The sequence below is a fragment of the Trachypithecus francoisi genome, unplaced genomic scaffold (assembly GCF_009764315.1).
Source record: "Trachypithecus francoisi isolate TF-2019V2 unplaced genomic scaffold, Tfra_2.0 Lachesis_group3, whole genome shotgun sequence".
In the NCBI taxonomy this organism is placed as follows: Eukaryota; Metazoa; Chordata; class Mammalia; order Primates; family Cercopithecidae; genus Trachypithecus; species Trachypithecus francoisi.
The window spans coordinates 109,569,812-109,641,900 of NW_022681468.1; positions in this window are offsets into that span (position 1 = coordinate 109,569,812).

Consider the following 72,089-nt stretch of genomic DNA (forward strand, 5'->3'; position numbering starts at 1 on the left):
AAGTGGAGATCTGATGAGCAGAGGCCAATGTCAACTGCTGCAACAGAAAATCACTGTTCCTCCTACAGTTTCCAGAGTTAAGTCAGTTCACAGACCCAGGAAATATTGCTTCCCTGGGAGAAATCAATATTCTTCCAGTCCTTCCCCAAAGGGATCTGTGGCTACTTCCCAGACTGTATGTGTGCACTCTTAGATATGAGTTCTAGGCTAAAACTGATGATAAGGGACCCAGCATGCCATTGCGGCCCCCACCCTCCCAGTTAGAGTGAGGATGTGGAAGATCATGTGATGTCCTGGCCCAAATTCTCTCACAGTGGGTCCATTGTATCCGTAGACCTACCCTCTAGTTTACCAATTGTCAAGTATATAATTATTTCTAGCAGCTGACAGGACATCTCATTCATTTCCTGGTCTGTGGAGAAAGAGCTGTTAAAGCACAAAGGGTGAGTGGAGGTCCATGAAACAGTCCTTCACCCTGGTGAAGACAGCAAATTATAATCCATTCTGCCTCCTGGGTGGAATGGCAAATATTACTGGCTTCCTCAAAGATGGAAAGAGTGCAAGTGTGATGGTCCTCATCACATCTCTGTACTCAGTTCATCTACATGGCTTCTGCAAAAACGAAATAGATATAGTAGATGATGGTGAAGCCAAACGATAGCCTCAGTTGCAACCACTACGTCAGATATAGTATCTTTACTGAAAGAGATAAACACAGCCTCAGGCTCTAGGACTGTGGCTACTGAGCTGGTAAATAAGTTCTTTTCAAACCCCATCAGTAAGGAGAATAAAAAGCAGCTCACCTTTCTGTGGGAAGGACAGGAGTACACACTGACTGCCTTGCTCTAGGGCAATGTTAATGCTTTTGCTCTCTTAGTAGAGTATGCAGGGATCTGATTGTCTTGACATTTACAAAGCATCACGATGGCCCACTATATGAATGACATCATGCTAACTGGACTGATGAGCCAGAAGTGGCAAGTATTTCAGATACCCAAGGAAAACACACACTGCCAGAATATTAGAGATAAAAGCCATGAAAATTCAGGGGCTGGTCACACTGGTGATGCTTCCAGGCAGTCAGTGGTCTAAGACTTGCTAGGTTATTCCCTGTAAGATTGGTTGCTGTACCCTGCAATCTCTACCACTAAGGTTTGGTAGGGTTCTTGGAATTTTGAAAGCAGTGTGTATAGTCCTTAGGAATATTAACCCAATTCATTTATCAGATATGCTGGAAGGCTTCCAGTTTTGAGCAGGACACAAGTGAGAGAGGATTCTCTAATAGGTCCAAGCTGGCATTCACACCAATTTATATTGAGCTCCTACCACTCAGGCCATATGACTGGGAGATCTGATATAGCTAGAAGATTCTGAAGGGAGTGAGGATACCCTGTGGATTCTCTGGTAATTACCACAGGGGAGTTTCAGCTCAAAGCCCCAGAGTTCTAGATCAAAGCTATACCATCTGCAGCAGGGAATAGCTTGCTGGGAATAGCTTGTCATGCTGCTGGGTGTGCCTGAGTTCCTGATCACAGAATTGCAAGTGACTATGAGACTGGAGCTGAGTATTATGAACTGATATTTTTCAGATGCACTAAGGCATGTTGAACATTATATGTATATTCAGAATTGGGTCCAGGAGGGTTCAGAGGTGGCCTCAATAGGAAGCCCAAACCTGCAATACTGCTACCTTTGACACACGAGTGCCACCTCCTCAACTTATACTCATGGCCTATGGCAGAATACAGAGGGGTTCCTATGATTAACAGATAGAGAAGGAAAAACTGAGGCCTACTTCACAGATGGATGGGCTCACTTATGCTGACGCTAAACAAAGCAGGAATGCTGCTGCCCGCATCTCCACTCAGGGGTGGTCATGAAGGACATCTGGGAAGGTAAATCCTCCCACTGAGCAGAGGTCACCAACCTAGATGGTCAAGTTTGAGTGGAAGAAGAAGTGGGATGAGGTAAGACCACACATAAACTTCTGGGTAGTGGCAAACATTTTGGCTGATTGATAAAGAGGCCAAAAGGAGCAAGATTGGGAGATCAGAGGTCAGAAGGACAGAGGAAAGGCCTGAGGAAGGGCTGATGGGAGGAGGAAAAAGTGTGCAGAACTTTGTATTTCACACGAATGCCACCAAAAAATATGCATGGCAAAGGAAGCATTCACCTGCCATTTTTTAGTTTGAGGCAGCCAGCTTCTCTCTAGATGTTCTGGTGCTTGGGCAATGGGCCCATGAATGGAGAGGCTACAGAAACAAAGGAGGATGCTACAAATGGGCCCCATGGCATAGGGTCCCTCTTATCAGTGTGAATCTGACTACTGATGCAGCTAAATGTTTGTCCTGTCACCAGCAGAGGTTGATGCTGAGTCTTTGATGTGGTACCAGCCCTTAAGAAGACCAACCAGCCATGTGGTGGCAGGATGATTACAATGGACCCCTCCACCTAGCAGGGAATTGTCACCTAATTCATATAGGGGTTTGACTAACCTGCCTGTTGTGCTTCCTGCAGCTCTCCATGCAACGTCTTAAAGAATGCCAGGTTTATTGGCATAGAATCTCGAACAATATTGATTCAGACCAAGGAATACCTTTTATAACAAAGAAGGGGTGTGAATATGTAACTACCATATACCACATAATCTGGAAGACACCAACATACAGAATAATGAAATTATTTTTAAAGACTTAGAGTAAGTGCCAGATTGGGGACAACACCTGTATAACTGGGGCTCTTTCCTCCAGAATGGAATATATACAATGAGCCAAGGGTCATGCCTGATGTAGTGTCCCCAATACCTAGAATGTACATATTCAGGAACCAAGAGACAGAAATAGCAGTGGTCTTGCTCACCATTATTCTCAATGACTTTCTTGCAAAATGTGTGCTTCCTGCCTCCATTACTCTAAATTCTGTTGGATCATAGGTTGTGATTCCCAACAAAGGAGAGGTTCTAGCAAGATTACAATAAGTTTCCACTGAACTGAAGCGATGACCACCACCTGGTCATTTTGAGTTTCTCATGCCAGCAGGACCAGCAGGCAAGGAAAAAAGTCACCAGATTGGCAGAGATAATTGTCCCTATCATAGAAACTGGGATTGCTGCTATATAATGCGGTCTGAAAGGAGTATGTACAAAATGCAGGGGACACTCTGGGAGGCTCTTAGTGCTTTTTCACCAAGAGATAATGGTAAAGGGGAAAAAGTAGCAACTACCACCATGCAATGGTAAGAAAAGTTAGAGTTCAGATCCCTACGGATGGGTCCCTAAGGTCTGGGTTACCCCACCAGCCAAGCAACCTAGACTGACTAAATAAATCACTCATAGGGGATTCTGGAAGGGGAGATAAAAGAGAACATCAATTCCTGCCTCAGGCCCAGTTATAGCAGCAAGGAATATAGCTTGTTCTGCTAACCCTCCTGTAACAAATCAAGTCTTTTTTTTTTTTTGAGACAGGGTCTCGCTGTCACCTAGGCTGGAGTGCAATGATGTCATCTCAGCTCACTGCAATCTCTGTCTCCTGGGCTCAAACGATTCTCGTGCCTCAGCCTTCCCAAGTAGCTGGGATTACAGGCACACACCACCACACCTGGCTTTTTTTTTTTTTCTTTTTTTCTTTTGAGTAGAGACAGGGTTTCTCTGTGTTGGCCAGGCTGGTCTCCAACTCCTAGCCTCAAGTGATCTACATGCCTCGGCCTCCCAAAGTGCTAGGATTACAGGCATGAGCCACTGCACCTGGTCCTGTATCAAGTCTTGATGAGGCTCCTTCACAAGGCTCTCTGGCCCAAGCAGTGTGAGGACTGGGCTGTGTCAGACATCTCTTATGCTTTACTTCCTATTCCTTGGCCCGCCTTTTTATTTTTTATTTTTATTTGAGACAGAGACTTTCCCTGTTGCCCAAGCTGGAGTGCAGTGATGCAATCTCGGCTCACTGCAACTTCCACCTCCCAGGTTCAAGCAATTCCCTGCCTCAGCCTGCCAAGTAGCTGGGATAACAGGCACCTGCCACCATGCCTGGCTAATTTTTTTTTTTTTGTATTTTTAGTAAAGACGGGGTTTCACCATCTTGGCCAGGCTGGACTTGAACCCCTGACCTCATGATCCACCCTCCTCAGCCTCCCAGAGTGCTGGGGTTAAAGGCATGAGCCACTGTGCCTGTCCTCCTTGGCCCACCTTTTACCCCACCACGTGCTAGGGCAATCAGCTTTGTGCTAGGATAACCTGGCAGTGCCAAGCCTTGGCTCTATTATGAATCTCTCACTTTCTGCTTCTGGGCTTCTCTAAAGCCTCAGCATGAGCCACCTGTGGGAACCCACCCAGCATTCACTCACACATGTATAACCTGGGGAGTGGACAAAGTTAACGACCATGAGATAACTGGACCCATGGGGCACGGGAGCCCGCAGATAAATGCTCCAGTCTTTGGTATCTGGGTGGACATCTATGAGGCATGTTCTCTTCTGCTCCTGAGGTCTCAATAGAATTGAGCCCTAGCCATCCACAGCAGTGACCAACTAGAGAATGCAATCTTGATCAGCTTTTCCTTCTTCCCCCTGCATGCTCCCTTTCCCCTCCTCCTGATCCCTGAGGTCTCAAAGTAAACCACCTTCCCAAAAGCCTTTGTCACAAATTTTTCTTTCTGACAGACTCAGACCAAGATAATGACCTCCTTTCCCTGCTCTCGCCTCCATCACTGCTCCTTTGCCAACCAAGAAGGGCCACTGAGGCTACTCTTCATGAAGAATGCCTCCTCCAAAGTAACGTTCTAACTGCCTAAAAACCTATTGATGGGATTTCAATCACTATCCACATCTATTTTAAAATGGTCTTAAATATCCCCACACAACATACCCCATTGTAAAAGTGATTTGAGAGGAAAATATTTTTTCTGATTCTCCCACCCTCGTTTCTCTTTTCCATTTGTCCTTTTTGCAGTTACTGGCAGTCAGAGTCAAAAAGGTGAAGTAACTCTTTCGCACTGCTCCATGTCACTGTTACTCACTTTTCCTCACCAGGTGAAGACAGGGTTTCTCAATCTTGGCACTATTGACATTTGGGAACAGATAATTCTTGTTGGGGGAGCTGTTCAGTTCACTGCAGGATGTTTAGCAACATCCCGCCCTCTACCCACCAGATGCTAGTAGCAATTCCAATGTGACAACCAAGAAAGTCTCCAGACATTGCCAAATGTCCCCTGGGGGCAAAGCCACTCCTGGTTGAGAATCGCTGGTCTAGGAAATCCTTCTGGTCCTCCTGTAGGCCCTCTGTTATCTACCTCATACTCCTGTAAAGAAAATACTTATCTTTCCTTCTTTTCTAAATAAAAATACAAACTATTAAATATTCGTCAAGCAGCTGCTACATGCCAGAGTATGTCCTAGGCATTATGCCATTAAGAAATGACACACTAATACTAGTACTTAAGTGGTTGATTTCATTCATTCAATCACGCATGCAGTCCTTCAACTAATATTTATTGAGTGCCTAGTCTGTGTCAGGAAATATTCTAGGCACTGAAAATCTATTATTGAAGAAAGGAAATAAACATCCTAAGGCACATAGTATTTACTCCCCATGGTATGGTAAAATATAAGGGGTCTGGGGATAGCACAGGCCTGAGTTTAAGTCCTATTTTTGTTATCTTCAGGCTGTTTGGTTGTGGGATGGTACTTAGTTTCTCTGAAACCCAGTTCCTAGTCTAGAAAATGGGGTGTTGTAATGCCCACCTTAGCAGGCCAGCTTAAAGAGTGGAGGTAATGTATGCCACATGCTCACAATAGTAGCTGTCACCACAGGACAATTATTCATTCTGACGGCCTGTTACATCGTTGTGGAAGATCAGACATGGAAAGGTCCTTTGACATTAAATGATCCGACCCCCTCATTTTACAGAAGAAAATACTACTACTTACAATGATGACAAAGTTAGGAAAACAACATGGGTCTCCTGTTCATTTCTCATTAAATGAGATAATTTTTACATACACAAAATTGTACTAAAATGATGGCATCGTAATTATCACTTACTCTCCTATTTTCCTGTCTGTTAGGTATGTTTAACAGTGAACATTCTAACAGTAATGATAACGAGAAGGCTCTCATCAACTCTAGACCCTAGGTGTCATTTTTGCATTGTTCATTTAATCAGCAAACATTTACCAAAATGTTTATTGTGTGCTAAGCCATCAACATTCTAGGCATTGGGGATGTGAAGGTGAACAAGACAGCCGATATCCCTGCCTCTATGGTGCCTATACTTTAGTAAGGGAGAAGGACGAGAGATAATTAAATACATTAGTAGATTAAGTGATTACAGATCACCAAAGAAGTCAGGAAGAAAATAAACAGGTGCTATGACAAAGAATAAGAGAAGCGACTTATCTAGATAAGGGTTAAGGGAGGGCTTGTTTATGGAAGCAATTTTGAAGCTGAGAACTAAAATATTAGGAGGGACCAGTGCTGTGAGGAGTGATAGTAGAATGGTGCAGCAAAGGAAAGAGCAGATGCAAAGGTCCTGAGGTTGGGAGGAGCATAAGTTCGACGGGTCTTTTAGCTAGACCTCAGTGAGAAAAGTTGGAGAAAAAGTTAGAAGCTTTGCAGTGTTTAGACTTTATCCCCGGTACAATAGAAAGCCATTGATGTTGAGGACGGGGTTGTGGACAGCAATTTCCTGATCTGGTATACCTTGTAAATTACCCTATTTGCAAAGTAGAGAGGGTCATTGGCTGTCAATGGACCTCACGGAGAGGAAGAGGCCCTGCCTCCATGGAGACTGAAGCATGTACCAGTCTAGCTGGCTTAGATCCACACCTCCTGATTTCAGCTGTCACTGCAGATAAGAGCAGGATTACACTTGACAGTTCTCACAGATGCAATTTTTATTTAGCCTTTTCCAGAGCCCATTTAGGTTGACATTTGAGTAATGAATCAGAGGAATGTTCTGCTCAGTGTGGGAAGGCAGGTCAGAAACCTTTCTAAAATGCAAATCTCATTGTGTCTCTCCCTTGCTTAAAACCCTTCATTACATGCCGGATAAAGGACACATTTCTTGGCATGAATTCAAATCCCTTCCACACATGGCTCCTGACCACCATTCCAGCTCATATCTGCTACACACCATCCTACTTCTCCAGACCCAAAACTTCCAGTTCTCCTGGACACATCATGTGTCTCTATGCCTCAATTTCTCCTCTTTCCACTTTTTTGCATTTTTGGACTCACACAAACAAATGATGATCAACTTGTACCAAGATGTCCCCAGCTTTAACACTAGAAGTTGCACTTTGGGAAACCCTTCGGTCCTGGGCACACCAAGACAATTAAGGTGATGGTTAATTGCATGTGTCCACTTGAGTTGGCCTTGGGGAGCCCAGATATTTGGTCAAACACGATTTTGGGTGTTTCTGTGAGGGTGCTTTTGAATGAGATTAAGATTTTGCTGGGTGTGGTGGCTCATGCCTGTAATTCCAGCACTTTGGGAGACCGAGGCAGGTGGATCACTTGAGGCCAGGAGTTTGATCACTTGAGGCCAGGGTGAAACCCCACCTCTACTAAAATTGCAAAAATTAGTTGGGCATGGTGGCACATGCCTGTAATCCCAGCTACTCGGGAGGCTGAGGCATGAGAATCACTTTAACCCAGGAGGCGGAGGTTGCAGTGAGCTGAGATCATGCTACTGCACTCCGGCCTGGGCAACAGAGCAAGACCGTGTCTCAAAAAACAAACAAACAAATAAAAAACATTTAAATTGGTAGACTGAGTAAAACAGATGGCGCTGGCCCTCCCTATTGTGTGTGGGCCTAGTTCCATCAGCTTGTGATGGGTAATTTTATGTGGAAACTTGACTGGGCCATGGGATGCTCAGACATCTGGATAAACACAATTTCTGGATGTGTCTGTGAGGGCATTTCTGGAAGAGACTGGCGCTTGAATTGGTGGACTGAGTAAAGCAGATGGCCCTCCCCAGTTTGGGTGGGCCTCATCCAATCCCTTGAGGTCCTGAACAGAAGAAAAAGGTAGAATAAGGGGACTAACTCTGCATGACTGATCAAGCTGGGACATCGATCTTCTGTCCTCGCAGCTTCTGGTTCTCAGGCCTTTAGCCTTGAACTGGAATCTGCACCATCGTCTCTCTGCCTCATCAAACTACACCTCTGGCTTTCCTGAGTCTCCAACTTGCAGGCAGCAGATTGTAGGACTTCTCCAAGGGAGACTGAGGCAGGCAGATCACTTGAGTCCAGGAGTTCAAGGCTGCAGTGAGCTATGATTATGCCACTGCCTGGGCAACAAAGCAAGATCCTACCTCTAAAATAAATAAAATAAAATAAAGGACATGAAGGAATCTTGAATTCATATTACTAAGTGCAAAAGCCAAGCTGAAAAGGCTACATATTGTATAATTCCAACTACATGGCATTCTGGAAAAAGAAAGCAAGGGAGACAGTAAAGAAATCAGTGTTTGCCAGGTGTTGGATGGAGGAGGAGGGATGAATAGGTAGAGCACAGAGGTTTTTAGGGCAGTGAAACTACTTTGTATGATACTATAATGATGGATACACATCATTATGCATTCGTCCGAACTCAAAGAATGTACTACACCAAGAGTGAACTCTAATATAAACTGTGGACTTTAGGTGATAATGATGTATTAATGTATGTTAATCAGTTATAGCAAATATACCACTCTGGTGCAGGACGCTGATAGTGAGAGAGGTTGAGTATGGGGCCAGTGGGCAGGGAGCATATGGAAACTGTATTTTTCATTCAATTTTGCCATGAACATAAAACGGCTCTAAAATATTGGCTCTTAAAAACTATACCCTTAATTCTGGTACAAAATGTCATCTGGATAGAACTCTTAATGCTGCCTCTCCTGACATCTTATTCAAATATAGGCAAATGCAAAAATGCATATGTATATTGACTGATTAACAATCTGATGCAAGAATCTGGGAGAAGAGAAGCTAAAGCAAATTACAAAGCAGATTAACTAAACACGGAAAAATGTACCCAGCTTCAGCTCCTGGTGTACTTTGTTTACCTACCCTTCATGAAACAGACAACAATGATCAAAGATTGGCTTGCACTTTGAATCCGTTTTCATTTATCCCAGCTCTGACTGAGTCCTTGCGCCGACCAGAAAATGGGCAGCCAGTTCTTTATCCTGTGCTGCTGCTCCATGAGGAGGGAAAGAGGCTGTTCTGATCTGTTTGGCGTCTTTCCACGTCCAGGCAGAGAGTGCAAAACTCAAAACAACTAAGCAGATGAAAGAAAGGTGAGCAGACTGCTATGTGCACAATACTTTCTGAAAGGCATGGTTCTCAGAAGGAAACTTTCTTCCTTCTCAAAAAATTACTGAAGAGAGAGCCTTTGTGAACCGGGAACGAAGTGCTAGGGAGAGAGCAGATTTAGATGAAAAGATAAAAGGATGAAGCAAACAGACAAGAAAAGGAAATAGGAAGATGAATGTAAAAAAGAAATGAGTGAGTTGAGAGGTGCTAAGCAGCAAATGAGAAACAGTGTCATGGTTTTAAAACCTGACCACAAATTTTTGTACAGTCCTGCTTTCAAGAAGTGCAGAATGCATTCCTGCCTCTTACATCCGAAGGGGTGCTTTGCCCGGCACTGTCCAACACAAACATAATGCGAGCCATGTGTGTCATTTTAAATTTTCTAGTGGCTGCATAGAAAGAGTAAAAAGAAACAGGTGAAATTAATGTTAATATATTTTATTTAACCAAACATATCCAAAATGTTATTATTTCAACATGCAATAAATTTAAAAGTTAATAATAAAATATTTTACATTCTTTCTTGAATATTAAGTCCTTGAAACTCAGAATGTGTCTTGCACTTACACTTGCCTGAAGTCTCACTTCAGGCTAACTACATTTCCAGTGACCACAGTCACATGTCACCAGTGTCAACCATTCTGTGCAGTGCACATTTTGACCAACAGAGTATGATGGAAGAGGTGCTATGTGACTTCCAAAGCTAGATCATAAATCACCATGCAGCATCTGCCTTGAATTAGGAACACTTACACTGGAGTCCAGAGGGAAGATGGAAGAAGTCCAACTACCCTGAGGTTACCATAAATTGAAGAAACTCAAGCCACATAGATGGGCTACAAATAGGTGTTCTGATTGACATTTCTACTTAGGATGGCCAGTGAGCCTTCCTTGCCAGGTACTGCACAGGTGAATGAAGATTCTAGCCCCCAGCCATTTAAACCAGCCTTAGCCATTCAAGATGAGGCCCCAGACATAATGGAGTCATGACAAGTTTCTCTCTGTGTGCCCTTTATATATTTCTGACTTACACAATCTGCAAGCATAATTAAATGGTCATTGTTTTATACTACCAAATGTTGGCATGATTTGTTAGACAGTTATAACATAAAAATAAAAGTTACCACCTCACTAGGAGTTAAAGAGTAGAACTGATGGAACCAGAAAGAAGATAATTGTTATGGAGGGCAAACTTTAGCATTTGTTCTGGAATTCAGAGGAAAAGAAAAATGAGACGAAGCAATAAAAAAGAGGAGTTGCCTGAATTGAAGCATTATCAAAGGAACACTAGAAAAAATATTTCCCAAACAGACTGTCATTTAGACTGACCATGACTTATCAGCAACAACTGATCCAGATGAAAACTGAGTGATATATTCAAAGTATCCATCTAAAATGGTATTATTTGCCGTAGTATCAATCAGGAGAAAGAACAAAATAAGGACATTTAAAATGTTCAAACACTGAGTCTATTACACACAGACTTTTATTAAAAGGCCTACAAAAGGATGTATTTAAACATAAATGGGAGATATGAAATAGAAGAAACAATAATGAAACACACAGGAATTCATAAAATATGTTGGTAAATTTAATTAAACATCTCCCTTTAAAATCTGATATTTTTGTGTTAAAGGGCAAACTAAAATTCTAAATAATAATAACAAAAAATAATATAAGTATCTCAATGCATAAAGTCCTTATCCATGGTTGGGAGAAGAATAAAAATGTCTTTTTTTTTTACGTGTAGTTAAATATTTTTAAATTAAGTATGGGCACTTAAAAACCAGAAATATTGGCCAGGCATGGTGGCTCATGTGTGTAATCCCAGCACTTTGCGAGGTCCATGCGGGTGGATCACCTGAGGTCAGGAGTTTGAGACCAGCCTGGCCAACATGATGAAACCCCGTCTCTACTAAAAATACAAAAAATTAGCCAGATGTGGTGGTGGGCACCTGTAATCCCAGCTACTCGGGAGGCTGAGGCACGAGAATTGCTTGAACCCAGGAGGTGGAGGTTGCAGTGGGCTGAGATCATGCCACTGTACTCCAGCCTGGGCAACAAGAGTGGAACTCCTTCTCAAATAAACAAACAAAACAAAAAAACCAGGAACATCATCTACGAGTTGAGTTGAGTAAAAAACAAAACAAAAGAGTTGAGTAAAAAGAGTTGAGTAAAAAACAAAAACAGAAAATATTATCAGGCCAATAGAAGGCAGAGAAGAAAAAAATGAAAAGATAGACAGAAATAAGTCCAACTACATCAGTAACATTTTTCCACTTATAGAGCTTGATAGCCTATAACACAGTGCTTTATAGTATTTATGGATACATAAATAATATGTAACAAAAGTATAAAACAACATGCATGGAAACGATGCTCTACTTCATGACAGTACTTATCTTTGGGGAAGAAGAGAGGGTACTAGTGTTAGGTACCATTACACAGGAGGTCTCAATTTCTCTGGAATGTTTAATTTCTTAAAACAAAGTTCAATAAAGTAGGACACTGTGTTAAAATTGGATAAAACTGGAGTAGTCAGTACATAGGTATGATATTATTCTCTATTCTTAGCTGTATGTTTGAGATAGTCCCTCTAAAATAAATGTAGAAGGAGAAAGAATGCAAGAACCTCTTCTCCATTTGTAGCTCCTTCTTTGAGTTCAGAGAAGGCTGAATGTATGGGACCTATAAATAGTGGGGAAAACCCATTTCGTGGGCATTTCACAGCAAGAATGAAAACTCAGACTGTAATGCCAGCCTATGGATATAAGAACTGCTGCTCCAGTAACAATTAGACTTCAAAATGCAAAATCTGTTTGCAAACTTCCCTCCCCACATGTATTTTTCAGGAAACCTTGGGTTGCCAACAGAAGGATGAGTCAGTCTCTCAGTCTTCCTAGCCAGAGACACAATCAGAGCCAAGAGAAACTTGTCGCAGTAAACACATGGGAACGGTGGGCGTTCTGCAAAGTTAACATTCTATAAAGATCTGCAAAGCTGATTTTCTGACAGTCTATGGGGAAAATAAACCCTTTTAAAGTATGCCTTTTCGAACGAGCTTTTTAGAGACTTGAGACAGCCTCATTCATTTATTATGTAAATGTCATTTGGTCCTAAATGTGCACTGTTCCACCCACCCCTCTATGCCCCAACTATTCAGACCCTCTTCAGCTCTCAGCATTTTAATAGCACAGTCATATACACTTTGGTGTGAATTCTCCCTCAGAACAGAATTCACTCCCTTTGGTGTGAATTCTCCCTCCTCTCCCTACATCCATGACTTAAAAATTAGAGGCAGAAAGGAGAGTATGAAATGTCTAAATGGGCCAGGCACTGTGGCTCATGCATGTAATCCCAACATTTGGGGAGGTGGAGATTGGAGGATTGCTTGAGCTCAGGAGTTTGAGACCATCCGAGGCACCATGGCGAAACCCCATCTCTACAAAAAAATTTAAAAATTAGTTGGGCATGGTGGCATGCACCTGCAGTCCCAGATACTCAAGCGGCTGAGGCGGGAATACGGCTTGAGCCCAGGAAGTAGAGGTTGCAGTGAGCTGAGATCACACCACTGCATGCCAGCCTGGGCAACATAGTAAGACCCTGCCTTAAAAAACAAAATTTTAAAACATGCTTAGATGAACCAAATGGGACTCCTCTGTATTTCTTCTAGGCATTTATCATTTGCTAACTACTGCCTTTGCTGTTTCTCCAATCTATAACATACTTATCATATCTATCCTTTAAAAACCAGTTTAAAGAACACTTCTGCTTGAAGTTTTCCCAAGTGTCACCAGGCAGAAGTGAGCTTCCACAGAACTTTGTTCACATATATCTTTTATAACATCTTGCTTTTATGGGCAGCATAGTGCTCATGCATCTACAATGTCTTTCAAATCCAGTCCCGAGTGCCTTGAGGAGAGGCACTCTGATTGATTCATTTCTGTATCCTCTCCTGGCATTTAACAGAGGTACTTACAGATAGTAGCTACTCTGTTTTTATTGTCTTATTAACAAAACTCGGCTCTAGTTCCTGCAAGCCTACCACCAGTTATGCTGTTTTATTTCCTGGAATCTAGACCTAGAAATACTAATAGCTTCCAATTCAAATACTTGCAGACTAGATGTTTTTGACCTTACCCTCCCAAAATTTTGGATAAAACTTCCCAAAAGGTTGTTCAAATTCCAAATAGCTTCTCTTTAAAGGGATCAAAGAATAAAGAAGAAATGGAAAATTACTGAACTAAAACCTTTAGTGAAAATAAAAAGCTAGAGAGGTAAGTCTAGCCTTTTCCTAGTGATAAAGGGGAAAGAAGAAAAATGCTTCAAAACTGAGATTCACTTTTGGAGATGCCCTGAAGCCAGAAGGATAAAGATTCCAATTTAAGTTGGGATGCCAAAGATCTGCAACCTCAGAGAAGGATGAATCAGAAGTGAACCAACTCTTGTACAGCCTTTAGCTTTGTGTTACTGGAAGGCTCAAGCTTTGCAGCCAGATAAGGGTGGTACTGAATGTGTAGTGTCATGTATCTTTTAGAAGAAAAGAAAATGTTACCTGAAGGCCTCAAATTACTTCTTCAAATAATTTTTCAAATACGAAGTCCAGAACAAAAATTAACTCAGCACACTATCAGACAAGACCACATGAGCAAAAAATCAGCTAAAATAATAAACAGTAGAAAGATCTGCACACTTATTTGAAATATTGGAATTAACACTAGCCTACAGAATTCAAAAAGTAGAAGCCTAGGCACATTGTCATCAGGTTATCTAAAGTTAAGGTGAAGGAAAGAATCTTAAGAGCAGTGAGACAAAAGCACAGGTAACCTATAAGGGAAAACCTGTAACAGCAGATTTCTCAGCAGAAACCCTACAAGCTAGAAGGGATTGGGGCCCTATCCTCAGCCTCCTCAAACAAAACAATTACCTGCCAAGAATTTTGTATCCAGCAAAACTAAGCATCATATATGAAGGAAAGATACAGTCTTTTTCAGAAGAACAAATGCTGAGAGAATTTGCCACTATCAGGCCACCACTACAAGAACTGCTAAAAGGAGCTGTAAGTCTTGAAACAAACCCTGGAAACACATGAAAACAGAACCTCTTTAAAGTATAAATCTCACAGGACTTATAAAACAAAAATACAATTTAAAAAGCAAAAACAAACAAACAAACTAAAAAACAAGGTACACAGGCAATAAATAGCATGATGAGTGGAATTGTACCTCACATCTCAATAATAACATTGCATGTAAATGGTCTAAATGCTCCAATTAAAAGATACAGAACTGCAGGATGGATAAGAACTCACCAACCATCTGCTGCCTTCAAGAGACTCACCTAACATATAAGGACCACATAAACTTAAACTAAAGGGGTGGAAAAAGGCATTTCATGCAAATGGACACCAAAAGTAAGCAGGGGTAGCAATTCTTATATCAGACAAAACAAACCTTAAAGCAACAGCAGTTAAAAAGGACAAGGAGGGACATATAATGGTAAAAAGCCTTGTCCAACAGGAAAATATCACAATCCTAAACATATATGCACCAAATACTGGATCTCCCAAATTTATAAAACAATTACAAATAGACCCAAGAAATGAGATAGACAGCAACACAATAATAGTGGGGGGCTTTAATACTCCACTGACAGCACTAGATGTCATCAAGACAGAAAGTCAACAAAGAAACAATGGATTTAAACTATACCCTGGAACAAATGGGCTTGACAGATATATGCAGAACATTTCATCCAACAACCACAGAATACACATTCTGTTCAACAGCACATGGAACTTTCTCCAAGATAGACCATATGACAGACCACAAAATGAGCTTCAGTAAATTTAAGAAAATTGAAATTATATCAAGCATGCTCTTGGACCACAGTGGAATAAAACTGGAAATCAACTCCAAAAGGAACTCTTAAAACTATGCAAATACATGGAAATCAGATAACCTGCTCCTGAATGATCACTGGGTCAAAAACAAAATCAAGATGGAAATTTAAAAATTCTTCAAACTGAACAATAATGACACAACCTGTCAAAGGCGTGGCTAAGAAGAAAGGTTGTGGCCCTAAACACCTACATCAAAAAGACTGAAAGAGCACAAACTGACATTCTAACTGACATCCACACCTCAAGAAGCTAGAGAAACAAGAACAAACCAAACTCAAATCCAGCAGAAGAAAGGAAATAACCAGAACTAAATGAAATTGAAATGAAAAAATACAAAAGATAAATGAAACAAAAAGCTGGTTCTTTGAAAAGATAAATAGAATTGATAGACCGTTAGCAAGATTAACCAAGAAAACAAGAGAGAAAATCCAAACAACCTCAATAATAAATGAAATGGGAGACATTAGCACTGACACTACAGAAATATGAAAGATGGTTCAAGGTTACTATGAACACCTTTACACACATAAACTAGAAAACCTAGAAGAGATGGATAAATTCCTAGACAAATATAACCCTCCTAACTTAAATTAGGAAGAAATAGATACCCTGAACAGACCAATAACAAGCAGTGAGATTGAAATGGTAACTTAAAAATTACCAAAAAAAAGTCCACAACCACATGAATTCACAGCAGAATTCTACCAGACATTCAAAGAAGTATTGGTACCAATCCTTTTGACACTATTCCACAACACAGAGAAAGAGGGAACCCTCCCTAATTCATTCTATGGAGCCAGCATCACCCTAACGCCAAAACAAGGAAAGGACATAACCAAAAAAGATAGCTACAGACTGATGATGAACACAGATGCTAAAATCCTTAACAAAATACTAGCTAATGAATCCAACAACATATCAAAAAGATAATCCACCATGATCAAGTGGGTTTCATGCCAGGGATGCAGGGATGGTTTAACATCCGCAAGTCAATAAAAGTGATATACCAGATAAACAGAATTAAAAACAAAAATCACATGATCATCTCAACAGATGCAGAAAAAAGCATTTGACAAAATCCATCATTGCTTTATGATTAAAACTCTCAGCAAAATCCGCATACAAGTGACATACCTCAATGTAATAAAAGCCGTCTATGACAAACCCACAGCCAACATAATACTGAATAGGGAAAAGTTGAAAGCATTCCCTCTGAGAACTGGAACAAGACAGGGATGCCCACTCTCACCACTCCTCTTCAACATAGTAATGGAAGTCCTAGCCAGAGCAATTAGATAAGATAAAGAAATAAAGGGCACCCAAATCGGTAAAGAGGAAGTCAAATTGTCACTGTTTGCTGATTATATGATCATTTACCTCGAAAACCCTAAAGACTCCTCCAGAAAGTTCCTAGAATGGATAAAGGAATTCAACAAAGTTTCTGGATACAAGATTAATGTACACAAAGCAGTAGCTCTTCTATACACCAACAGCAACCAAGTGGAGAATCAAATCAAGAACTCAACCCCTTTTACGATAGATGCAAAAACAAAACAAAACAAAACAAAACTTAGGAATATACCTAACCAAGGAGGCGAAATAGCTCTACAAGAAAAACTACAAAACACTGCTGAAAGATATCATAGATGGCACAAAAAAATGGAAACACACCCCATGCTCATGGGTGGGTAGAATCAATATTGTGAAAATGACCATACTGCCAAAAATAATCTACAAATTCAACACAATCCCCATCAAAATACCACCATCATTCTTCACGGAATTAGAGAACACAATTCTAAACTTCATATGGAACCAAACAAAAGCCCACATGGCCAACGCAAGACTTAGCAAAAAGAAAAAATCTGGAGACATCACACTACCTGATTTCAACTATACTATAAGGGCATTATCACCAAAATAACATGGCACTGGTATAAAAATAGGCACATAGGCCAATGGAACAGAATAGAGAACCCAGAAATAAACCCAAATACTTACAGCCAACTGATCTTTGACAAAGCAAACAAAAACAAAAAGTGGGGAAAGGACATACTTTTCAACAAATGTTGCTGGGATAATTGGCTAGCCATGTGTAGGAGAATGAAACTGGATCCTCACTTCTCACCTTATACAAAAATTGACTCAAGATGGATTAAGGACTTAAATCTAAGACCTGAAACTATAAAAATTCTAGAAGACAACATTGGAAAAACCCTTCCAGACATTGACTTAGGCAAGGATTTTATGACCAAGAACTCAAAAGCAAATGCAATAAAAACAAAGACAAATAGCCGGGACTTAATTAAACTAAATAGCTTTTGCACAGCAGAAGGAACAGTCAGCAGAGTAAATAGACAACCCACAGAGTGGTAGATATTCTTCACAATCTATACATCTAACAAAGGACTAATATCCAGAATCTACACCAAACTCAAACAAATCAGTAAGAAAAAAAAAAAATCTCATCAAAAAGTGAGCTAAGGACATGAATAGATAATTCTCAAAAGAAAATATACAAATGGCTTACAAACATATGAAAAAATGCTCAACATCACTAATGATCAGGAAAATACAAATCAAAACCCAATGTGATACCATCTTACTCCTGCAAGAATGGCCATAATCAAAACATCAAAAAACAGTATATGTTGGTGTGGATGTGGTGATCAGGGAACACTTTTACACTGCTGGTAGGAAGGTAAACTAGTACAACCACTATGGAAAACAGGGTGAAGATTCCTTAAAGAACTAAAACTAGAATTACCATTTGATCCAGCAATCCTACTACTGAGTATCCACCCAGAGGAAAGAAATCATTATACAAAAAAGATACTTGTGCATGCATATTTACAGCAGAACAATTTGCAATTGCAAAATCATGAAACAACCCAAATGCCCATCAATCAATGAGTGGATAAAGAAACTGTGAGATATATATATATACACACACACACACATACATATACACACACGTAATTGAATACTATATGTAATATATATATGTAATTGAATATTACTCAGCCATAGAAAAGAATGAATTAATGGCATTTGCAGTGACCCGGGTGAGATTGGAGACTACTAGTCTAAGTGAAGTAATTCAGGAATAGAGAACCAAACATTGTATGTTCTCACTGATATGTGGGAACTAAGTTATGAGGATGCAAAGGCATACGAATGATACAATAGACTTTGGGGCTTTGGGGGAAATGATGAGAGGAGGGCGAGTGATAAGAGACTACAAATAGAGTGCAATGTATACTGCTCTGCTCTGGTAATGAGTACACCAAAATCTCACAAATCACCACCAAAGAACTTATGTAAAAAAACACCACCTGTACCCCAATAACCTATGGGGAAAAAAAAATAAAAAGTGACATAAAACATTTTTAAATAAAGGAAATATAAATTACAAACAGATTTTTTTCAATGATTGATTTTAACAACAGAGTAATGTAAACGAAACTGAAGGGAGAAGTAGGAAATAGGAAGATAGATCAGAAGTAATCGAGCATGATGAAGAAGAGAAAAAAATATGATAAAAATAATAGAAGAGGTTCTCATGACAAAGGTGATATGGTAAGAAGATCTAACATACATCAATTGGAAGTCCAGAAGGAGAAAAGAAAGAATAGGGCAAAGATAATATTTGAAGAATTAATGATGAAGGATTTTTCAGAACTGATAAAAGACAACTGCATATTCAAGGAAGCCCAATGAATCCCCCAAAAAATGAATAAATAAAAAGAAATCGGCCGGGCGCGGTGGCTCAAGCCTGTAATCCCAGCACGTTGGGAGGCCGAGATGGGCGGATCACAAGGCCAGGAGATCGAGACCATCCCAGCTAACACGGTGAAACCCCGTCTCTACTAAAAAATACAAAAAAAAAAAACTAGCCGGGCGAGGTGGCGGGCGCCTGTAGTCCCAGCTGCTCGGGAGGCTGAGGCAGGAGAATGGCGTGAACCCGGGAGGCAGAGCTTGCAGTGAGCTGAGATCCGGCCACTGCACTCCAGCCTGGGCGACAGAGCGAGACTCCGTCTCAAAAAAAAAAAAAAAAGAAATCCATACCTAAACATATCATAGTGAAGCTATAGTAAACCAAAGAAAAGTAAATATAGCTTAAAATCTGCCAAGATAAAAGACAAATATCTTTTAAAGAAAGAAAAGTTAGGTAGACAGCTGACTTCTCAAAATGGAAGCCGAAAAAACAGTGGGACAATATAGTCAAAAGGAGAAGGACAATAACTGTCATCCTAGATTTATAATCTATCATATATATATATATATATTTCAAAAATGAAAGTGAAATAAAGTCATTATTAGGCAAAACATTGAAAGTTTGTGCCCAACAGATGAGAACTGAAGGAAATTGTAAGTGATATTAACACTTATTAACACATATTTAAATAATCATTCTATTTCAAAAAATAGTAATATAATGTCAGATTTCAAAATACATAGAGTTAAAAGACAAGAAAACAACAAATAAATTTCAAAGGGATAAATTGCTTTAGAATTCCAAGAGTTATATTGTCTGAGAAGAGATCAGCACTGTTGTTAATGTTGGACTTTAACAGTTACGGATCCATGTTGGTATTTTTAGATTAACCACAAAAAGAATAAAATAAAAGTGCATAAATATGAAAAGTAGTAAATAATAAAAATTGAATAATAAAAATGATCATCTAAAAGAGGACAATAAAGAAGAGAAAATAATCATAAAACAGGCAAGACACATAAAAAGCATGAAACAAAATGATGAATTTAACCTCAAATAGATCAATGTTTATACTAAATATAAAGGAAATAAATGTTTAACTAAAACACAAAATCATCAGTCTGGATTAAAACAGCACACAACCAGGAAGTCCTAGCCAGAGCAATCAGACAAGACAAAAATTTCTAGACATCCAAATTGGAAATGTGGAAGTCAAACTTTCTCTGTTTGCCAATGATATGACTACATACCTAGAAAACCCTAAAGAGTCCTCCAAAAAACTCCAAGATTTGGCAAATTAATTCAGTAAAGTCTCAGGTTACAACATCAGTGTACACAAATCAGTAGCACTGCCACACATCAAAATGACCAAGCTGAAAATCAAATCAAGAACTCAATCCCTGTTACAATAGCTGCAAAATAAAAAAAAAATTTAAAAACCTATGAATATACTTAACCAAGGAGGTGAAAGATCTCCACAAGAAGAACTGCAAAACACTGCTGAAAGAAATCATGGATAACACAAACAAATGGAAATAAATCCTATGTTCATGGATTGAGGATCAATATTGTGAAAATGACCATACTGCCCAAAGCAATCTAAAGATTCAATGTAATTCCTATCAAAATACCCACATCATTTTTCACAGAATTAGAAAAAAAAATCTTAAAATTCATATGGAACCAAAAAAGAGTGCAAATAGCCAAACCGACCCTAAGTCAAAAACAAATCTGGAGGCTTCACATTACCTGACTTCAAGTCATATTACAAGGCCATAGTAACCAAAACAGCATGATCCTGGTATAAAAGTAGGCACAGAGACCAATGGAACAGAATAGAGAACTCAGAAATGAAGCCAAATACTTAGAACCAATTGATCTTCAACAAAGCATACAAAAACATAATTGAGGAAAGGACACTGTTTAATAAATGGTGCTGGGAAAACTGGATAACTGCATGCAGAAGAATGAAATTGGATTTCTTTCTCTCCTGTGTACAAAAATCAAATCAACATGCATTAAAGACTTAAACCTAAGACCTGAAATCATAAAAATTCTAGAAGATAACCTAGGAAAAACTCTTCTAGACATTGACCTAGGCAAAGAACTCATGACTAAGACCTCAAAAGCAAATGTGACAACAACAAAAATAAATAAATGGGACTTAATTAAACTAAAATGCTCTGCAGAGCAAAAGAAATAATTATCAGAATAAACAGAATAGCCCACAGAATAGGAGAAAATATATCCAGAATGTACAAGGAACTCAAACAAATCTGCAAGGAAAAGCAAATCATTTCACTAAAAAGTGGGCGAATGACATAAATAGACATTTCTCAAAAAAAGTCATACAAATGGCCAATAAACATGAAAAAATGTTCAGCATCACTAATCATCAGAGAAATGCAAATTAAAACCACAATGAGATACTACCTTACCTCAGCCAGAATGGCCATTATTAGTCGAAAAACAAAAGATGTTGGCATGGATGTGGTGAAAAGGGAATGCTTATACACTGGTGATGGGAATGTAAATTAGTGCAACTTATATGGAAAACAGTATGGAGATTTCTTAAATAACGAAAAGTAGATCTACTATTCAATCCAGCAATCCCACTTCTGGGCATCTACTCAAAGAAAAAAAAAAAGTCAATTGCAAATATATAAAAGCAATTTAAGTGCCCATCAACCAATGAGTGGAAGATAAAGAAAATGTGGTATATCTGTATCATGGAGTACTACACAGCCATTAAAAAGAACAAAACAATGGCTTTTGCAGCAACGTGGATGGAGCTAGGGGCCATTATTCTAAGTGAAGTAACTTGGAAATGGAACACCAAATACCATATGTTCTCACTTATAACTGCTAAGCTATGAGTATGCAAAGACATACAGCGTGGTATAATGGACATTGGAGACTCAGAAGCGGGGTAGGGTTAGAGGGGGTAAGAGATGAAAAATACCTATTGGGTACAATGTACACTACTCAGGTGACAGGTGCACTAAAATCTCAGCCTTTACCACTATATAATTAATCCATGTAACCAAAAACCACTTGTACCCCTAAAGCTATTGAAATAAAAATAAATAAATGAATAATTAAAAATTGTAAAAAGACAACACACAACTTAATGCTGCCCCAAGGAGACATGTAAGAATAGAAACATAGAAAAGTTGAAAGTAAAAAAATATAAAAAGATGTATCATGCATACTGACCAAAAGGAAGTTTGTTTTGCTATTTTAATTTAAGAAAAATAGGTTTTAACTCCAAAAGTCTACTTTACTATAAAGAAAAAAGAATCATCCCTTAATGATGAAGGGTCCAATTCAACATGAAAATATAATAATAATCTTACATGCATCTAATAAAATGACCTTGAAAATACTTAAAGCAAAAGTAACAAGCCTCCAAAGAAAAATACATATATCCACAATCATAGCTGGAAATATTAAAACTATAATTAATAACAAAAAATTGGTAAGGACACAGATGTTGGAATAACACAATTAACAAATTTGTGGTAATGAACAACATGGCACCCAGTAATTAAAGAATACATATTTTCTCGAAACAAACATGGAACTTTTATGAAAACTGACCATCTAATGGGCCATTAAGAAAATAACAATATTTCAAAAGGGTGAAATCATATAGAATATTGTCTATTGCCACAATGCAATCAGGCAAGATAAAAAAACAGATTTTTAAAATAACTAGAAAAATAATCATATTTTGAAAATTATAAAAAGCATTTCCAAGTAAGCCACAGATCAAAGAAGAAATCATAATGTTAATTCTAATTAAATTAAATATTTCAACCAAAGTATAAGGAAATCAATATATAGAAAAACTTTGGTAATATACTAACGCAGCACTTGGGGGAAAAAATGATAGCTACACACACACACATACACGAAGAAAGGCCGTAAAAAAATAATGGGCTAATTAAGCCCCCCAAAAGTAAAATAAATAAATACTGCAAAAAAAGAGTAAACAAAGTCAAAAATTTGTTTAATAACATTAATACAATTCAGGCAAGAAGGATCTAGCAAAACCAAGAGAAACTACAAACAGACAATATCAAGAATGAAAAAGTAGACATCACCACCACTGTATCTACTATAATAATGGGACGATTCTTTTGAAATATTTATGCCAATAAATTAATATAAAAAATAAGAACTATATGTGAAAGGAAAACTACTATTAAACTCATAAATATAGTAGCAAAATCATGTACATAATATTCACAAGCAAAATTCAGCATGTAAAAAGGATAAACTTCATGACCAAATGGGATTCAGTATAAAATCAACATAATTCTGCCAGGTGCAGTGACTCATACCTGTAACCCCAGCACTTTGGGATTCAGAGGTGAACAGATGGCTTGAGCTCAGAAATTCAAGACCAGCCTGGGCAACATGGTGAAACTGTGTCTCTACAAAAAATACAAAAAAATTAACCAGGCATGGTGGTGTGTGCCTGTAGTGCCAGCTACTGGAGAGGCTGATAGTCAAGGCTACAGAGAGCTGTGATTGCGCCACTGCACTCCAGCCTGGGCGACAAAGCAAGACCCCATCAAAAAAAATAAATATCATGAAAATCATGAAAATATGATCATCTCAAAAAATAGAATAAAATGTTTTATAAAATTCATTATTCATTAATGTTAAAAATACGCTCTTAGTATACTTGGTGTAAAAGGGGACTTCCCTTTTATTACTTCCCTATTGTCTAAAGAAATAGAGAAAAAATAAAGAAAAGGCTACCAAAAACATCATAATTAATGGTAAAATACTGAAGGTTTTTCTCTCTGAGACTGGGAAAAGAAAGAATAGTCACTCACTATCACCAGTCCTATTCAACACTTTACTGGGCGTCATGCCATGGTAAGATAAGAAATAAAATATATAAAGATTGGAATGGAAAAAAATTTATATATTTTCAGATATTATGATTGTGCTCATAGACTGCCCAGAAGTACTATAGGTGAATCACTAAAAAATAATTTTAATAATTTTAACAATTAAGAAAGATAAGCAAAATTGTCAGAAAACAAAATCAATTTTACTTCTATATGCCAGCAAAAAACAAAATAAAAATTTTAAAAATTCTACTTACAATGGCATCAAGAAGTATCAAGTATGTAGAAATCGAGATAATAAGAGATATATAAAACTCACATGAACAGACATAAAACTTTATTGAGAGAAACTGAAGGAAGACTCAGGTAAATGGAAAGGAATGTATTGGAAAACTGTCTTGCAAAGATGCCATTTCTCCCCGAATCAACCTATGGATTAAATGTAATCCCAGGGAAAATCTGAACAGGGTTATATTAATTGTGTGTGTGTGTGTGTGCGTGTGTGTGTGTGTGCGTGTGCATGTGTGTGTGTATTTTAATTTCACTAGTTGTTTCTAGCATTTTCATGGAAATGCAAACAGCTAAGAATAGCCAAGACATCCATGAAAATGACAAAGTGGGAGGACTTGTCCCACCAAATGTCAACACTTACAAAGGTTCAATTATCAAGTCACTGTGGTATTTGCACAGGGATTGACAAATAGGCTAATGAATGGAAATAAAGAACCTAGAAACAGATTCACACATATGTAGATATTTGATTTATGACAAAGATAACATTGCAAAGTAGAGTGGGAAATATAATCTTCTCAATAAGAAACTGAAATAATTGGATAGTCATATGGAAAAATCAGATAAAATTGGACCCTTACTTTCTAAAATACTAAAAACAATCCAGGTGGATTATAGACTTAAATATAAAAGGCAAAATTGTAAAGCTTTTAGTTGAAATGCAAGAGACTTTCTTCCTAATTTGGGGGCAGAGAATGTTTGGCATTTTGTAGAAGCCATAATTAGCCAGGCATGGTGGCATGCAACTGTCGTCTCAGCTACTCAGGGGGCTGTGGCTTGAGAATTGCTTGAGCCCAGTATTCAAGGTTACAGTGAGCCTGGGTGCCACTGCACTATAGCCTGGGTGACAGAGTGAGACCCTGTCTCAAAAAAAAAAAAAAAAAAGAAAAGTATTAGCCATAAACCAAAAAGACTAATAAATTATATTACATTAAAATTTAAAGGCCGGGCGCAGTGGCTCATGCCTGTAATCCCAGCACTTTGGGAGGCTGAGACGCGTGGATCATTAGGTCAAGAGTTGAAGACCAGCCTGGCCAACATGGTGAAAACCTGTCTCTACTAAAACTACAAAAAAAAAAAAAAAAGCCAGGCATGGTGGCCCACACCTGTAATCCCCGTTACTCATGGTGGCTGAGGCAGAGAATTGCTTGAACCTGGGAGGTGGAGGTTGCAGTGAGCCCAGATCGCGCCACTGCACTCCAACCTGGGCAACAGAGCGAGACTTCATCATAAAAATAAAATAAAATAAAATAAAATAAAATATTGTTGCTCATCAAAATATCCCTTTTAAAGAATGAAAAAGCCAAATCTCCAAGCAGGAGGACATATAGTCAAAGAAGCAGCAGCACATACTCAGTGAGGAACAATGTAGCATATAATAACATAAAGTGATCAGACAAACTTTTTGCTGCAAAGCCCTAGTGAGGTAGCGATGGGGAGAGTGCCTCTGAAAAGTGGCCCCTCACCTGCAGAGAGTGAATACAAGTTATTTTGTTTTGTTTATTATGGTCAAAAGCACATAACATTAAATTTACCCTCATAACCATTTTTAAGGGTACAGTTCAGTGGTATTACGTGTATTCACACTGTTAGACAGTAGATCTCCAGAACTTTTTCATCTTGCAAAACTGAAACTCTGTACCCATTAAAACCTAATTGCTCCTCCCTCCAGCCCCCAGCCCTTGGAAAATACAGGTTATCTGTAATTCATTCAGTCCTTTAAGACTGTTTTCTCTATCTGCTTTCTCTGATTCCCAGCCTCCATTATGCATACTACTTTCTGTGCAAATTTCTCCGCTGGTCTAGTGTTGTAGAACATGGGGGTTCTAAATGAAGACTGTGGATTCCGATGGACCTGGGCTGAAATCCAGTTGTTTTATCATTTGTAAAATCAAGATAATAAATAGTACCTGATGATGGCAGAGGCTGACGCCATCACGCTGGCCACGGCTGGCACTGCACACTCCATGAAGCCGGTGGGAGCTCCGCCCCTTCTGAGTTGGGGGTGGAGCTCCCCAGGTGCCACTGCAGCTACCCAAAGTGTGGCTGCAGACCCAGGCCTCCTGCTCTAGGGAGCAGAATGGACCTCTGCCCAAACTGTGGCTGTGGATCTGAACCTACCTGTGCTCTTGGGGGTGGCCAGGAACAGGCAGGATCTGCCCTCTTGGGTGCAGCTGCAGGCACCCAACCGGAGATTGAAGACCTGGGCCTTCCGCTCCAGGGAGCAGGCAGGAGTCAGAGACAAGCAGGAGTCCTTCTCCTTCCAAATGGGTGGGATGGGAACTCCCCAGGTGCAGCTGCAGCCGCTTTCCCACGTGCAGGGCCTGGGCATCTCTGCAGTCTACATCCTCGGGGACCAGAAACGCCCCCCTGTTCCTGCAGATTCGGGGATGTCTGCTCCCACTGCCTGGCCTCGCTCTTCTCCCAGGGCCTGCTCCAGTCTAGGAGCGGGGTGGGGCCCAAGCCCTGCGGCCTTGAATGGCAGCCAGAGGCAGAGTCCTGGGCGGAAGGGGGTGGGTCCCTGGTAAACCCCACCTTCATGTCCCACGGAGCGTGCACAGGAGGTAAACAAGCAGTTGGAAGAGGCAGATCCCAGATGGTGATCACACTGGAACCCTTAGTGGTGGCAGTGGTGTTGGTGAAGCATTGGGACACTTGGAAAGGAAATAAATCGTGTTTATGCCCTTGTAATTGACTTTGTCAGTGGGAATAAAGACTATATTGTTTTGGAAAGAACATTAGTATGAAATACCCATGAAAGATAATATAAAAGAAGCTTCCCTTCCCCTATATCTGAAAACACTACTCCATAAGTAGATAATCTGATGGAAATTCAGGATGAGGAGTGGCAGGAAGGATAGGTGGCTGAAATATCCACTAGCCATGCTGGTAGAAGTTCAGAGTGAAGTGGAAGACATAGAGAAAGGGATTAAGGTTTCCAGCCAGGAGCTGATGGGGGTAGAGGTAGTGAACTTCTAAGCCAAAGGAGCTGAGCACCCAGAAGAATTGTAAAGGGCAAACACAACTTCTGGCAGCCTGGGGAAGGCCAGCAGGCCACTGTGGGATAGGTGCTGCCAGTGCAGGCCAGGCATCACTGCGAGAATGACCTCTCCCCTTGCAACAGCACTTTAGCTATGCATTCTGGCACTGGGCTTGTGTGGGTATCAGCAAGTGGCAGCCCCAAGCAGGTACTACTGTCAGCCAAGAAAAGGTAGGGCTAGTCACAACTATCTTGTTTTTCAGTGAGGCAGATCACAGAGGTGAGTCTGGGGGTCCAGCCAGCTTATAGCCTCTCTAAAAAGAAGTTCCTTCCAGGAACAATGCCTGCTAAGCTGTTCATTTCAGCTCAGTTCCTGAGTAAGGAGTCAAAACTCAACAGTACCATGAGCCCATGACCTGCGCATGGCTTGCGTTGTGGCCTTGATGTCTATCTCTTCCTAGGGCAGACCTGCCATTCATGTTGCTGAGGACTGCCAAGAGGATGGGGTGATCTTCACGCCCATAGCTGCAGAGCACAAAACCTAGAAGGGCAGAGACTCCTTCCTGCAAAGTCCAGAAAAATCTAAGCCCTGTTGAGTAATGAAACCCCTCTCAAGCAGCTACTTTGTACACAACTCACATGATTTTACTAATGGGGAAACTGGGGCCCCCCAAAAGCTTAAATTGCTTCTTTGTTAGTGATAGAGCTGGTCACCTCTAGGCTGTGATGCAATATTTTTAAGTCCATATGAATACTTCTGACAGCATCAAGACCCCAGTGGGCTCTGGAAGAAAGAAGGAAGGTGCTTTGAAGACAAGAAGGGCAGCTCCGACATTGGTAAGTCAAGAGTCTGAGCTGACTTTGCAATCACATGGCACACAGTCTTTTAAACCAACGAAATAATCAGGCAAATGCAACTGTTTATCACCCCAGGGGACAGCAGGTAGCTCTAATAAGACCAAGCCAGGTGAGAGTGGTTGCAATATGACTTGTCTTCTTTTGTCCCTATTCTGATGAGATACCAGGTTAAACCTGCCCTCTCAGCCTGGGCACCTTTGGGCAGGGGAACAAACCTCTGTGACATTTAGTACTTGTTCTAGACAAAAGTTACCCAAAAGTGCTAATGGTTCAAAGGAACAATTAGGAGTTTCACTACAGATCACCTGCTACCTCCTTATTGCTCCAGAGGACCTTTTAACCTTCGTCCTGTTTTGCTAAGTGTGCATCTCTCAAACTGTTCATGCTGAAGTGAGCAGAAAATGAGACTAAGAGACATTCACCTTAGCTTCTGTCTGTTGAGGATTTGTCTCTTTTGGTTCATGGGGTCTGTGTGCACTCTGCCTTGGCTCAGGTTCATTTGTTCAAGGGTATTAAGGTTACACAGACTTAACTGGGCTTCTTTCCTGCCTTAGAGCCCACCAACAACTAGAGGATGCTGCCACCTGGTGGTAGGAATAGCCTTGCATGGGACGCTACACCAGTGAGCGTCAAATTGCACTAAAAAGCTAAGACTTTGCAAGAATACTCCTTGCACAGAGACTTGGAAGGAAATCAATTTCCAGGTGCCTTGACTGCCATTCTTAAAATCTGCCTGAGAACAGATTGGAACGATCAGATAGAGTCTCCTTTCCCATCTTCTCTTTTATAATGGCCTTTTTGGACAAAAAAGAAAGGCACATCCTTATCCATCCTGAATCTTACTATTGTGCATTGCCCTGAGCTGTAAAACAAAACAAACAACAACAACAAAAAAAACTTCAGGATGCCAAAGGGACAATTTAAAATACTGTCTTCAAGGACAACTCTATTAATGATTAATCAAAGCATCATAGGCTTGTCTAGGATTTGTCTCTTTCTGCAGGTCTGGGAGATATTTCTGTTAGGATAAGTGAGACATCGGAACTTATGTTGGCCTGTGCTAGAGTGTTCTGAATTTGGATATATTGTAGAGTAAAGCAATGAAGGGTTTCACCTCTTCCATCCCCCAAATAATGCCAAGTAGAGCAGCACTCTTGAGGGAGAGCCCTCTGAAAATGTAAAAATGAACCCCAGAAAATGTACCCTCCCTCTCTCTCTCTCTATATATATATATGCACACACACACATATATATGTATTTTTATACATATATATATACACACATATATACACACATGTATATGTATTTTTTTGAGACAGAGTCTCACTCTGTAGCCCACACTGTAGTACAATGGCACAATCCGACTCCCTGCAATCTCTGCCTCCTGGGTTCAAGCAATTCTCCTGCCTCAGCCTCCCGAGTAGCTGGGATTACAGGTGCATGCCACCACACCCGCCTAATTTTTTGTATTTTTAGTACAGACAGGGTTTCACCATGTTGGTCAGGCTGGTCTTGAACTCCTGACCTCATGATCCGGCCCCTCCCTGGATATTTAAGTGATTCCTTTAAAGACATATTTATACCAAGGACCTGCACAGCTTAGTGATGCTGATACTTTTAAGCATGATTAGAATGTTTTCTGAGCTACGAGGATTCTCCAGTATACACTGACTCATTCCTGCAGAAAAAGGCCTTTTGTGATCTTTCAGATTTCATACGTTTCATTCAATAATGTAGTTAAAACCTGTTTTGACACATCATATTATGAAATATTTATTCCAATTACTCTGTCATTACCTTATTTCAGTTTATAAAATGTTTAACATTTTTCTATCTCTTTTTAACAAAAAACAAAATTATATGCTAGCTGTCAGATTGATTCATTTATACACTTTCATTAAATACATAAGGAAAGCTTGATCAGTATATCTAATGTGATTAATAATTTCTGATTTTATACCTGATTCTTATGTAATTGTTAATTATTTCAAAAAGCTAGCCACCACTGTTTAATACACAAATACATACACAGTTTTCAAATATATGCCTCATATACCTAGCTTCTTAAATAATAAATTTTAGCCACACTTTACATTGCAATAATATTAGAGTAGTTATTAGATATGTATCACTTCATTATTGATTGCTGTTAGTAATATCTTACAAGATGTGCTTTTAAGTTATTCTTTAGTTGTTCTTTCGAAAATACTATTTTTTGAAACACATATTGAAAAATAAAGTCAATCCCTTCCAGTTTTATTAAATAAAGAAGGTAAACCTAATGTGACTGAATAGTTTGCCAACAAGAAATTGGCTTTGCTCATCAGGTTATGTGGATGATATTTTCCATCAGCTGAATAAGCTAAATCTGCAGTTCTAAGATTTCAGTCATAATAAAAATTATTTATAAAGCAGGCAAGACAATTAAGACATTTGATAAAATAATATTGGATTGACAAAGGCATACTGAAAGTAAAATTTCAATTTTCCCCATGCTATTGATTAAATATGGTGCCTGTGAGTAAAGGGGCAACAGTATAATTAATAGTCACTTAATACATATTGGTAAAGATTTTTTTGGTTATATGTTCCAGGAATATAAATAAGAAATCACTTTATGAATGGGCAAAATCATTTGAAAATAAGGTGTTTTCCAACTATTTGATTTCAACAACATTGCAGAAAGACCTAATTAGGTCATCAGCTGATATTGATAGATAAGTATATCACTTTTGGCATATTACTTAGAAGAAGTTCCAAGAATTGAGTCACAGTTCTGAAACATAATTTCTATTCCCACCTCCATAATTCTGAGAACAAGTTTTCTCAGTATTTGTATCTATAAAAATGAAAAAAATAGAATAGATGCTAAATCATGTTATATTTTGGCAATAAGTAAAATTAATCAATGGAATATAATAATGTTTTTACAAGCATCAGTCTCATTAAAGAATGTATTTACAACAACCTTCCTCTTTTATGTTGTAGTTAGTTGCTGCCCACCCGTGAGCTCCCATGCCTCACCCTATAGTAGAAAGTCCTCCCTGGAAAGCAGGTGTTCACCCAGTGACCTCAGGCATGTCATATGGTCATGTGACTACTTCTCACCCATAGAAAGTAAGCAGTCACAGTGGGTGGAACTTCCAGGCCAAGGCTTTTAAGAAGGTCTTCCCTAAACAATCCTCTTCCTTCTCCAGCTGTATTCTGCTAAGACGAGGAGGCGCTCAAGGATGGAGAAGCCAAAAATCAAAAGAGGCTTGAGTCTCTGAATCACTGGACAGAGAGTCACATGCCAACTAGAACATCCACCTAAGACTGGAAAATGGGACAGAGATAAACTTCCATTGTGTTAGGCCACTGGAATTGGGGATTTGTTTAAACAGCCATTGCTACCTTAAATAACACAACACTCAATAATGACTTACCAATATTTATAATACATCTCTGTTGCTTTTAATAAATATATGCTAGTAATGAATTGTTTTAATAATTCAATCCATAAGAATTTTTAACACTTAGAGCCTTATGGTCATAGGAAATTGTTTAAAAGTTTTATTTCAATTTCCATTCGTAATTTTGATATAGGGAATTTTGATGGCATGATCAATAAATATTAAAGTGTATTATAATATAAGCTAAAATTATGTATTGGAAGGGACGTGGCAAAATAAATTCAAGCAAATAAAAGGATCATATAAAACTTTTTAACATTATGGAACAGTTTGTTCATATACAATTTTTAAAGATGATAGTTTGCCTTAAATTGCTACCAGAGTCCTTCACTACTTCTTTAAAAATGTTTAAGACTAGAAATCTGTGCATTATAGTAGATATTTTTAAAAGTTATTAAAGCATGAATTGGCAAGTGACAGATCTGTATCTGAAGTTAGAGACATCTTTATAATCATTCACTACATGTGCATTTATTGACTACTCTCCATACTCCAGACACTGTATTAGAGACTGTAAAAGTATAAAAATAAGACACACCTACACTCAAAACTCCCTCCCCACACATACACTTGAAAATCCTCCCTACATTCTCTCTCTCTCTCTCCCTCTCTCTCTCTCTCACACACACACATTCCACTGGAGGTCTGCTATTTTGAACACCTAGGATGGCGTATCCACCTCACCCTAGAAAGTAGGGTGTTGAAAAGAAAATAGGCCCATGTGAGCAAGAAAACGGCTCAACCTAAAATTGCAAATCAAAGAGTGATCTTGTTCATTTATACATTCTGTACTTTTTTATGATACATGTAATACCTGTAATCACTGCTCCCTGGTATCCCTCTTGTTCTTCCCAAAGTGGCAATGCCAACAGCTAATTCCAGGTTTTCTCAGCTTCATGAAGACCTACCAGTAAGTAGTCACACAGCCTTGACCTCCCCGTCCCACTGATTGAGGGAGCCACTGAGCACATCATACTTGAACTGGCCTTGTTACCTGAGGCTATTTGAAAGGAAGTCTTGGAGCTCTGCAAAAACTATAAAACAGACCCAAGTCTAGACCAGCTAGATGATTCCAGGAAGGGGGAACAAACTCTGAGCACCAACTAAAAAGCAATAAAACAAACGCCAACAATAAAAATGCTAAACAAAAGATATTTGGAGGTTATGATGGATAGTAACCCAATGTCAACAATTCAGTGAGACTACCAAAAGGTTAATGCTATTTTAGAGACATTAATGAAAGCCTAGGTTCCAGAACAAAGGAGGGGTTGTTTTTCATCTATCTGACATAGTCAAATAACAATTGCAACAGTGTGTTCTGTTCTGGGTAACACACTCTGTAAGCAGCCCTGACAAACTAACACTTCCCCATAAATTCTCTCCACCATCTCCACACAAAGCAATGAGTAGTTATGGGATTAAAGTGGGAAGTAAGTGGGGTGGGACTGGGGTTGTTTTTGTAATTCTGGAGTTTAGAAAATCTTCTGACATTGCATAATTCTACTAAAATACAATATGCAAAATGACCAATAATATCTATCTCTAAGAGCATCTGTCTCTACTCTTCTTATTTAAGTTACCCAGAATGCCAAAAGCTATCAGAGGGTTCTGATCTTCATAGCATGATTTATAAAAATTACAGTGTTATACTTTAACTTAAAGAAAACTTTCTCTTGAATAGATGAAGTAAGTTTTGAGACGGCACGTCCCCTAACTTGGAATTGATAAGCAAAGGAGGTATAGTAGAAGAGTAAATTGTTAGGTTAAATAATCCCAACTCTAACCTATGTTGCATAGGGATGCCATATTTTTTGCCCTTCACCTTGGATACAGAGGATGAGAGGACAACACGTCTGACCATCACCACTCACCTTCCTTCTCTGAAAGGCTTCTGATGTCACATAAAATCATGCACCCTGAATAGTTTGGATGTGTGTCCCTGCCCAAATCTCATGTTGGCATCTAATCCCCAGTGGTGGAGGTGGGGCCTGCTGGGAGGTGATTGGCTCATGGGGATGGAGTTCTTATGAATCATTTAGCACTATCCTCTTGGTACAGTCCTTACGATAGTAAGGAGTTCTTGCAAGATCTAGTCATTTAAAAGTATGTGGCACCTCCTCCCTCTCTCTCTTGCCTCTGCTTTTGCCATGTGACATGCTTGCTCCTGCTTTACCTTCCACCATGAGTGGGAACTTCCTGAGGCCTCCCCAGAAGCAGATACTCTATAGCCTGCAGAACCATGAGCCAATTAAACCTATTTTCTTATAAATTACTCAGACTCAGGTATTTCTTTATAGCAATGTGAGAATGGATTAATACAAACTCTAAGCTCTCCTGATGACAGTGGAATTTGGCCCCACACAATACTCTTTTTTCCCAACCATTACAGAGGATGTCCCTGGGAGTAACTAAGAAAGAGATGGGTAAACACAAGGAATGTCAGTTGTTATCCAGACAGAAGAAGACCAAACAGAGGTGGGACATTGTGCTAATTGGTGACTTGAGGAGCATGGGACAGACAGACCCTCTCCTCCTTCCTGGTCAAGGCCCAGCATCAGAGAACTGGGAAGTTGCACCTGGCATGATCAAAGGGCCAGAGGGATGCTGCTGATAAGGGCCCTTTATATGAACCTTTTGAGGCTTTGGGAATGAAACATTTTTGCAAGACTCTATGGAATTCTGAAGGTCATGAGAAACTACGAGTGTTTCTAGCATTACAAAGACAAAAGATTAGCAATTTAAGGGTGGCTTTGGTGTGAAGTCTTAAGGGAGGAGAAAAAGACCTTCATGTATCTGCCTGATTGCCCTGCTCAGCAACCCAGGACAGGGAATCAGAGAAAAAGTTCACTCTAGGAATGAAGTACACTAGTCTATTTGAAGCATCTCCTAGACTGTGTTTCTTGGGGTCCGCAATCCACTGGACAATTTGCGAAAGGAGTTATGGTCCAAAGCAGAGTTAATGTGATCCACCTGTTTGTCCTGGTCCATTTGCAAATTAACCTTAACAAGAAGGCCTTTATAATTAACCATGCTTCATCCAGAAATATCCCTAAACCCCCAAGTCCTTGTAATCAGGTAGATAATTTGGCAGGCATTTGGTAGAGAGACACTGGGGATGGGAGAGAACGTACCTGCATTTCATCAGTTTCTATCTTAGTTTTATGCATTTTTTCATATGGGAATTTTTAACTGAATCCACCTAAAGTTTAAGCAATTTCCTGCCCAACAGATCCTAAAAAATCATTTTGCTTCAGGCAGAAAAGGTCTCAAATGTAAACCAAAAATAAAATTATAAGCCTCCTAACTGACTGAATGGACTCCTCTTTGCCGGGGGCATTCCAAAGTAAACATAAAAAACTAGTTCAGGTCATGATAAGAAGAGGGGACATCTGGCATGCCTCATTATACTTTTCTCCCTTTGGAATTCAGGCACAACTTACTAGCATTAACATTAAAACAGCGATCCTAAGACTGACAAAACAGTCTCTTTGTAGCAGTAAGATACCAAATTCCAACCTGACTCTAGCATAGCATCACATGGCAGATAGCAGTCCCTGGAAGAAACTGAAGTATTTTACCCTAAAATATATTTATTTGACATATTTTGAAAGGGCCCTGCAAAGTTGCAGAGCCATTGGGGAAAATTTACTGAAGAAAGTCCCCTTCTTTTTCCAGGTCTTTCCCCTTGATCCAGGAGAGATTTAACTAAGAGATTTAAGCTTTTAGAGTCTGATAAGAGACATTTACTGAACCTTGCTACCTGAAGGCTTCATCATAACAAGAACCTTGGCTTCCACAACCTCCCTTATCTTAACTACAAACATTTATTTCTGCTGACTTCAACTCTTCAGGAAGACCATAACCCTTTCAACCAATTGCCAATCAGGACATCTTTGAATCCACCTATGACCTGTAAGCCCCTGCTTCGAGTTGTCCTGCCTTTCCAGACCAAACCAACGTACACCTTACATGTATTGATTGATGTCTTATGCTTCCCCTGTATAAAACCAAGCTGTAACCCAATTACCTGGCGTGCGTGTTCTCAGAACCTCTTAAGACTGTGCCTCAGTCCTTGGTCACTCATATTTGGCACAGAATAAATCCCTTCAAATAGCTTACAGGGTTTGACTCTTTTGCATCAACACAAACCCAACTACATAGACCATGAAACCCAAAGCCACAGCAGCTCAGAGAGGCTGTCCACTCTTGCTTTGTATGCTGAGTTTGTCCTCATACCAGTACTTAATCTTCTGTTCATTTGCAGGAATGAAAGGGATAGATGATAAACTACTGTGGGGAGGGGCGGGAAATTCACTGAAGGATGGGCTTGCTCACATTAAACCATATTTATAACCTTTTGCAGTTGAAGACAATTGGACAGCCAAAGAAAATAGCCCAAGAGGGAGACCAAAAAGATTTAAGATGCCTTGATGGAAGATTCTTGACAAAGTTCCCAGACTAGCATAATCCTGTTGAAAATGCAGCCCTTTCTATCCCTTACCAAGAAGTTTCTATGAATAAAAGAGATAACAGCCTATGGTCTTATCTGCATGATTAGTGGTGTTTATAAAACACCAGTTCATTGCATGGCAAGAGAATAACTAGTGCAAACTTGTTTACAGGTATAAAAATAAAACAGTATCTGCTAAAACCAGAAACACAAGGGCTTCATTCTCTTCTATCTCTACTCATTTGATCAGTCTAGGCTAGCAGTGAGCTAGGCTCTGGAGAATCCCATACAGATAAATCAAAAAATTGTGGATCTGTTATTTAAAGCTATCAGACAAACAAGGAGAAAGCTCATTTTTCAGACATTGTCTGAAATTTGACTTGAAAAGATGGGCCATATGGCTATTACGGCTATAGAAGGGGCACTGTTAAGAAAGGAGAATTCTAAAGGATTCTGTTCAATTCTAATTACCTAGCTAGGAACTGAATGGTAGAGTCAGGGTTGGGGAGTGATATGGTTTGGCTGTGTCCTCACTGAAATCCCATCTGGAATTGTAGCCCCCATAATCCCTATGTGTCATGGGAGGAACCCAGTGGGAAGTAATTGAGTCATAGGGGCTGGTTTTCTCATGCTGTTCTGCTGATAGTGAATGAGTCTCACAAGATCTGATGGTTTTATAAAGGGAAGTTCCCCTGTGCATGTTCTCTTGCCTGCTACCATGTAAGATGTGCCTTTGTTCTTCCTTTGCCTCCCACCATGATTTTGAGGCCTCCCCAGCCATGCTGAACTGTGAGTCAATTAAACCTCTTTTCTTTATAAATTACCCAGTCTCAGATATGTCTTTATTAGCAGTGTGAGAACAGACTAAGACCAGGAGGGAAAGGAGAGGACAAGTCTCAGGTATGGAAGATTACAGAAAATTCTGCAGAGAAGGTGAGGACCTTATAACAGTAATTCAATTCAACATACCTGTACTTCAACCTCTCTACCTGCATCTTCCCACATTACAAATTCTCCACCCTGGCAAAGACATCCACCCCTGCCTATCTCCACCATCTCCTTTGGGCCAATAAGCCTTCTACTTACTTTACAACTTCTCTACCCATCTTCGTGAAACTGCCTTTGCAGAATTATAAGTAATGAGAGAAACCTAACATGACTGACTCCATCTTGCTTCTAACGTCACAGGCTAAGGTTTTTCTGTTTGTTTGCTTGTTTGTTTTTGCTTATTCTAACATGGAGGCCAAGATAACTATGAGAATAATTTAGTTGATAGTTAAACTTTGAGACAAGGAGAACTGATCCCCCTTCTTGTTCAGAGATTGATGCCACGTTCACAAGAAAAGGTAGAATTATGGTAGAGGCTTGAACTTTGTTAAAGAATAGGCATAAACAATGACCTGCCATTGCCTATCTTGCTTTTCTATAAGTTGCTTACTGTCCCCAGAGGCACATAACCAGAGGCTGCAAAATTTATAACTTCCCCAACTACTCCTATAGATAACATCACTATTATAAAACCTAAAGAACTGGTCTTGGAAATATTTTTCAGATTTGGCATTTCAGCAGACCAAGAGATGCCCCTAGTCCTGAGACACCCCTCCCAGGAACTAACTCAGCTGCATGAAGACAGTTTAGATACTCCTGTGGTTTCATCCCTGGCCAATTGATGATTTCAGTTCCCTAACCCCCTGCCCACCAAAGTACCCTTAAAAACTCTAGCCTCTGAATTCTTAGAGAGGCAGATTTGAGAAATTTCTCCCATTCTCTTCCCTTGGCTGGAGAGCAATTATTAAACTCTTTCTTTGCTGCAACACCTACTGTTTTCAGTGCATTGGTTTTTTTTTTTTTTTTTTTTTTAGGGCTGCAGGCAATAAGAATCTGTTGGGCTGTGACACTGGGGCCCAGGAAGCTGCATTTCCATCACTTCTCACTGTCACTCAAAAAGTCACCAGCACCAGCCCTCATCAACAAAAGACATTTTATATGGATTTTCTTAATATAGTCACATCTTTAAAGATTTGGATATAAAATTCATTGATATACATCATGTCATCTAAACCTACTTAGGGACCTCAATTTCAAAATATGCAGCCTAATCAATTCCTTTAAGAATACATATCTGTGTATTTGGTTTTCTTGAAGTAGGGCCTACTTGGCACACTATTTGGTAAACTAAAAGATACATTCTTAAATATGTTAAAGTTCAAAACTTAAGGCAGTTTCAAGCATGGGCAGATGAATATTCTTTCAGTTTGATCACTGTCAGATTAGTAACAGTTCATCTGCCTCTCTGGAGAAGTTGGCTGGGAAGACTTTATAGATGCCTTTCACACAACCTGTGAGTGAGATAAGCTCAGTGCAGAGCTGTTTGTGTATTCAGGCAATGGAAATCAACCACAAAGGAGAAATGTCAGACATGCCAAGTAAAGCAATATGAGCAGAAGATCCTTAAAGAATGACTGTTTCGTTCACAGAACCATCAGAAGCCAAAGAACTACACCAACATTCCTTCCCATTTAAGAACTCACAGACTCAAAACTATATCCATAGGTTCCAGCAGTATATCATTGGGTTTCATGGTCTCCATGTAAAAACTACCCCATTAATAACCGAATTCTGTCACTTAGGAGGTCATAAAATCAGACATAGACATTTGACATTGAATGGCAGAACTAGTTATGAAGAGAAATTATCAATCAGTGCCCAGTTAGGAAAAGAGAAACCACTGTAGGTGTTTCAGAGTGTTAGAAGTGATGGAGGAGCAAGAGAGGATGGTTGAGGTGAAACCCATGTGACTAGGGAAGCAAAAGGAAAATTGATATTCCCCAGAGCCCATTGCTGGGGCTGATGGAATCCCTACTCTTGCCTGCCCCAATCTGTGGGATGACAGGAGTCTGCACTCCTGTGGAAGCTGCAGGAGTTCTGGAACCTACAGTCATCAGGGGCTGCTCCTGCTGGAGCCAGAGTCCAAGCTTTGAGCTACTGCTGCTATTGCAACTGCCCTGCTTGAGCAGAATCCAGGCAGCTGCCCTAGCAGGGACCTGCTATTGCCACTTGCTGGAGGTGACTTCAGATGAAGAAGGGGAAAAAAAAGGATCTCCCTTCCTTCTGAGAAACAGCAAAGCAGCCCCTGACAGCCAGGAGCTGGCCTGGCACAGCAGGGCCTTGGTGTTCTGTTAGACATAAATCACTTCACAGAACACCAACATCAAACAGGGCTACTCAGGGCCAATGATGGACCAAGACAAAAACAAAACTACTCCATAATTATATGTGAACACAGACAAAACATGAGCACTGTTCAAATCATAAAAATGACCTCACATTCCCCCATTCTGGCTAATATTGTAACTGAAATGCGGGTTAGTTGTTTACCTCTTGCAGAGTCCAATTAACAAGATCGAGGTCTGGTATAAAGGGATTTATTTCCAAAGCCAGCTTAGGGGAAGAAGCACAGGCATCCCACCTTTAAATGTACCACTTTGCTTTAGGAACAGGAAGTGGGCACTTTTAAAAAGCAGGGGAGGAGGCCAGCAAGGTGAGAGTCTGCATTGTTAGCTTGGAGCCTTACCTATCAGGCGGTCAAGCTAGTGATAACTGGCATCTTCATGGGCAGGACTAGGCTGAAAACTACCCAGGTAGGAGAGAGTAGCAGACATGTTTTTCAACTATTCTCTCTCAAGGCAATCCCCTGGTGGGTGAGAGTTTCCTAGTGGGCATGCTTTGGTTTATAAATCCACCGTTAACTCTCAAGGAGAGTTCTGTCTTGGAGAACATAGTTAGATGAACTTGCCTTGTAGGAGATGTCTGATGAAGGAGAGGTAAAAGGCTATATTTGCATTTCTTTCTTTTTTTTTTTTTTCTTTTTTTTTTTGAGACAGAGTCTCACTCTGTTGCCCAGACTGGAGTGTAGTGGCGCGATCTCAGCTCACTGCAACCTCCACCTTCCAGGTTCAAGTGATTCTCCTGCCTCAGTCTCTTGAGTAACTGGGATTACAGGCGTGTGCCACCATGCCCAGTTAATTTTTTTTTTTTTTTGTATTTTTAGTAGAGATGGGGTTTCACCAAGTTGGTCAAGCTGATCTTAAACTCCTGACCTCATGTGATCTGCCCATCTTGGCCTCCCAAAGTGCTGAGATTACAGGTGTGAGCCACTGTGCCCAGCCTTATATTTACATTTCTAAAGGGTTAAGTAGGAAGTGGAGAACCAGGGGAACAAGAAGAGAAAATAATAAAATGATTAAAAATAATTAAACTAACTCTTAGAAAAATGGACGTGCTCAGTTACAATATGACTGACTACTGCTTCTTTACCAATTACAGTTTTGGCCTCACCTGGTTTTCCCTCCTTCTAGATTTATTAAGATACCCAAACATAAAATTAACCCCCAATTCCTGGCACCATCTAATATCTCTTCCTTAGTTAAACTTTTCCCAAAAACACTGACTACAAGCCCAAGTCCTATCATAGGTCCTTTCTAACACTATCTTACAGAGGTACCCCATAATTCCCATAGTGTGCAAGCTCCCTCACAGCAAGAAGCAAGCCCCACCTTTTTCACTAAAGGAGTTCTCAGTGGTCTTTGGCTGGAGCATTAACACTTCCAACTTCCAATCTGCTGCCAGCAAAGTATGTTGGATTCTGACCATCAGTTGGGAATGATGATCAAAAAAGCATGAAAGCCCTCTAAGCATGACAGTAAAGGAAAATCTTGAGTTCCTTCAAGGCAAATTCCAGGCATCTAGCTGGCCCTCAGAAATAAATAAGCAACTTGATAAGCAAGAAGGTAATAGTAACTTAAAATAATAGCTAAAGAAGCCAGAATTACACGATGTTTGGTTCTCCTATAGAAACTAAAGACAATATCCTAACATACGTCCCTGAGTTGTTTTTCAGAAACCTGGATCCCCATCAAATGGATCCACTGGCACTGAGATCCCAGGCAATGGGGAGCTGAGGACCGAGCTCTGACCACTGTTCTCTGTTCTAAATTACTCCCTGAGGGGCCTGGATAAAGGTATACTCACAAATGAGCTAATTCTTTTCTACTGACCTCAAATTTTTCAACAAAGCTTCTCTTCCTTAACAAATTGCAAATCAGAAAATCTTTGTATCTACCTATGATCTGTAAGACCCTGTTTCAAGATGTTTCGCCCTTTAGGGCAAAACCAATGTGCAATTTCCGTGTATTGATTTATTACTTTACTTGTAACTTCTACTTTCCTAAAATTTACCCCTGCCTTTAAAAACCCCATACCTGCAACCCGTCGGGTTGTCCAACAGCCTTTTCTGGCAGCACATTGGGAGATGAAAGTATCAATGCCCCAACCAAAGGCCACCCAGAACACCTGTAGTGGATCGGGTGGGGTTTACTTCTTGCTCTGAGGGAGCTTGCACACTCTGGAAACTGTGGGGTACCTCTGTAAGAGAGTGTTAGAAAAGACCTATGATAGGACTTGGGCTTGTGTTAGGTGTTTTAGGGGAGAGTTTAAGGAAGAGGTGTTAGATGCTGCCAGGATTTGGGTGTCAGGACTTAAGCATTAGCTTCCCAATCTTCCTTGCTTTATGTCCTACAAATAAAAACCTCCCTTTCTCCCACTGCAAACCCAGTGTGGATCTCTAGTCCTACTGCACCAGGTGAGCAGACCTCAGTTTGATTAGATAACACCACCTGAATGCTGGAGTAATTTCCACTTTACTAATCCAATTTTCTATAGTATCCAGTAACCTGCTGACCAACTCTGTTTTAGTTCTGCATCATATTGGACTTTGTCAGGCACCACATGAGATGCATTTGGTTAAAGATGCCTTTACATCTCCACCTAAATCCTTCACCCAGAAAGAAGAATAAAAATCTCTGTGTTGTAATTTTGAATGTCTAATTCAGGACCCAGCAGCTGGGGTCAAGTGAAAATGAAACTTGGTTTATAATCAGCTCTGCTTGAACCACATGGACTGACAGTGTGCAAAGGGCAGTTTCCAAGAAAAGCTAGAAGTTCTGTGATTAGAATTAGGAAAAATGGATCTAAGTAGACCAAAATAATGGACTCTCAATTGTTGTTATCTATATACTATAAGTGAGTGAAAACCTGTGCATTTCCTAGGTTCATTCTCAATGCTATGGCTAGTGCCAGGGAAAACCCCTTTCATGCCCCTTTCTGCCTGGCATTGTCACCAGCATCAGCACTGACCCAAGCTGTCATGATCGTTAACATATTCCAAAAGCTGCTTATGCAGCCTTTGCCCCCTCCAGCATACAGGTAAAAAATGGGGTCTGCCTCTATATGTTTACATGTTTTACTTTTGGATATTGATATTACTTATATATATACATGTATATATATTGCTTTGGAGTTTATAATTCAGAATAAGGTAAAGAACTCCAGGATAACCCTGGAAACTTGAGGACCAATGAGGTATTTCTTCCCTAGACATCTGACAATATTAAAATTCCCTCTTGGTTGTCCAGAACAGGCAATTAAAGCCAGGAGGCTATACTAAATGATGTGTCCAGGAACCTGCCAACCTGGAAGGTTTTAGTTTTGTCCACATATTCAAGAAACGTAGAAATAAAAATCATAATAACATTCATTTATTATCAAATATCATTAATATTCATGAAGACACTACCTTTTCTTTCTCTAGGACCAAGGGCTACTTGTGGCTTTTAAGGAGCATGGAGTCTGTGAACTAAAAGATGCAAATCACTCAGGCCTTGAGGCTGTTCTGAATGGTGCCCTGGCCTGCTTTGGAATGAATTGAATCTACTTAAATGGGGGCCCCTTATGTGGAGAGGTGGGTGGGGCCAAACACCACCCTGTCACTCAGAGTGGGTATAAGGAACAGGCTTTATAGTGGAAACACAAAAGCAAAGGACCAACAAGATGAAGTGTACAGCACCTTGTTCTTCCTCATTCATGGAGAAATGCAAGAGGAGGGGACGTTTGAACAAACCCTCAGGGGCAAGGGGGCTTAGCATGCAGAGAATAAAGTCAGTGCTCAGCTGCCATGCAATGTGAGCTTAGACACCAGATGCTAGGACTCTGACATGGTAGGGAGTGGGATAACAGCTGCTGGGACACAGGGAGCCCTTAGCTCCATAGAAGACTGAGTGCATGCTCAACTCCCCTCACCTGGGGAAAGGTGACATTTGTCCCCAGATAGCCCACTTTCAGACAACCTCAGCAGGGCTCCTGGGGTCAACACTAAACAATTCTGCTTGCCCTTCCACAACTTACAAGGCACAGATTCATCTCCAGCCTTACCTTAGCAGAACAATTAAAGAACCATTCATCCTTAGAACAATTAAAGAATCAATTCATCTTGAGGGAGCATGTAAATCTGAATTGAGATTGTGCTGTGCTTTTTTAAAACAATGACCCAGCCACCATTATTCTCTGCAACTGACTTGGAAGTTTCCATCTGATGAGTCAAAACCAGTCACTTGTATATTAATGAAAGAAAAAAAAATGCACCTTCAAGTGCAGCACATTAAATACACAAAGGGCTGCTGGAATGCTGAAAAAAGAAAAAGAGTCCGACTCTTTCCTCAAAGTCACACGGCTAATAAGACATTCACCGTCACCTTGGAGCTTTAGATTTGTGAAGCCATCCCCAGGCTCTGTGTCTAACATTCAAGTAGCTGCCACCATGAGCTTAGCTTTAGGAGCTAAATGGTCAGGCTTTCCAAAGAGGTGGATAATGGTGAGACGGAGCAGGGACCCCTCTTAGGGGCCTACAGGGCACTATCCCCCAAGCAAGCATGGAAATAAAGGAAAGTCTTCAGTTCCTTCAAGGGGAATTCCAGGCGCCTAGCTCACCCTGAGAAATAAAGGAGCAACTTGATAAGCAAGAAGGTATTAGTAGCTTGTAACAACAGCCATGGAAGTCAATCGTGAGATGTTTGGTTCTCTATAGAAACTAGATGTTGTGGGTGAGCAGTGACTACCTGGGCCAGCGGCTCAGGGGTGTAAGAATTTACCACGGCAGTTGTAGATAAAGAAAGGCAGATTCATTAGGAACATATAAAAATAAAGTTGCAAGAAAGCAATGGGCAGAATCAGCGAGAGAGCAGCTGACTGCAAAGAAACAAAGGCTTCCCGGAGATTTTAGAGGATAGTTCTTGGGCTTCAGAGTGCTATGTACAGTACTGATAATGCCAAGGCAGCAGGAAGGTAACTTGCATTCAGATCTATCAGCCTAGGTGTTTGATGATATTGTGAGCTATATACATTATCTACACAGGAGGGCCATATGCACTGGGTCATAAAGAAAGGCAGACCTGTAGCTTATCTGCGTCCTCTTTTTGTGTATATGTCCTGAACCATGAAGAGAGGCAGACCTATAGCTTATCTGTGTCTTCTTTTTGTGTATATGTCCTGAACCATGAAGAAAGGCAGACCTATAGCTTGTCTGCTTTATCTCTGCTTTCCCTGGTCGTGCCAGCCTGACTCCTTTTCCCTAATTAGAACTCCACATAAGATAACATCTTAACATATGTCTCTGACCTGTTCTTCAGAAACTCGGACCCCAACAAATGGATCTGCTGGTACACAGACCTCAGATATGGAGGAACCGAGAGGACCGGACTCTTGCTGCTGTGAAAGGAAAATAAAAACTCGGAACCCCAAATTTTTTCCTCTGTGCCAAAAGGAAAAAATTAAGCTGAAAGCTGAGTCATGCAAGAAGCTGCCTTTTCTTTTGTTCCTAAGCAGATAGCTACAGATAAAAGGTTAAATATCTCCACAGATAACTACCCTATGTTCACCTTATCTTACGTAAAGTGCTGATTTACTGAGCGCCAGACATACATAATTGACTGTTCCCCTACCTGCCCCTTTTCTCTTGCAACACATGGATTCAGTAATGTGACCATACCCTCCCTCTTTCCCTGCTTTTCCTCTTTTAAATATTGAAGCCCTCAAAATCACCTTTGGAAAAAGGCACAGACTTGTCTCCTGGGCACATCCTTAACCTTGGCAAAATACACTTTTGAATTAATTGAGACCTGTCTCAGATACTTTTTGGTTTGCACTGCCATTCTTTGTTCTAAATTTCTTCCTGAGGGGCCTGGAGGAGATCACGTCCACAGCCAGACCTAACGTTCTTTTCTGCTGACCCCAAATCTTTAGACAAAGCTCCTCTTCTTTAATCAATTACAAATCAGAAAATCTCTGAATTCACCTATGACCTGTGGACCCTTGCTTTGAACTGTTCTGTCTTTTTAGTTCAAACCAGTGTATAATCTTCATGTATTTGAAAGTGAAACAGGAAAGTTACCTGATCCCCATCTCAGGATGTATGACAGGGGTGTGACTCACCTGTTCTGTCGTCTCTGCTGCTCAAACCCCTGAGGGGAGGGGGAGCATGCAGAGGGACAGATGCAGGAGCCCAAGTGGGTGTGCATTAGAGTGTGCCCTTTTAGCCCTGCCATCCACAGACAGCTTAAGTGTTAATCAGCTCAATGGACCCTCTGCCTTTTTACAAGGGCAGAGGGCCAGTGTGACAGCTTTCGGTATCCCAAGCTCTTTCCCAGTATCCTGGAAGAATCAAGTCACTCACAGGCTTGAAGGATGAATGTGGGATTTTACTGAGTGGTGGAGGTGGCTCTCGGAGGGATGGATGGGGAGCTGGGAAGACGGAGTAGGAAGATGATCTTCCCCTAGAGTTTGGCCATCCAGTGGTCAAACTCCTCTCTGACAGCCCCCAGCTAAACTCCTCTCAGTGTTCAGACATTCCTCCTCTTCTCTCTTTCTCTGCTGTGTTGTTCCACCATTCATCTGCTTATTTCATCTCCTCATCTGCTTGTCTGCTTCTGGAACCTGGGGTTCGGGGTTTATATGGGTCCAGGATCGGGACATGGCAGGCCAAAAGGCAACTTTTTGGGAATGAGAACAGAAATGCCAGTTCCCACTTAGGGCCTCGGTGTTCCAGGCTCGAGGGGTGGGGCCTTTGCTGGGGAACCGCCCTGTGCTACCCAGTATTTGTCTGTCTCCTGTCTGTATCAAAAGGAGTTAGTCAGCTTGCTTTAGGCAGACAGTAAAGAAAGCATCCCTGGAGAACCTCCGACCTGTCCCACAAGTGCTAACACCAGACATTTTATGCAGATAAGGGAACTTGCACAGGGGGCTTGCCTAAACATGCCCGCAGGGGACTAAGGGCCCACATGCACACTGGGGGAATGGGGGTGGAGCCACCAGGAATTCGTGCCTTATACAAATAGGAAACCCAGTCCCATCAGCTTCTATATAAAAAGCCCTTGTATTCAACTGTGAAGGGCCAACCAGCAACCTGCTTTTTAGGACCCCTCTCTTTGCTGAGAGCTTTCCTTTTGCTTAATAAATACTACTCCACTCACTCTATGGTGTCCGCATGCCTAATTTTTCCTGGTTGTGAGACAAGAACCTGGACCTAGCTGAGCTAAAGAAGCAAAAATCCTGCATTATATTGATTTATGACTTTGGCTGTAATCTCAGCCTCCTCGACTTAAAATACCCTTACCTGTAAGCCAGCGGAGAGTTTGGATCTTAAGCATGGGCCTCCCAATTCTCCTTGCTTGGCACCCTGTAGTAAACGCCGTACTTTGTCTTGCTGCGATCCCAGTGTCAGTGTTGAGCTTTGCTGCACTAAGTGGGTGGTGGACCCAAGTTCACATTGGTAACAATGGAAAGGAGTTTAGAGTACAGAAATAATCAAATCTACCCATACTTTATGTTAAAACTGAAGAAAATTAGCAATTTCCTTTTAAAAGTATTGTTTTGCTGCTCAGTTGTAAACTGTTATTGTTTTAGTAAAAATATTATATATCATCAAATAGGGTGAAGTCACATTCATATATTCATCAGCCATTTGTGTTTCCTTTGTGAATGACTTGTTTCTCTCTTTGGCTGTCATTTTTCACTTGGAGTTTTTTTTTGTTTGTTTTTGTTTTTGAGTCATTGTAGTTCTTTGTCACTTGGAGTTTTAAAAAGCAAATTATAAGCATTCCTTAAATATAAAGTCACTGGCCATTTCTTTGTGATACAGTTTGCAAGGATTTTCCTGGTTTGCTGTTTGTCATTTTTTATATTTGACATACAGACATTTTACAAGTTTTTAGTCAGATCTATCAATCTATTCTTACAATTTCTACCTTTGTTTTATGATTAGAAAGTCCTTTCTGAAATAAAGGGTGTGTAAATAATTACCTATATTTTCTGTTGTATGGAGTTTTTTAAACATTCAAATCCACCTGGAATTTGTGTTCATATATGATAAAAGACATAAAACTATTTTTTCAAATAGTTACCTAATTATTCCTAATCTATTTATTCACTAGTCCATTGTTTCCCTCTGACATAAACTTTTCTCATCTAATGAATTATTGTGTATACCTGCATCTGATTCTGGACTGCTGTGTTTTGTCAGTCAGTCTACCCCTGATCAAACAGTTTTTATACTGTAACTTGGAAATGCTACATTATCTGATAGCACACATTATCTTATCCCTCTTTTTTGTTTTCAGAATGTTTGCAATTATTCTTGTATTAGTTTGTTATCATGCTGCTAATAAAGATATACCTGAGACTGGGTAATTTTTTTTAAAAAAAGAGATTTAATGAACTCACAGTTCCACATGGCTGGGGAGGTCTCACAATCATGGTGGAAGACAGAGGAAGAGCAAAGTCACATCTTACATGGTAGCAGGCAGAGATAAGAGCACATGTGCAGGGAACTCCTATTTATAAAACCATCAGATCTCGTGAGACTTAATCACTATCATGAGGACAGCACTGGAAAAACCCACCCCCATGATTCAATTAACTCCCACCAGGTCCCTCTCACGACATGTGGGGATTATTACAATTCAGGCTGAGATTTGGGTGAGGACACAGGGCCAAACCATATCAATTATTATACATAAATAAATATTCTATATTAACTTTTAATTTTAATTTTAATTTTTTTTTTTTTTTTTTTTTTAGAGACAGAGGCCCACTCTGTCACCCAGGCTGGAGTACAGTGGCATGATCAAGGCTCGTATACCCTCAACCTCCCAGGTTCAAGAAAGCCTGCCACCTCAGCCTCCTGAGTAGCTGGAACTCAGGAAGACTGAGTAGCTGGACAGGTGCACCAGCACAGCTAGCTAATTTTTTTTTTTTTTTTTGGAGAGGCAAGATCTCACTACATGCCCCAGACTGTTCTCAAACTCCTGGATTCAAGCAATCCTCCCTCCTTAGCCTCCCAAAGTGCTGGAATTGTAGACATCAGCCACTGCACCCAATTATATTAACTTATAAATAGTTTGGTTAAGTACCCCCACAAAAAAATCCCAGTGGGATTTTAACTAGCTTTATATTAAATGTATTAACTGACTCTGATAAACTGACTGGTTTACAACATCAACCTTGTTATCCAGGAACTAAAATGTCTTTCAAGTCATAGTTCATGACCTTAGCAAAGCTTTGTATTCTTCTTATGGACCCTAAACAGTTTTGTGAATTCATGTGTTATTTTATTTTTCAATAATAAATTAGACTTTTTATTTTACTATTCAAGTGATTAATGCTTTTTTAAAAAAAGGAAAATAATTAAGTTTCTATATTTATTTTATAAAAGGACACATTCCGAAATCTCTTGTTAATTCTAAGTTGCTTACTTGATTCTCTTGACATAATTTCAGGTTATTAATTTAGTAATTATTTTGGCAAAATATGTATCAGTCATAATAGAATATTTAAATATTATTTTTTTAAATTTTTTATTTCCATAAGTTATTGGGGAACAGGTGGTGTTTGATTACATGAGTAAGTTCTTCAGTGGTGACTTGTGAGATTTTGATGCACCCCTCACCTGAGCAATATACACTGTGCCCAATTTGTACTCTTTTATTCCTCACCCCCTTCTCACCATTTCCTCCTGAGTTCCTAAAGTCCATTGTGTCATTCTATGCCTTTGTATCCTCATGGCTTAGCTCCCACTTATAAGTGAGAACATATGACATTTGGTTTTCCATTCCTGAGTTACCCGGGTTGCTGTGAATGCCATTAATTCATTCCTTGTTATGGCTGAGTAGTATTCCATCGTATATATTGAATGTTTAAATAGTTTTAAAATGTAAAATAAAATTCTTTTACCTGAGTTACCTCACTTAATCCTCACAAAAATCTTATGAGATAAGTTTTCTCATTCTTATTTTACAAATGAAGAAACTTAAGCTAGAGAAACCTAAGTCTTCCGTAATCCACACCACCAGCAAATGAAAGAACTGGAACTTGAATTCTTGGAATTGGTTTACAATATCAGTGACATATGGGCAGACCCAGTGGCTCACACCTGTAATACCAGTACTTCGGGAGGCCAAGACATGAGGATGGCTTGAGGCCAGAAATACAAGACCAACCTGGGCAACATAGCAAGACTCTATCTCTACAAAAAATAAAAATAAAAATAAAAAAATTAGCCAGGCTGAGTAGTGTGCACTTGTAGTCGTAGCTGCTTGGGAGGCTGAGGCAGGCAGATCGCTTGAGCCCGGGAGTTCAAGGCTGCGGTAGTTATGATCACAATAGTGCACTCCAGCCTGGGTGACACAGGGAGCTTCTGTCTCTAAAAAACTAAAAATTAAAAAAATCAATTAGATGGAATATTATGTATTTATTTTAAGTGATTCTGTAGCATACTGTCTAAATCAATGTTCCACCATTGTTTTTCATTTTATGGCACACACAGAAAGTGATAGTATCATCATTGTCCTGGCACATAGAGTGGACAGCCAGCCTGGGACTCTGACCACTTTTGGACACCTGCATCTCCGGACATATATAATCCACTTAAGGCACTGCTGTTAGGATGCCACAGTCTAATGATGTGTAAAGATGTCTGTTTTGCAGTGATACACTACAGTGCACTGTTGTAAGGAATACAAGAGTAAATTTGTAACAATGCCTGCAATAGCAAAAGCCCTCAGTTAGTAGCTATTATTGCCCTTTCTCTTCTGCCCTTGGGTCTACACAAAACAAGTCTTTCTTATGCATTAGGAATGTCCTTTGATACTTTTGATAGAAGACAGTAACTATGTGACCCCTAAAAAGTGCTTCCCCACCTAAACACCCCTGGTTCATCGATGGCATAACCAAGTCTATCCCACAGAAACCTGGGCCCTCTACTTTAACCTCCATGTAAGATAGCTCAAGATTCCATCCCATATTCTGTGTGGAGCCCACCCCACACCCAGCTCAACCCTCAACAGTTGCATGAATTTCTAGGTGGATTCAACATCCTGGGGGTCCTCCTGCACCTGCTGCACTCTGTGGCATGCTCTTGGCTATTGTTCTCGGATCCCGTGGCTGCCTGCCCTCTCACAGACCCTCTGTGCCTGTCCATGGCCCCAGATCCTAACTTTTTCTTCCCACGGTCTCACTAACAATTGAGATTGGATTTACTACACTTTTGCTAAAGGTTTTGGGTAACAGTGGGAGAGTACAACATAGTAAAGTACAGGCAAGATGTTATATTTATCATTAAACTTTATTGTCCTAAAAATTTATCAGACATTCCTCCCAAGGGCATTCTTAAAGCATAAGAGCAAGACCTGTTCTGTGTAGACCCAAGGGCAGAAGAAGAAGAGAGATAATAGCTACTACCTAGAGTTTTCGCTGTTCCAGGCATGTATAATAATAAGGGCTTTACTTGTATTTACTCACTTATTCCTTTTGCTTGGTGTAATCAGCTGATTGTTAACTTTTTGATACTATACGTGCTTTCTCTCCCTTTTCTGAGACCTTGATCTCTCAATCTCTTCAGCTGTCAGAAACAGCTCCCAAGTTCTACACCATTTATTTGTGGAGCTGTTTATACCTCTTTTTTTCTCCTTACCCTTAAAAAGATCATGCCCTGGACAGGGAGACTCACCTTTCAGCTGATTTTTCTATATAAGGAGCCTTCCCCTTCAAATTGGCCAGGGATGGTGGCTCATGCCTGTAATCCTAGCACTTTGGGAGGCTGAGGTGGGCAGATCACTTGAGGTCAGGAGTTCGACGCTTGGTCAACATGGTGAAACCCCGTCTTTACGAAAAATACAAAAATTTGCCGGCATGGTGTGGGTGCCTGTAATCCCAGCTACTTGGGAAGCTGAGGCAGGAGAATGGCTTGAACCTGAGAGGTGGAGGTTGCAGAGAGCTGAGATTGCACCGCTGCACTCCAGCCTGGGCAACAGAGCAAGACTCCATCTCAAAAACAACAACTTGGCCTTCTCCTTCAAATAAACTGTACCACTCTTCTGGTATGCAAATAAACACACAGTCCACTTTTGTTTTGAGTTGCAATTTTGTTCCTTCTGGCTAAATAAGCCTCCTCACTTCCCTTGTCTTCCCCCCGGGCAGAATCCAATTTGTCTGAGTGCCTCTCCTGGGATGCTCAGAGCTGTACTCCTGACAGATGAGGTGCTGCTGCACTCTCTCTTGTTCCAGCCACTGCACTCCCAGTAGATGCAGCGTTGGCATGCAAAAAGAAAAACCCCTTCCCATCCCCACTCCCTTTCTTAGTTATCCAGACTGGAGGAATCAGGAACCCCATCCAGGTCATGGCTCTCCTGTCCCTGCTATCCACTACCCACTTATCTGAGAAGTTTACAGCAAACTTTTCCTTCAAGGAGTAAATAGGCCCAGCCACTTTACCCCAGGGAAAGTTGCATGGAAGTTGCCTGCTTTCTATGAAATTTCGTTTTAAGCATCAGGCAAATAAGAAAATGTTGGGGTCTTAGAAAGCATTTTTTCTTTGCTGAACATCCACTGATAGAAATACTGTTGACTGGAAGGCAGTGGTCAGAGGTCCTAGGGTGGACCCATGACCTCCTTCTAGACCAGGCTAGGGGATGCTTCTGTTAACCTCCTAACCTTGAAGTTGGATCCTACAAATGGCTGTCATAAGAGACAGACTCCACCCCCCACCGTCCCCAGCTTCCATCCCAGCCAGGTGCCAGTCACTCTCAATCTGCTCAGTCTAGGCTGCAATCCATAGCCAAACATAATTTTCTTCTGTCAGCTGCATCCATGGGCCATTTGCCTAGACACACACAGTAGGGCTGTTGTCTGAAACCTCAGAAATAAAAAGTGAGCCATTTAAAGTTTTATGCTTTTAAGTGGCAAAATGATGTCACACTTGAAGGTGCTGGCTTCAAGTCCTGACCTTGTAGCTATCTGCTTCTCCTGGCTGTTCACAGGGTTGTGAGAGAGCAGAGCCCCAGAAAATTCCTCGGACAGAGCCTCCTCCCAGCCTGGCTCTGCTCACTGCGCTCTCCAGTGCCCTTGGCCTCTGATGGAATACAACGAGCAGGACTGACCTCCATACTCTGGTATTCCCCTCATGACATAAACAGGCACCCTTCAGTGGCCCATCCCATTAGGGTCAACTCACTGATTTATCTGATAAATGAACCTATCCTCACAGAGAAGCTGAGATCGGTACATTAATACATCTCCCAAGAAGGATGTTGATACAGAATTTTCAAACAGAGCAATTGAAGACTTAGACTCACAAGACCAATGAATCCTAGGGTATGATGGCATGGAGGGAGTTACAACAATGGTATAAACCAATGCATTAACTTCCCAGATGGGAAAGCTGAGGCTCAGAAAAGGGAAGTGACTTTTTCTATACTTTGCACCTCCTAAGAAGTAGAGCCGTACTTCCTGATTTCCCAGCCAGTGTTCTTCCAACTGCCTTGGCAATCAACTGAAATCAGAGTGGACTCAATACACAGGGCGGAGGGCCCCCAGCTCCCTCTACAGTGTCTCAGACTCAGAATGCCCCCAGCACTGCAGTCCACCCAGGAGGAGATGAGCATGCATTCACAGACAATAGGACCCTAAGGAGAAGAAGGTATAACACTAGTTCAAGAAGATGTGTTCTGTTTTGAAAAAAAAAAAAAAAAAGTTTAAATTCTAAAACTAGTAATGATGTAATAATGTGCTTGTTTTTTTTTTTTTTTTTTTTTTTGAGGCAAGATGGAGTACAGTGGCACAATCACAGTTCACTGCAGCCTCAACCTCCCAGCCTCAAGCAATCCTACTGCCTCAGCGTCCCGAGTAGCTAGGACCACAGGCATGCGCTGCCATGCTTGGCTATTTTTTTTTTTTCTGTAGAAATGGGAGTCTCACCATGTTGCCCAGGCTGGTCTTAAACTCCTGGGATCAAGCAATCCTCCCACCTCAGTCTCCCAAAATGCCAGGATTATACCCATGAGCCACCGTGCCCAGCCATGTGCTTGTTTTTTCAAAATATGAAAGAGTGTAATGTAGAAAATGGATCCTCTTCTCCAGAAATATTAGCTATTAAGCTGGTGTATCCTTTCAAATGCTCATATACATATAAACATATGCATATTTGTATATGTTTATATGTTTGTTCATAACTGTGCATGTGTATATTCTTTCTATTTTAAATGGGCTCATACTATACATTCTGTTTTTCAGTTTGCTTTCCCTTTTGTCCCGGAACAGATCAAGCATACTTGTCTGTGTCTGCATATGTAAATGTCCCTCTTATTGTAATGCCTCCATAATATTCCACAGTGTTGCATATCTTACCTTATTTAACTTACTGATGAATATTTGGATTGTTTTCAGTTTGGGAAAGTTATAAATAATGCTGCATTGAAAATCTCTATACAGATCTTCGTGCACTGCTGAGATGTGTGGGATAAATTCCTAAAAAGAAAAATGCAAGTTAACGGGGATGAATGCTTTCAACAGAATTTTTTAGAGTGAGCTGCCCTGACCCCCTTGCATAGACCTTCCCCATTCCCTGACACTCTCCGTCCCTTTGCCCTGCTTTTTTTATCTCCATCGCAGCACTGCACTCATCACCATCTGAGAGAGTGCATATGAATTTGTGTGTTTGTTGTTGATTTTCTTCTGCTGGAAATTTCATGACAGCAGGGACTTTGGCTGTCTTTTCACTACTGGAGCTGTTCACTGCTGCCATGTGGGTCCTAGCACCTAGCACCATGTGGTAGGTGCTAAAGGAATATTCTTAAATTCATTTATTCTTCCATTCATTCATCAAATACATATTGAGCACCTTTTATGTACCAACATTGTTCTAAACTCTGAGGATACAGCACTAAAGAAAATAGACACAAACCCCACCCTGTCGCTAAATGAATGAAAGGGGTTGTTCTAATGGGGGGACATTTGGGACTGGGGAATGCTTTAAATTCTTCGAAGCACCCAGCTTTTCCTCGCCAATCTAACAAAATCCTTTTGAACCATCTCATCCCTACAGAAAGCGTCACATGGGCACATATAGATGCTGGGTCCAGAGGCAGTCTCTTCCATGTACTTTGCCACCCAGGACATGTTCTGGGAGATGGGCGAACAGACCATCAGAAAGTCCCATTAAGCTCAGTTCCCCCAACTAATGAGGACAAGCTGGACCAGAAGACTCTTATTTTGCTGACATCTCTGACATTTAATTTATAATAATGATGTTTACTTGGGCTGAAACATCAAAAATTAAACCTCCCACTTAAAATTTAAACAGTAAATTACATTTTCTCAAATACTCAGTCAATTAATCCATAAAAACTAGCTGTAATGTGGGCAGTAGATGCCACCCAGGAAACCACAAATGGAAAAGGCAATGGATGAGCTCAGAGAAAGGGAGGACAAGCCATTCAGGGGAGGGTCAGGCCGGCTCCTCAGAGCTCGGTTTCCTGATGGCTCACACCTCCTGGCACGCTCACCCTAGATCCCGAGACTAGTCTGATCCAAGGGGTGAGGACTGGAGCCCCTTCTCCCACTCTCAAATCTGTCCTTTTGGTGAGGGTTGCAGTGTATTTGCCAAGCCAAGGATGGATGCTTAAAATCGTCAAGCCATGTCAGACAACTGCTAATTGTGGATGTCTGGCTTGAAATTGCAGCACCCCAGGACTGGAGCCCTGCTTTTGATGGCAAGATGGTTTTCTGAGACTCTGAAAATCTTCTTTCTGGCTGAGTCACTTTGTTGGGTGAGCTGGCATGGCTTTCTTCCACATATAGTCCCTTCCCTCCAACCAGCCCAGCCACCTAACCTACGGGCTGGATCCACTGCTGCAAGTGACCCTCCTGCGCTGGCCACTCCCACCACCTCTAGGTTTAGAAGTGAGTCTACAGGGCCCCTTCTGGCAGCTGTCATCATACAAGTGAGCTATGTTGTTTTTGGATACACACTGAATAACTCTTCTACAGAGTGGGCTTTTTGGATGTCGCAGCTGACTTCCTGGTATAATACACAGTGTTTTAGAGTTACTTAACTGGTGAATTGGTATAATAGCCTACCTCATTTCAGAAGCATCTGGGGTTCTTAATAATGGGATATTAAAAGGAATAAAGGGCTTACTTCCTGTGTTACTGGTACCAAGTGGGTATGTAACCCCAGTGGCAGGGATTGGCAAGGGTAGGCGATACTCAACTGATCCCCTCTCCTGATTCGTCCTGGCCTTTGCCTCTTATTAAGAGAAATAATTCATAGAGGGCAGTTATGGGGATAACTGCATTATCAGGCAATTATGCCTGATAATGCTTCTCCACCCCAACGTCTTCTTCCCAGAGAAATATCAGAATTAAGCTAAAAATGGAACTGGGGGTGGAGCTTGAAGGGGAACAGTTGAAATTTAGAGCTTGGTCCCCCACAGGGAAAGACCCTATTTGGCTTCGACCTCCTGGGATTGGCAGTATCTTTGCACTGCTTCTGTCTTGCTCCATGTCATGGGAGGGGTAGGATGGGCCTGAGGCTTCCTGCAAAGAGACCCCTTTTCTCCTTAGTGAACCTTTCCTTGAATTTTTCTTTTTTTGCCTCTTCTATTCATTGGAGTGTTTTCACAGGGAGTCTGAACTTAGGCATAAGAGACCAAGAGTCCAAATGGTTTGCTCTTAGCAGAGGCTAAGAACCTGTCATCAGCAGTCGGAATCCATAGAAGACTACATGATCTGCACCACACAAGCCTAATGGCTGAGGGTTCTGGCTGGGGCAAAGCTTTGGGTGGTAAAGAAAGGAGAATTTCCTGAATTTGCTCTCTGTGCAGAAACCTTCCCCCATGATCTGTCTAGTTGAGGGTCACTGTACTCAAGGAAACTGTTGGTCAAGGACTTGGATGTTCTAGATTCTGGCTCCTGGACATTTATCTCTCCTCCTCTGCCCTCCTTACTCCCCTCCTCACCCTGCAGAGAACAGCCAAGCCTATAACTTTCATTTTCTAGAAAGAAATTAGTGACAAGAATACTGGGAACTTTGCATCAGGCAAAATGAAGTTTTACACAATCATAGTTAATCTCAGAAACTACAAGCCTCGATTCTTCTTAAAATTTTAAACAATACATCCCAACTACTCATGGAAAGTCCTTTTCCTGCAACTATGGTCCTTTCTTTAGGCTTGTATGAGGGAAATGAAGGGTTCAGTCCACAATCTGTTGCATTTCAATCCTGACTTTGTGATCCCAAACACAAGCTTCCACATGTGGCTCACAATTGTTTAGACAAGGATTTCAGGGGAAGCGGGGGTCACTTGGTTCTCCCTGAGAGATCAACAGCTACACAATGGGAAGAAGCATATGACAAAGTGTGAATCCGGGGACAGGCAAAAATGAAGGAGTGGCATCCTTAGGCTTTGCTGCAGAGAACGTGTTACTTCTTTCTAAGTTTTTTTTTTTTTAATAACACAACAATGTCTTCACTTTTTAAAACAGTGGAAAAATACAGAAAAGCAAAATACAGCACAAAACCTACAAATTACCACTTAGATCTGCCATCGAGAAAAAAATCATGGTGATATTTTGATGGTTATCTTTTAGAATTGTTATCTGGGCAACTGTTTGTGTGTTTGTGTGTATGTTTATTTTTAACTCCCAGTGGAGCCATACTATGGATAATGCTTTTGTTTTATAAACTTCATTTTGGTTCTCAGGAAAGTTATTTTCTGCACATTTAAAAAAGCTTTTCCCTGTAGTGGGAAATATATAAAATTTTGTTGCCATAGTCATTGCGACCTTTTTTCCCCATTAAATTTTCTAACTAGCTATTGTTGGTTTGAAAGAAAATATTGATTTATATATATTTATATATTATAATATATCATATATTATATATGTATTTTATATATATTATATATATTTCACCCAACTTTTTACTGTACACTTGCTAGTTCTAATGGATTTTTAGTTAATGACCTTGGGCTTTCTGCTTTGAGAAATCTTAGCCACAAATAAAGATAATTTTGTGTCTTTCAAAATTATGACTTCTATTTTATTTTCTTTTAGGGGCTTAACTGCAGGAAGAAAACATGGTTTCTAAAAGGCATGTGGAACATTAGTAAATCCTCTTAGCTCTCCCCAGCTTTGATGCATCGGAAATCCTATTGACGTCTCAGTTTGGGATTGAGCACATGACGCCTGACATTCTGGTGCTGGGCAGTTTGTCTTCTGAAAAATGACCATGAGCTCAGAGGCTTGAATGTTCACCAGGGACCAGAGCATTATTCAAATGCTGACCTTCCATGGGTGCCTTCTGGGGGTGAAGCCAGGTCAAGGGAAGTTCAGGAACAATGGTCTATACCAAATAATTGTGTGGCAAAGAGGTGGGTGTTTTTTTTTTTTTTTCAATAGTTTTTTGGGGAACAGGTGGTGTTTGGTTACATGAACAAGTTCTTTAGTGGCGATTTCTGGTATTTTGGTGCACCCATCACCCATGCAGTGTACACTGTACCCAATGTGTAAGTTTTTATCCCTCGCCCCCTTCCTACTCTTTACCCCGAGTCCCCAAAGCCCATTGTATCATTCTGCCTTCGCGTCCTCATAGCTTAGCTCCCACTTATGAATAAAAATATATGTTTGATTTTCCATTCCTGAGTTACTTCACTTTGAGTAACGGTCTCCAATTCAATCCAGGTTGCTGCAAATGCCATTATTTTGTTCCTTTATGGCTCTCAATCAACAGATAAAGAAAATGTGATATACATATATGATGGAATACTACTCAGCCATAAATGGTTCCAAATTTTTGCAATTGTGAATTGTGCTGTTATAAATATGTTTGTGCAAGTATCTTTTTCATATAATGACTTCTTTTCCTATGGATAGATGCCCCAGAGTAGGATTGCTGGATCAAATGGTAGTTCTACTTTTAGTTATTTAAAGAATCTCCACACTATTTTCCATAGTGGTTGCACTAGTTTACATTTCCACCAACAGTGTAAAAGTGTTCCCTTTTGACCATATCCATGCCAACATCTATTACTTTTTTATTTTTATATTATGGCCATAAAAGGTGGGTTTTTAAAACTCAGTTTTCCCATTTTATTTTGCAAAGTATTTCATTGTGAAAGAGGAGGAAAAGAACCGATTTGGATGTTCTAGTAATTAAAGGTATTTTCATCTTTTCAACAAGCAGAAACAGTACTGCCAACTAATTATAAAACTGGTCATGTAACGGATTTGTGTATAAACTGCAAATGTACTTATCTGGGCAAAAGTCACTTGAGAAACCTCAGAATATCAGAGCAGTGGACTCTTGGAAATCATTCATTTTTGGTTTAACATCCTCATAGCACAGCCTAGTAAACTGAAGCCCAGAATAGACAAGTGACTTTCCCATGGTCACCTGACAAGTTAGTAGTCATTATGTCAAGTTATTTTGACTTAAAAATAATATCAAGCCTCCTATCATGATGGCAACTATTTAAGAATGACAGGATTTTAAAAAAAATACTAGGCAATAAATACAGTAACACTGAGGTCACTTAGCCATGACTCATTGTTTTGTTGAGGAAAAAAAGTGGCTCACAGCACACTTGTCACACAGCAAGTTAGCAGCCAGAGTGAACAAAAGACACCATAAGCCATATCTCTTCTAATTTACCAGGTGCCTGCTGTGCCATCAAACATTTCTAAACACAGCTTCTGCTTTTTGGTGAGAGGTGGTGGCAAAAGGAGTTGATGTACAGAAAACCTGAGATCAGTGAAGTCTGACTTTGACTCCCCAGCCTTCTTGCTTCTTGGCCAGCCATGCTCTGCCTCAGCAGTGTCCTCCATTCCCCCATTCGTTGCGATGGTTAATATTGAGTGTCAACTTGACTGGATTGAAGGATGCAAAGTATTCTTCCTGGGTGTGTCTGCGAGGGTGTTGCCAAAGGAGATTAACATTTGAGTCCATGGACTGGGAGAAGCAGACCCACCCTCAACCTGGGTGGGCTCCATTTGATCAGCTGCCAGCACAGCTAGAATGAAGCAGACAGAAGAAGGTGGGCAGAGAGCATACTTGCTGAGCCTTCATTTTTCTCCCATGCTGGATGCTTCCTGCCCTCAAACATCAAACCCCAAGTTCTTCAGCTTTTGGACTCTTGAACTTACACCAGTGATTTGCCAGAGGCTCTTGGGCCTTCAGACATAGACTGAAGGCTGCACTGTTGGCTTCCTTACTTTTGCGGTTTGGGGACTCGGACTGGCTTCCTTGCTCCTCAGCTTGCAGATGGCTTATCATGAGACTTCACCTTGTGATTGTGTGAGTCAATTCTCCTAATAAATTGGCTTTCATATATACATATATCCTTTTAGTTCTGTTCCTTTGGAGAACCCTAATACATTCATAGTCCATCTAACCATCCAGCTATTCATCCATTTATCTATCCAACTATCCATCCACACAGCCATCTATCCATCCATTTATCCTTCAACCTAGCCCTTCAACAAATATTCACTGAACCTTCTCTGTGCTGGCCACTCCTCTAGGCACTGGGTTACAGCCACAAACACAATAGCCAAGCTACTCATCCCAGTGCACTTCATGTTCTACTGGAAGGAAACAGAAAACAAACAGGAAGAAAATAGAGAGGGATAGATGTAAAACAGAGAATTAAAATGGATCCTGGATAGAGAGTGAGTGAGTGGCATCTATGGACGAGTGGCCAGAGAAGCTTTCTGAAAGGTGAGTTTCAAACAAGGATTAATGTCCTCCATTAGGAGGATGTTGAAAAACGGAGCCACCGAAAAATCAGACAGAGCTTTCTAGGCGGAGGAACAGCTGTTGTCCTGGCCCTGAGGGAAAGATGAGTGTGGCTTGGTCTAGGAGCAGAAAGAAGTCATGCGGCTGGAGCAGGGAGGCAGCTGGGAGGAGATGATGAGGCAGAAAAGGATCAGAACATGTGATACATGCATGTCCTTTTGTGTGCCCAGAAGAAGTATTCTGAATATGACAGAGGCCTGGGAAGGGTTGCAGTTATGGCAGTAGTGGTAGGTTTTTAGGAAGAGATGAATAGGATAATTAAATTAAATTAAATTTTAAATTAAATTAATTAAATTAAATTAAATTTTATTTAACCACACAGGTGGTTCAAAATTCACAAAACAAAGAGGGGCATGAATGAGATATAAATCTCTACCCATAGCCTGTCTTCCAGCTACCCAGTTTCTCTTCCTAGATGCAATCTCCATTACCAGAGATGATAAAAAAAAAAAAGTATCTCATACTTTTTTTAAAAAAAATTAAGTTGACAGATAACATTCTACATTTTTATCATGATGTTTTGAAGTATGTAAGCATTGTGGAATAATTAAATCTAGCTAATTAACAAATGTATTATCTCACAGTTATCGTTTTTGTGGTGAGGACACATAAATCAAAAGTATAATGAGATATCACTTCACTCCAGTTAGAATGGCTATCAACAAAAAGACAAATAAAGCCAGGCACAGGGACTCACACCTGTAACCCCAGCACTTTGGGAGGCAGAGGTGGGTTGATCACTTGAGCCCAGGAGTTTGAGACCACCCTGGGCAACATAGGGAGACCCTGTCTCTACCAAATATCAAAAAATTAGTGGGCATGGCAGTGTGCACCTGTAGTTCTATCTACTGGGTGTCGGGGAGGGACTGAGGTGGGAGGATCACCCATCAGGGAGTTCTAGACTTCAATAAGCCATGATAGCGCCACCCATCAGGGAGTTCTAGACTTCAATAAGCCTGGGTGACAGAGTGAGAACCTGTCTCAAAACAAAACAAAAAGCACAAGTCACAACAAGTATTGTGAGGATATAGAGAGAAAGGAACACTTACACACTGCTGTTGGGAATGTAAATTACCGCAGCTATTGTAGAAAAGAGGTTCCATTTTAGAGGTTCCTCAAAAAATTAAAAATAGAACTACTGTATGATTCAGCAATCACACTACTGGGAGCATGTATACTTTTTACACAAATGGGAGAATTCCATACATTATGGTATGTACCTTTTGTTTTTCACTTAACAGTGTATTTTGGAGATTGACTTATTCCATTACACAGAGCACTATCTAATTTCTAGTAATAGCTGCTTAATATTTCATTGTTGAAATATGTCATTGTTTGCTAATGAGGTCTCTATTGATTTGTCTCCCTATATGAGTATTTCCATCAGCATTCCTATATTTAAATTCACTTCCAGTTTTTTACTATTGCAAACAACAGGGTAGTGACTATCTTTATATACATATATTTGACAAGCATGAACATGTAGCAATAGGAAAAATTCCTAGAATTGCTGGCTCAAAAAGTATATACATTTTCACATTGATAAGTGTCACCATTTTGCCCTTCAAAGGATGCTGCAGGTTACCGTCCATGTGACAAGTGACCTGTCATCTGTGTTAAGCAAGCGACTTAGCCAGCAAGTTTCTTCAGAGGGCATCGTGTCCCCTTCAGGGGTTAGAGTGAGGGTTAATGATTTAATGCATGTAACTTATTGAAAATATTGCCTGGCAACAGGGTAAGTGCTTAATAATTGTTATGTCTTATTTTTATTATAGAGCTCTTACCATCTTAATTTCCCACAAGCAAGGTATGACTGGGCATTGTTCTCCACACTTTGGACAATCTAGTGTTTGTTCAAACATTTTGATCTGGGTAAAATCAGCTGTTTTTGTTGACTTTCAAAATGATATGCTTTTTTTGGGTTTAAGAGCTTTTTTCCCTTTTTCTGTGTCAGCTCTGATTTCTTTGAGCAGTATTTTGTAGTTCTCCTTGTAGAGATCTTTTACCTCCCTGGCTAGCTGTATTCCTAGGTATTTATTCTTTTTGTGGCAACTGTGAATGAGATTGCATTCCTGGATTTGCCTCTCAGCTTGACTGTTGTTGGTGTATAAGAATGTTAGTATTTTTTTTCACATTGATTTTGTATCATGAGACTATGCTGAAGTTTTTTATCAGCATGAGGGGCTTTTGAGGTCAGACTATGGAGATTTTTAGATATAGGATCATGTCGTCTGCAAGCAGGGATAGTTTGACTTCCTCCATTCTTATTTGGATGCCCTTTATTTCTTTCTCTTGCCTGATTGCCCTGGCCGGGACTTGCAATACAATGTTGAATAGGAATGGTGACCAAGGGCAGCCTCATCTTGTGCCAGTTTTCACAAAGAATGCTTGATCTTCTGCCCATTCAGTATGATGTTGGCTGTGGGTTTGTCATAGATGGCTCTCATTACTTTGAGTTTTTTTCCTTCAATACCTAATTTACTGAGAGTTTTTAACACGAAGGGGTGCTGAATTTTATGGAAAGCTTTTCTGCATCTCTTGAGATAATCATGTGGGTTTTCTTGTCTTTAGTTCTGTTTATGTAATGAACCATATTTATTGACTTGCATATGTCGAACCAACCTTGTACCCCAGGGGTAAGGCCTGCTTGATCATGGTGGGTAAGCTTTTTGATGTTCTGCTGGATTCAGTTTGCCAGTATTTTGTTGAGGATTTTTGCATTGATGTTCATCCAGGAAATTGACCTGAAGTTTTCTTTATCTGTTGTGTCTCTGCCATGTTTTGGTATCAGGATGATGTTGGCCTCGTAGAATGAATTAGGAAGGAGTCCCTCCTCCTTAATTTTTTGGAATAGTTTTAGCAGAAATGCTACCAGATGGTCTTTGTATATATGGTAGAATTCAGCTGTGAATCCTTCTGGCCCCGGGCTTTTTTGGTTAGTAGGCTATTTATTACTGACTCAATTTCAGAGCTCATTATTGATAATGTTTCAAGTAAGGCCACACACATACAACTATCTGGTCTTCTACAAACCTGATAAAAACAAGCAATGAGGAAAGGTTTCCCCACTCAATAAATGGTGCTGGGAGAATTCACTAGTCATAGGCAGGAGATTGAAACTAGACCCCTTCCCTACCCCATATACAAAAAAACAATTCAAGATAGAATAAAGACTTAAATGTAAAATCCAAAACTATTAAAAACCTGTATTAGTCTGTTCTCATGCTGCTAATAAGGACATACTCAAGACTGGGTAATTTATAAAGAAAAAGAGGTTTAATGGACTCACAGTTCCCATGGCTCATGAAGTCTCACAATCATGGTGGAAGGTGAAAGAGGAGCAAAGGCACATATATATGGTGGCAGGTAAGAGAGTATGTGCAGGGGTACTGCCCTTTATAAAACCATCAGATCTCATGAGACTTATTCACTATCATGAGAACAGGATGGTGGGAACTGCCCCCGTGATTCAATTATCTCCACCTGGTCCCTCCCACGACACATAGGAATTATGGGAGCTACAATTTAAAACGAGATTTGAGTGGGGACACAAAGACTAACCATGTCAAAACCCTAGAAGACAACCTAGGAAATGCCATTCTGGACATAGGAACGGCAAAATTTCATGACAAAGACACCAAAAGCATTTGTAACAAAAGCAAAAACTGATAAATGGGATCTGATTAAACTAAAGAGCTTCTGTACAGCAGAGGAAACTATCAAGAGAGTGAACAGCCAACCTACAGAATGGGAGAAAATTTTTGCAAGCTATGCATCTGACAAAGGTTTAACATCCAGCATCTATAAGGAACTTAAACAGATTTACAAGAAAAAATACAAACAACTCCATTAAGAAGTGGGAAAAGGACATAAACAGATACTTTTCAAAATAAGGCATACATGTGGCCAACAATCTTATGAAAAAAAGCTCAGCATCACTGATGATTACAGAAATGCAAATCAAAACCATAAGAAGATGTCATCTTACATCTACACATAATAGAGTGACTATTAGTAAAAGGGGAAAAATAACAGATGCTAGCGAGGTTGTGGGGATAAAGGAATGCTTATACACTGGTGGTGGGAATGAAAATTAGTTCAACCATTGTGGAAGACAGTGTGATGATTCCTCAAAGACCTATAAGCAGAAATATTATTTGACCGAGCAATCCCACTACTGGGTATATCCAAAGGAATATAAATTGTTTCTTTATAAAGACTCATGTATGTGCATATTCATTGCAGCACTATTTGCAATAGTGAAGACATGGAATCAACAACCTAAATGCCCATCAATAATAGACTAGATAAAGAAAATGTGGTACACATACACCATGGAATACTATGCAGCCAAAAAAAGAATAGGATCACGTCATTTGCAGGAACATGGGTGGAGCTGGAGGTCATTATCCTTAGCAAACTAATGCAGAAATAGAAAAACCAAATACTGCATGTTCTCACTTATAAGTGAGAGCTAAATGATGAGAACACATGGGCACATAGAGGGCAACAACACACTAGGGCCTATCAGAGGGTAAAGGGTGGGAAGGGAGAGGATCAGGAAAAATAACTAATGGGTATTGGGCTTAATATCTGGGTGATAAAATAATCTGTACAACAAACCCCCATGACACAAGTTTACCTATATAACAATCCTGCACATGTACCCCTGAACTTAAAAGTTAAATTTAAAACATAAAGTAAATACATTTTTAAAAAGAGCTTTCTATTTTTCTTGCCTCTCTGGATCTTTGGCCCAGTCTTTCTATTGAGTTGGTAGTCGTCTTCTTCTTGATTGGTAGCTCTCTATATTTATATGTCTTTCATTTTCCCCAGTTTTCTCTCTTTCCATGAGCATTTCCATTAAATTCCTATATGCTGCTCTATCTCTCATATTATAAAACAAAAACAGTCTCTTCTATATCTCCTTCTGGCTACTGCTCAAACACAGCAAAGCTTTAAACTTAAACTCCTATAAAACATTGTCTCCCTTTCACACTGCCTCATCTCACTGGGCTCACTACAGTGAAGTCTTTGCCTCCAATATTTCATACAAATTACTCTTGTTAAGTCACCAACGACCTCGACCTTGCCAGATCCAAAGTTCAGTTACCAGTTCTCTTCTTGCTGGCCCTCTGGGTTGAATGAGGTTCCCTCAAATTCATGTCTTCCTAGAACCTGGGAATGTGACCTTAAAAGAAAAAGGTTTTTTTGAAGATGTAATTAAAGTAAGGATCTCAGAATGATGTCATCCTGCATTAGAGGATCCGGAATCCAATGGCAAGTCCTTATAAGAGAAAAGAAAGAGACCAAGAAACCACCATGTGAAATGGAGTTGGAGGTTGGGTGGTGTGTCATGGAACCTAGTCACGTATCCTAGCCTGGGGCCACCAGAATCCTGGGGGGAGGCATGGAATGAGCTCTCCCTCAGAGCCTCTAGAAGGAGCCAACCCTGCCAACACCTTGACTTTAGAATGATGGTTTCCAGAGCTGTGAGAGGAAAAAATTATGTTGTTTTAAGCTTCCCAGTTTGTGGTCATTTGTTACAGCAATCCTAGGACACCAGCACCAGCTCTTAGCAGCATTTGACACGGAGGCTCACTCCTCACTCCTGAAAAGGTACCTTTTGGTGCCTTGTGGGCCACCACACTCTGGGGGGTTCCTTCTGTCTCTCTAGCTGCTCCCTCTCACTTTCTATTTGACCTTCTCTTCTTCTCAACCTCTATAAATTGGAGGCCCATGGGATCTAGACCTGCTTTTCTGTCTTTATTTCCTTGGTGACCTATCTAGGCCAAGTGTTTTTACTTCACATTCTATCTACATATTTATGGAATCCCAAAGTTTTCTCTCCAGCCCAACCTACCCTCTGAATTCCAGACTCATATGGCTGCTGAATTGCTATCTCTGGAGGACATCTAACAGGGATCTCAAACTTAACATGGCCAAAACAGAGTGCTAGATCTGCCTCCACCAAATCTCCATCCCCAAACTCTTCTTCCCACAGTCAGGCTCATCTCAGTAAATGAGACAACCTTTCACCTGGTAGTTCAAATTCACAAAGTTGTCCTTGGCTCCTTTCTCTCTTTTTTTGTGCCTCATATTCAACCCAAGAGCCTGTCCCGCATCCTTCACCACTCCAGCTGGTTGAATTGTCATGTCTGCCTGGACTATGCAGTAGCTCCTCACTCCCTGCATCCACTGTTACCCCTGCAGTCTACTACCCACAAAGCAGCCAGAGTGACCCTTCGAAATGGAAATCAACACAAATTTGAAGATTCATAGAAGCTCTATTTGTAATAGTCAAAATTGGAAACAACCCAAATGTCTTTCAGTGTATGAATGTCTAAATAAAATGTGACATATCCATAGCATAAAACACTACTCAGAAATAAAATGAAAGAGCATATATCATGCTGAGTGAAGAGAGGTGATCTCAATAGGCCACATGTTGCATGATTCCATCTATGTGACATCTTCAAAGTGACAAAGGTATACAGATGGAGAACAGATTAGCTGTTAACAGGCACCAAGGGTGGTAGAAGGGAGGGCAGTGCGTGTGATGATAAAGGACTGGCATGGAAGAGATCTCTGTAGTGATGGACAGTTCTGTGTCTTGGTGATGGAGGTTGTATGCACAGTTCCACCATGGCCTGAAAGTTCTCTGTGAGCTAGCGCCTGGGTACCTTGAACTTCACTTTTTAACCACTATACCCCTTTCTCACTGCCACACCGATTCTTATCTCCATGCTGTTTCTCAAAAAAACCCTTATATTCCCATCTCCAGACCTTTGCAATTGTTCTTCCTCCTAGGTGAATTGTCCCCTGCTCAAACAAAATCTCATCAGTGAGACCTTCCTTACTACCCAATCCCAATAATACCTATACTTACTCCATCTCACTCTTTATACCCACACCTAACTTTGTCTTCATAGCGCTTATCACTACCTAATATTACATGCATTTGCTAGTTTATCTGTTTATTGTCTAGCTGTTCCATGAGATGTAAGTTTCACAAAGGCAGGAACTTTGTGTTTATGTTATTATCTCCCCAGTGCTAGGCAGGGCCCAGTGCAACATAGACACTCAACAAATGGTTATTGAGTTAATTATTTAATTAATTAAGATGACTAATCTTTTGTGACATGAGTTGTAATATGAGTTTTTCCTCAGTTTGCCTTTTGTCTTTTGGTTCTGTTTATACAGTGTATATGTGTGTGTTTGTGTGCATGTTTTACCATGCAACAATTTTAGATTCTAGGTAGTTAGATTTATCAACTTCTTTTATGACACTGTATTTCAAAGGACTTCTTGAAGGTCAAGAATATTATTTTCAAAGATTTTCCTCTAGCATTTAAATTTTTTTTCTTTGTAATGTTACAATTTTTATATACTGGGAGTTATTTTAGCATAAAGTATGAAGCAGAGATTAAACTTTTTTGATATAAAAGTTGTGACACTACTTTTTCTTTTTGTTCACATAGTATATCTTTGCCAACCCTTTTTCAAATTTGCTGGATAACTTGGTCTTAATTGTGTTTCTTGTATACAACATCTTGTTTATGTTGCATACAACATAAAATTGGGTTGTGCTTTGTGATCCGACATTTTCTCTTCTAATAGATGAATGTCATTTTTCCTTATCTATATGTCAGATATGGTTGATGTAAGGTCTTTTATCCTATCTTTATTGCTTACATCTCTGCTTCAAACTCTTATTTTGTAATGGCAATTACTTAATTATTTCTTTTATTGATAATGACATATTTGGTCATAATTTTCATCTGCCCCCCTCTTGACGTTTTTGGGATTTTCTCATCTTTAATGTGTTTTTATGTGTCATTTTTATTTTGTCACATTTTTGTACCAACTGAGATTTCTCAGCCTAGCACTGATGACACTCTGGGTCGTACGCTTCTTCATTAGTGGAGGGCTGTCCTGTGCCTTGCAGGATGTTCAGCAGCATCCCTGGACTCTACCCAGTAAGCGCCTCCTGCTCCCCAGTTGTGACAGCTAAAAATGTCTCCAGACATTGTCAAATGTCTCCTCAGGGGCAAAATCACTCATAGTTGAAACCGCCGATAGAGATCGTGCGCTCCTTCCTTTTGATCCCTTATCTCTGCAAGAAGTGAATTCTTTGTGCTTGGGGATGAGCCCACACTCCAGTGAATTAGGAATTTTTCTTATGGCACAGGGAAGGGGAATAAATGAATTCCTGTAAACTTTACTGCTCTGCAGCCTACTGGGCTTGGCAGCTGTTCAGCAACTCGCAGAGCAGTCTCTCTTCTCCATCTGCCTTGCTAACAGCAGCCAGTGATCTGAAAACCTACACCTGGCCATGTGCTCGGCTACCTAAAACCTGTCAAAGGACAAAACTCAACCTCCCTCTTATATAATAAAAAATATAATTATTTTTTATTATATAAAATATTATATATATTATAACAATATAATAAAAAATGGGATTTGTATTATATTGTGGCAATCTGTATATTATGGTAAGGCTTTTTTGCTAGCCCTTGCTTCCTCTCCATCTTTAATATACCTATTCCCATCTTACCTTCTCTTCCTAGGGTCCAGCCCAGCCAAAGTCCTTATGTCCCCTGAGTACCCAAGACCACATGAAACCCTGTGCCTTTGCTCATGCTTCCTTCCATCACCTGCTGTCTTTCTTCCCCGCTGTCTTTCTTTCTTCACCTCTTTTTTTTTTTAGACATGGTCTGGCTGCTCTGTCACCCAGGCTGAATGCAGTGGCATGATCGCAGCTCACTGAAGCCTCGATCTCTCAGGCTGAAGCAATCCTCCCACCTCAGCCTCCCAAGTAGCTGTGACTACAGGTACACACCACCACACTCAGCTAATTTTCTATTATTTTGTAGAGTTGGGGCCTCACTATGTTGCCCAGACTGGTCTCAAACGCCTGCATGCAAGCGAACCTCCTGCCTTGGCCTCCCAGAGTGCTGGGATTGCAGGCATGAATCACTATGTCCAGCAGAATTTCCTCTTATCTGACCCCTCTCACTCAATGAGTCACACTCTACCTTGAGCTAGTACCTCTGTCATAATTCATATTTGATATATGAATGGATATATGAATTAGTGAATGGATACATAAATGAATGATGTGTTTTTCTTATTTATGTCATTCTGGCCAGTAGTTTGGCTTATTAGAAAATTAATGAATGAATGCATCAATGATATCACTTCCAAGTTATGTCATAATTGACATAATGAGAAAATGCTGGAAAAATAACCTCCTTGCATTTAATTGTCCTGAATAACAATTATGGCTAACATCGATTAACCACACACCAGGTGTATTAGTGATCTTTTGCTGCATAACAAATTATCTCAAAAATTTTGGCACTTCACAACTGCAAACACTGCTTATCACCATCTCAATGGATCAGGAATTTAAGAGAGATTTAGTGGGGTGATTCTGGCTCAGGGTCTCTCAAGAAATTGCAGTCCAGATAGATGTTGGCTGGGGCTGAGGAGGTTGAACTAGGTGATTTTCAACAGCTCAAGCTCCATGACACTCTGCGATATGTTGACTGGCCCTGAAATTCCCACAACCTGGTCTCTTACAGAGACCCACACTTCTCCCTGCTGAGGAGCAGGGAGACCACGGCTTGTGCCTGCCCAATCCTTGAGGTAAAGTTGAACTTTATTGATGTTTCTCTACTGTCCTCTTGTGGTCGTTTCTCATATTGCTGCAGTTCTTAAAAAAGATGAAATTCAAGTATTTCCAGTAAAAGCTAATTACCGTGCTCAATACAGTACTTTGAACAGTATTTACTAGGAGCAATGGGAGATACACATTCACGTAATTTGTCTTTGGAGGTTTAGTCTTAGTAGCAGTGAGACACACAGCCCTAGAAGTGTATGATATTATGCAGTAGCGTGTGTGTGTGTGTGGTGTGGCTCAGAGCTAGAACAGAGGTCTAACACTGCTCTCTACACACATCACCTCCACCATCACCACCATCATATTCACCACCATCATCACTACCATCACCACCACTATCATCACCACCACCATCATCATAATCACCATCATCACCACCATCAACACTACCATCACATTCACACCATCACCACCACCACTGCAATCACCACCGTCGTCATCACCATCACCACTACCATCACATTCACACCATCACCACCACCACTGCCATCACCACTGTCATCACCAACATAATCACCACTATCACCGTCATGTCATCACCACCGCCGTAACACCATTGCCACCACCATAACTACCATCACCAGCATCATCACCATCACTACCACTCCTCTGTCATCACCACCTGCTAGCAGCTGCACTGCCACCACCATCACTGCCACCCTCATCATGACCACTACCATCATCACTGCCAACACCACCCCAAATTTGGAGCTATCCGACACTGTGGACTTTTGAAATGGACGTTAATAGAATCAACACCAAATGCAACAGATTAGCTTAAAATTTAATATTTGTACAGAGCTTTTAATTTTACAAGGAACTTTCACAAATAATTTATTATTGAAACCTTGCAATAGCCGTAAGAGGTAAAGCCAAGGCAATTACCATCCTTCTACTTACTTTGCCTTTGAGATGTTTAATGCAGAAAAGTACTAATGGTAACATAACAAACACCCACATATCTGCCACCCAGGACTAACAAACGCTAATTTTTTGTTACACATTCTTCAGCTTTTTAAAGAAAAAGAAACACTGCACAGATAAAATGGAAGTCCCCTTTTTACCCCATCCCAATTTCTATCTTCAATTCCCAGAGGTAACCTTTTCTTTACAATCTGTGTTTTTATAATTTTACTATATATTATACATGAACACATTATTTTTCCCATGAGCTATATAGAATAGTGTTTAATGTGTGTTTTTACTGATATATAAGTGATACCATATTGGATGGTTTTGCTTTTTCACTGTACACTCTGGTGTGTCTTCAATATTATTTCGTGTTGCTTTATTGGGAAATATTTTATTCATTTCCAACTGTTATAAAGTATCCCCATACACAAGCATGAAACATTTTGTTTATTCATTCCCCTGTCCATGTGCATTTGAGTTATATTTTAATGTTTTATCACCATACACAAGGCTGCAGTGAATATCATTGTATATTTCCCTTAATACCACATTTTATTACAAGTGAGGAAACTGACAGTCAGAGGGGACAGACCACGTGGTCTACTCATCCTCACACAGCTCCCAGGAGCAGAGGCAGGATTTGATTGCTACAGAACTGTTCTGTACACCAGGAATCTTCTGTGCACGTTCCTGCTGATGTGAGCGTGTGATCAATATCTTATAAAAGAAATCAGGAAAAAGGTAAGTAATTCAAGCTATGAAATGCACCTAGTCTTGACAAAATGGTAGTTCTAGTAGAATATAATTTAATTTTTTAAAAGCAGCATAAGTTGAAAGACTTAGATGGAATTTATCTAACACTATCTGTTAGTGGCTGAATTGTGTCCTTCCCTTTCTCCCAAATTATTCTATTTTTGTTTTTTGTTTTTCCCCCAAATTCTTGTGTTGAATTCCTAACCCTCAGTACCTCAGAATGTTACCATATTTGGAGATAAGGCTTAAAAAGGTAATTACATTAACTACAGTGAGCCCTAATGCAACATAACTGGTGTCCTTATATAAAGGGAGAAATCAGGACATAGACATGCACAGGGAAGGGACTGTGTGAGGACACAGAAAACAGCCATCTACAAGCCAAGGAGAGTGGTCTCAGGAGAAACCAACCCTGTTGACACCTTGATCTCTGACTTCCTGCCTCCAGAGTGGTGAGAAAATTTATTTCTGCTCTTTAAGCCAGCCAGACTGTTGGATACTTTGTTATGGCAGCCCCAGCGGACTATGACACTTTGCAACCGATAACAGCTAAAGAAGATAGATCCAATGGATTCCAATCAGTTCACATACAGTCTTGGTAGTAGTAAGGCCTGTTCCACCAGGGTCCACCACAGCCCAGAGCTTTCAAGCCCCTTGCTTTGGTGATAGATGCACAAAGCATTTGTTGTCTGTTATTATTATAACTACTTTGACACTTGGAAGTTGTGACATCATAAGCTTCCTGAGTGTTTCATGTACTGGAAATATCTATGTCCCTCTATTTTATAAATCAATCGACCAACTCTAGTGAGTGTAGCGAGTGGAGTTTGCTGGGTTGGATCCACCTAGAGTAAAAGTATTACCTAGGGTGCTAATGTGTTTGTTTGTTTGTTTGTTTGTTTGTTTTGAG